At 44.9% G+C, this 72,089-nt stretch overlaps 2 protein-coding genes across 3 annotated transcripts; both read right to left on the minus strand.

The window, feature by feature from the left end:
* Positions 1-19,406: 19,406 nt before the first annotated feature.
* Positions 19,407-29,228, minus strand: LOC148151330 (heme-binding protein 2-like). Its single transcript, XM_087976362.1, has 4 exons — positions 29,071-29,228; positions 26,299-26,428; positions 22,801-22,975; positions 19,407-21,032 (listed from the first exon to the last, which is right to left on the minus strand). The coding sequence occupies exons 1-4, from the start codon at positions 29,200-29,202 to the stop codon at positions 20,858-20,860; spliced, it is 612 nt and encodes a 203-aa protein (XP_087832488.1). The 5' UTR covers positions 29,203-29,228; the 3' UTR covers positions 19,407-20,857.
* A 14,954-nt stretch (positions 29,229-44,182) lies between these two features.
* Positions 44,183-62,835, minus strand: LOC148151331 (uncharacterized). Of its 2 annotated transcripts, none has more exons than XM_087983318.1 (4): positions 62,677-62,835; positions 61,243-61,384; positions 56,127-56,301; positions 44,183-44,681 (listed from the first exon to the last, which is right to left on the minus strand). In XM_087983318.1, exons 1-4 carry the CDS (start codon positions 62,806-62,808, stop codon positions 44,519-44,521), a joined length of 612 nt encoding a protein of 203 aa, XP_087839444.1. In that variant the 5' UTR covers positions 62,809-62,835; the 3' UTR covers positions 44,183-44,518. The 2 variants fall into 2 exon arrangements, with proteins under 2 accessions (XP_087839444.1, XP_087839445.1); XM_087983319.1 differs by having other exon boundaries at positions 44,575-44,681; positions 56,143-56,301.
* Positions 62,836-72,089: the final 9,254 nt, after the last annotated feature.

Below are 72,089 nucleotides of genomic sequence, written 5' to 3' on the forward strand. Positions count from 1 at the left end.
TCAGGATTCTCTTCAGGTTAACTTGCAGGTTTCATTGGCAGTTAGGAAGGCAAATAAAATATTCACATTCATTGCAGAGCTCAAATACAAGAGCAGGGATGTACTGCTGGGGCTGTGTAAGGTTCTGGCCTGAGCACATGTGAAACATTGTGAGTAGTTTGGACCCCATTTCTAAGGAAGAAAGTGTGAGCATTGGAAGGGAGATCCAGAGAATGTTTACAAGAATGATCCTGGGAATGAAGAACTTGTCAGAAGAGGAGCAGTTGAGATCTCTGGAGCTGTACTCGATGGTGTTTAAAAAGGCGCTGGGGGGGATGACCTCATTGAAATTTACAGATAACATAGAGGGCTATAGACTGGACATGGAGAGGCTGTTCCTACTAGTGGTGGAGACGAGGACCTCAGAGCAAAGCCTCCGAGTAGTGAGATGACAAGAAATGTCTTCAGCCAGGCGGTGGTGAATCTGTGGAACCCATTGCTGCAGAAGGTTATAGAGGCCAAGCCATTGAGAGCATTTAAAACTGAGATAGACAGTTTGTTGATTGATCGGGGGATCAATGGTTACAGGGAAAAGGCAGGAGCAGTGATGCTTGTGCCATCAGCCAGTATGACTGCAACACATTCCATCTCTTCTTCAAAGTAATTAATATATCTAGTAATTAATAAGACATAGAATCATAGCATCACTACAGTATGGAAAGGGGCCATTTGGCCCATCAATTCAGGACCAACCCTTCTGAAGGGCATCTCACCTGGATCTAACCACTCACTCTATTCCCATAACTCCACGTTTAGCTTGGCTAACTCATCTAGCCGACACACCCCTGGCCACTGCATAACAATGTACCATGGCCAATGCACCTAAACTGCACATCTTTGGATATAGGAGCAGAATTAGGCCATTCAGCCCATTGTGTCTGCTCTGCCATTCGATCATAGCTGACGTTTCTCAACTTCATTCTCCTGCCTCTTACCCAGAGCTGTTGGTCCTCTTCAATAGTTAGAAAAAGATGAATTAAGACCATAGGTACACCACCACCAGAAACAGTAACCAGGGGAGAGTAAGTGTCAGCACAACAGTGATGAGTGATAGCAAATCCAAAACTCGTTTTCCCAGGTTTCAGAGTTCCCGTGAACCAACACACAGATTTATGAATCCATCCCAAAGTTAGAACAAAAAGTATTTTACATAGTCAATGAGTTGGAGCATTTCCCCAATACATAATATAGCTAAGCTGTATTCAAAATCACCCTCATCAAACAGTATATAAAAGTTACGACTCAGTGTTCAAACTGCAGATCCACCTGAATGTGCTGAGAGTCAGTCAGTGCATTCACCAGTGATCTGAGAGAACACCAAGATGCTGAGAATCTTCTTAACTGTGTCTGTCCTCTTTGGGCATCAAATTGCTGCTCAGGATATAGAGCAGGAGGTGATCGACCTCTGTACTCATGTTGACTGTCCCGAGCCAGAACAAGTCATCCAGGACAAGGTCAGTACATCTGAGAGTTTCCTCTGTTCTGTCATGTTTTACCAGTGGAAATTATTCCATGTTGTTTTTAGTCCCTAACCTGCAGTGCACCGACAGTGCACATCCCAACCCTGAACCATGAGGCTGGACTGAAATTACTCCTCGGGCCTCATTAACACTTTCTACATAAGCTGCCATCGCCTGCTTGGCTCCCACTGCCAGCTTGTGCAGTAAGAAGAATATCAGGGCTTCCATCTCCAACAGCAGGTGAAGGGAGGGGTCAGTGTGCTCACAGAGAGGGGGATGGTGGGGGTCAACACAAGGACTGTAGAGTCAGGGAGATCTCCTACTGCTCCTGTTTTCACTCAATCTAACCCTGTTTCTGAAAGGCAGCTGATCACAGGCTGAAGGTCTCTGTGTTCAATGTGGAAGAGGTCAAGTCTGGTTGTGAGTGGAATCTCCCCATTCCCCAATCCTGGACAGCTGCAAAGTCATTTCAATCCAGCAGGCTGCAAACAGAAGATAAGTCAGCTGTGAGATACTGCTCTCTGACCATGTTGGGGTCACTCTGCATTGGTTAGTGGACAGGAGAAGGTGTGAAGGTTGATTAACAGTAGCTGAAACTTTATTGCTGGAACAGCACAGCAGGTCAGGCAGCATCTAGGGAACAGAAGATTCGACGTTTCGGGCACATGCCCTTCTTCAGGAATGAGCAGAGAGTGTTCAGCAGGAGAAGATAAAAGGTAGGGAGGAGGGACTTGGAGGAGGGGCGTTGGAAATGTGATAGGTGGAAAGAGGTCAAGGTGAGGGTGATAGGTCGGAGTAGGGTGGAGGCGGAGAGGTCAAGAAGAAGACTGCAGGTCAGGAAGGCGGTGCCGGGCTGGAGGGATTCGGCTGAGACAAGGTGGGGGGAGGGGGGATGAAGAAACTGGTGAAGTCCAAGTTCATCCCCTGTGGTTGGAGGGCCTTTCTGTTTCTATCTCAGACAACTACACTAACACCTTCCACCCCGACCTCAAATTCACCTGGACAGTCTCGGACTCCTCCCTTCCCTTCCTAGACCTTTCTGTTTCTATCTCAGACACACAGACCTGATTAACAGTAGCAAATACTTGAAGAATTTTGCATTAATTTTTATGTGGACATATTCCATTGAGAAACACAAACTCCACAGGAAAACTGATTGACCAATGTCTGACCAAATTAATTCAGGGTAATACTAGATTAAAGAAGAGCTTCTTCTGACAATTGCAGTAAATGTCCAGAACAGGCAATGACTGAATATTAATAAGAGAGGGAATAATAGACAGTGGCAGCATACCAGACAGGAATTTACATATTACACGAGCTTGCACAAGCAGATGGGACAGAAGCAAAAATAATTGTTAAACTCTGAGAAACAAAGGTAGGAAAATGACAGGGAAGAGGGAAGTGGGAGGGATATAAAACACACACCTTGAATCTGTCTTCACACAAAAATATTTTATTAAAAACTGAATAGTGGGACATCAAAGATCTGAAGAGGTTGTGGAATTACTCAGTATAAAAGAGAGTAAATATGAGAAAATCTCCAGGATTAAACACCTGATAAATTCCCAGCACTTGGTAACCTGCATCCTAGGATTCTTAAAGAAGTTGACTGTAGGATTACTGGGTCCAATGGTTTGTGACCTTCTGTACTGCCCAGATTCTCTAACAGCGTCAGTAGTTTAGAACAGAACAGTTCTAACAGATATGTTCAAGACTGGAGGGAGAGTAAAAAACAGGGAAGTTAGTGAGACATCAGTCAGAGAGAACAAGGATAGCAGGGTGAAGGACAAACAGACGATGACTCTGTGGAGAAAGTAGCCATGCAAATGCTGGGTGAGAGGGCAACCTGTTTGTGTTGGAGATGAGAACAGTAAGGGAGATAAATTATATTCTGTGTAGTCACAATTGAGTAGTCTGAAGGTTGTGTTCCCTACTCTGTGTCTGGTTTTAAGGATATCATCATTGCTGGAGAAATTGAAGTGTGAAGGTTAGTGCAAGGACAGCACAGTGGCTCAGTGGTTTGCACTGCTGCCTCACAGTGCCAGGGACACAGGTTCAATTTCAGCCTCGGGCGACTGTCTGTGTGGAGTTTGCACATTCTCTCCGTGTCTGTGTGGGTTTCCTCCCACAATCCAAAGATGTGCAGGTCAGGTGGATTGGCCATGCTAAATTGCCCATAGTGTTTGGTGCATTAGTCAGAACAAAATGGGTCTGGGTGGGTTACTCTTCGGCGGGTCTGTGTGGACTGGTGGGACCAAATGGCCTGTTTCCACACTATAGGGAATCTAATCAATCTGTATAGATTTCAGTGGCATGGATAGATTCTTAAACAAGCTGCTGTCGTGAATTGGGCAGTTAAGATTTAGAGATTGATACCAAAGGGTAAGGTTAGACAGGATGTGTATAAGTTGGTAGACTGTCAGCTAGTGGAGTGTTGTAACCATCAATGCTGGGGCCTTAGCTATTTACAATCTATATGATAGGACTGAGTGTCAAGTATTTACGTTTGCTGTTGTGAAGCCAGGTGGAGATTTTAGCCGCTGACAGGATAATAGGAATCTGCCAGGTAAGTTAAGTGAATGGGCAACACATGGGCAGATGGAGTATAATGTGGGAAAATGTAAAGTTATTCACTTTAATCAAAGAATTAGATCAGAAGGTGAAGTAAATGGAGAGCTGATGGCCTTGAGGTATTATCGCCGGACTCTTAATCCCGAGACACAGGTAATGTTCTGGGGACCTGGGTTTGAATCTCGCCATGGCAGATGGTGGAATTTGAATTCAATAATCATCCGAAATTAAGATTCTGTGATGTCCAGGAATCCATTGTCAATTGTTGGGAAAACCCATCTGGTTCAGAAATGTCTTTCAGGGAAGGAAACTGCCAGCTTCTGGTCTACATGTGACTCCAGACCCACAGCAATGTGATTGACATTTAACTGCTCTCTGGGCAATTAGGATGGGCAGTATATGCTGGTCTAGTCAGCAATGCCCCCATCCCACGTATGAATTAAAAGGAAAGAATTGTTTTCATCTATGAAAAGAATTTTCAATGTTGGTGTTCAGGGATAGTTGGATGTCCAGGACATGAAACTCAGCAGGTTGGCAAAAAGGCATGGCAAACGATCAGGACGGGGGAAGATGGTGGCATAGTGACCAATAATCCAGAGGGACAATCTCATGCTTTGGAGAAATAAACACTGAAACTGATGGAGAAACACATTACGTCTGACAGCATTTGTGGAGAGAGTAAATGTTTAAGTGTGATGTGACTATTTCTGAAGTTGAGTCCTATCGGATTCGAAACTCTAACTCTCTTTCCATAGATACTGCCAGACCTGCTGAGCTTGTCTAGCGTTTTTTTATTTTTATTTTAGATTTCCAACATTTGCAGTTTTTGGTTTTGTTGCAACTGCTTTGGGGTCACAGATTCAAATCCCATATTGGTGGCTAGAATTGGGTTTGAAAATCTACTCTCTGCAGTGGTGACCATGGAACTATTAACAATTATTGTAAACCACATCTGGTTCACTCATAGCCTAGAGAACAGGAAATCTGCTATTTTTACCTGGGCTAGTCTACTTGTGACTTTATCCACAGTAATGTGCACCACTCTTAAATGTTGTCTAAAATGGCCTGGCAAGTCACTCAGATCGAAGAGATGGACAGGCAACAACGGAGGGGCTTGCCAATGATACCCACATTCTCTAAAATAATACATTTTAAAACATGGAATATTGAATAAAGGCCTTTATTGAAAGAGAGTTGAAGAGCAAGAACGAGGAGGTTTCATTACCCTTGTACAAGGGGCTTTGGTGAGACTGCGTCCAGAGTGCTGTATGCAGCTATGCTCTCTTTTTCTAAAGAAGCATGTACTTGGGGGTACTGCACTGAACATTCACTGCAGTAATTCTGGAGGTTAGAGAAACATTAACCGGTAACACTGTGCACCCTATTGCCATAATGCATCGATAGAGAATAGAGAGTGGATGTTGCCAGTAATGAACAGGCACAAGAATAAAACGGATTGTGTTTTCCAAGATGGTGTCAAGCTTCTTGAATGTTGTTGGAAGAGGCAAGTTAAAGTCTTCACTCACACTCCTGCACTGTGGCTTGCAGATGGTAGACAAGCATGGGGAAGAAAGGAGTTCAGCTATTCACTGCAGAATTCAGAGTCTCTGAATCTCACTTGGAACTCATTTGGCTTGTCCAGATCAATGGTTAAACCTAGAATATTGGTGGATTCGGCAATGACAATGCAAATGAATATCAAGGAAAAATGTTTGGATTTTATTTTGCATCTAGTTTTTCTAACAGATGAGAGACTTGACAAACAGTCGGGGTATTTTTCAATGTATAATTTCAGTTACATCACACTGTAAACTTTTGCTATAAATGCTGTGTCTTACAATTGTGTACTCCACAACCACCTGATGAAGGAGCGGCTCTCCGAATGCTAGTGCTTCCAATTAAACCTGTTGGACTATAACCTGGTGTTGTGTGACTTTTAATTCGGTTCTTTGTAATATTGTCCTTGATATGTCCTAGGTAAATCACCCTTGCTTTTGTGAACTCATTTTTGGCTAGGCATGTTATCAAGTCATCAAACTGCAATTACACAGAAGCCTGACAGTGTCAATGCAGGCCATTCTGCCCATTGAATCCACACCGACCCTCTGAGTAGTATCCCACCCAGACCCAACACTGTTCCCAGTCCCTGTAATTCTTCATTTCCCATACCTAATCCACTTAACCTCCACATCCCTGGACTTAACTTGGCCAGTCCACCTTCCGTGCACATCTTTGGACTGTGGCAGGAAACTGGAGCACCCAAAGGAAACCCACACGGACACAGAATGGGCAAACTCCACACAGACAGTCACCAGAGGATGGAATTGAAATGGGTCCCTGGTACTGTGAGGCAACTGTGATAACCACAGAGCCACTGTGCTGCCAGTAGCTAAAACACATTCTCTAATTGCCTTATATGTTCTTTCCATGTGAATCTGTAAAATCCTTAGAGCATGGAAGCAGGCTGCTTGGCCCAACAAGTCCACACCGACCCTCCAAGTAACTCACCCAGACCCATTCCCCTATCCTAATACGCTACGTTTTCCCTGACTAATGCACCTAACCTACATATTCCTGAATACTATGGGCAACTTAGCCTGGCTGATCCACCTATTCAATCCATCTAACCTGCACACCTTTGGACTGTGGAAGGAAATGAGAGCACCTGGAGGAAACTCACGCAGCCACAGGGAGAATGTGCAAACTCCATACACAGTCACCAGAGGCTGCAATCAAACTCAGGTCCCTCGTGCTGAGAGGCAGCAGTGCTAACCACTAAGCACTGGTGTTCCTGTGTTTTCTAAATAAACTACAGTGAGGTACTTCATATATGACTTGAAGCATCAGTGTTTGGAAATTGGCTGTACATGTTTAAACTCAAATGGCATGATTCAACTTTGATATGATCGGTATGATGTTATAAAGGAAGATATTTCACAAGCCTTTGGTCTTAATGGCTATTACAACTTGCTCAGGAACCATTCAAGTTTTTGTTACAATGCTGAGCCCTCCTGAGCCCATAACTGATGCTGATTAAAAAGCTTTTCAAAAGATTGTTACTGGGCAAAATTGCTGTGAAGAAACATTGGCAGAGCTGAGTTTTTTTTGGAATTCAACCTCACTGCTCAAATAAAGCAATGCACCAAATCAAGCTAATGGGCTAATGAATGGCAGATTGGTTTAGTTTAGATAAATGTGAGGTGCTACATTTTGAAAAGGCAAATCTTAGCAGGACTTATTCACTTAATAGTAAAGTCCTCGGGAGTGTTGCTGAACAAAGAGACCTTGGAGTGCAGCTTCATAGTTCCTTGAAAATAGAGTTGCATGTGGATAGGATAGTGAAGGCGCCATTTGGTATGCTTTCCTTTATTGGTCAGAGTATTGAGTACAGGAGTTGGGAGGTCATGTTGCGGCTGTACAGGACATTGGTTAGGCCACTTGTGGAATATTGCGTGCAATTCTGGTCTCTCTTCTGTCGGAAAGATGTTGTGAAACTTGAAAGGGTTTAGAAAAGATTTACAAGGGCGTTGCCAGGGTTGGAGGATTTGAGGTAGAGGGAGAGGCTGAACAGGCTGGTGCTGTTTTCCCTGGAGCATCAGAGGCTGAGGGGTGACCTTAAAAGTTTATAAAATCATGAGGGGCTTGGATAGGATAAATAGACAAGTCTTTTCTCTGGCGATAGGGGAGTCCAGAACTTGAGGGCGTAGGTTTAAGGTGAGAGGGGAAAAAATTAAAATGGACCTAAGGGGCAACCTTTTCACACAGAGGGAGGTGCATGTATGGAATGAGCTGCCAGAGGAAGTGGGGAAGGCAGGTACAATAACAACATTTGAAAGGCATCTGGATAGCTACATGAATAGGAAGGGTTTAGAGGGATATGGGCCAAGTGCTGGCAAATGGGACAGGTTTAGGATATCTGATTGGCATGGATGAGTTGGACCGAAAGGTCTGTTTCTGTGCTGTACCTCTGATTCTATAAACTCAATGTGTTCCAGTAACTTATTCCTAAAACTGCAAATATCTTCTGACATAGTTTCCTTAGTCTCAAGGAGTATTCTTCCCCATTTTAGTTCACAGTCCAAAAAAAACCTAAAGTAGTCCTTAAACTTTATGACAATTTTCTCATTTGATGTTTATTTTGGTGTCGGGTTAATTTTCTCGTGTGATAATGCAATTTCTCTTCTTGTCTGAGAATTATACAGAGATGCAATACCCAGCCACCCAATGGATTAAAACAAAGGTTGATGATATGGATCTGGTTCATGCAGTGGATACTGGCTTGAAAATTCTTTTCAATTATTCAGCTTTTCACCATGCTGAAGGTACATTGCATATCCCTTTAAATTGCAACAAAATATAAAATACTCCTTTAGTCTCTAACTAGTCTTGTCTGAAACTTTCTCCACAGACTGACACATTTCCTAATGAATTTGCCAATGTGAATGCCAGAGGGGTGCTTGATCACATTGTTAATTTGGAAACTGCTTTATTAAATACAGCTCTGTGGTCCTACAATCTGGGAAGTGGGAAGTGTATTTCAAACAGTGAGCAGACTCTTCTCAGGATCTGGGCTATCAGGTGAGAAGTCCCATGAAGCCAACCTCAACTCGAGCAAGCAACTCGCTGAGTTGCATGGCAGCAGCAAGTTGCCAATTAGAGGGGATTCTAGGTTGTTCAATGCCTTATTATTGCTGCAATCTTATACCTGCACCATTTCTCAGTGCCAGCATCTTCCGTGGCAAACACACACTGCATGATCGGCAACCAAATGGCCATGTCTTAGTAGAGTAGTCCTCAGTGCAGGCCATGGAGACACTCAGTTAGGGGTCCTGATACAGTAAATCAGGCACAGCCTAGGACACCATCCAGGGGATTGACCACAGTGAGGCACCTGCTCAGGGAGTTCTCTGTTGGGAAGTCAGTACCTCTGTAGTTTGGGCAGTGGGTCAGTCCTGTGGATCCATTAGTCAGTACAGGGCTGGGGAGAGTTGGGGGGGGGGGGCAGGTCTCCCTAATCCCTGGCTCCCTTTGTGTTGTACACCTCTCTGCCTCAGGCATCACTGACCAACTCATTCCCACCAGCACGGGCCAAGAAAAAAAGAATCGGGATGTTTGAAGATGTGGGGAAACATTGTCAGCTGAAACCACCATCTTACAAATACCTTGTTCATCTTGATCTCACGTGCTGCAACGGCTCTCACAGACATCAATCCATGGTCCATCCTGTATAGACATGGAGTTAGGCTTCATGCTGGCACTATCACATTCAGGGCGACACAGAGACTCAAACATTTGTGAGAAGATTTGTAGCTCGGGTGGTTCTGTTCACTGAGCTGGGAATTTGTGTTGCAGACATTTCGTCCCCTGTCTAGGTGACATCCTCAGTGCTTGGGAGCCTCCTGTGAAGCGCTTCTGTGACGTTTTCTCCGGCATTTATAGTGGTTTGTATCTGCCGCTTCCGGTTGTCAGTTCCAGCTGTCCGCTGCAGTGGCCGGTATATTGGGTCCACTACGTAGTGTACAAAATCCCATGCAAGGACTGCACAAAACACTACATAGGACAAACAGGAAGACAGCTAACGATCCGTATCCATGAACACCAACTAGCCACGAAACAACACGACCAGCTATCCTTAGTAGCCACACACACAGAGAACAAGCAACATGAGTTCGACTGGGACAACACTACTATTATAGGACAAGCCAAACAGAGAACAGCCAAGGAATTCCTAGAGGCATGACACTCATCCACAGATTCTATCATCAAACACATTAACCTGGACCCAATATACTGGCCACTGCAACGGACAGCTGGAACTGACAACCGGAAGCGGCAGATACAAAGCACTATAAATGCCGGAGGAAACATCACAGAAGCGCTTCACAGGAGGCTCCCAAGCACTGAGGATGTCACCTAGACAGGGGACGAAACGTCTGCAACACAAATTCCCAGCTCGGCAAACAGAACCACAATAGACTCAAACAAACAGAGGTAGGACCAAAACAATCAAATTTTTACAAACCCAATAAACCAGCTCATCCCCTGTGCACTGATTATAGTGTCTAACACTTTTAAAACTCCTGTCCAGTTCTGATGCAAGGTCAATGACTGGAAACATTGGGTGGGATTTTCCCCTCTGCAGAAGTGACAAATAATTAGGAAATATCTATCCTATGATTAAGGGATCAAGGGTTACGGGGAGAAAGCAGGAGAATGGGTTTGAGAAATATGTCAGCCATGATTGAATGGTGGAGCTGACTTGACGGGCCGAATAGCCTAAAACTGTTCCTATATCTGATGGTCTTATGGTTTGAGTGGGTGAGGGGTTGGAGAAAATGAAGCCGCTGATGTCATGTTGACAATCAGAATTCCCCTTCCCATTCCCTTTCCAACTCAATTACAATCTTAGTGAGAGGGTCAATGTTCAACCTTCCTGAACCAATGACCAATTACAGTCTTTCAGTGATCAATTTATGGCCATTTAAGAGCCTTAAGCTGCCATTTACCTGATTTGAGAGAAATATGGCAGCCTTCCTGAAAGTTATTCGTGGGGCATCTGCTGGTCAGGTTGGGCCTTGATTTACCACAATCTGTGGCAATCACAGGCACAGACAGTGTTTCGGGATGCTGCTGAAAACCACCACCAGGCCCTAACCCAATCACCTTCCCTCATGTTCCTATCTCCTTGATCCCTCCTCAAAATATCACTCACTTCCCGATCCCTGACAGCAGACTGGGCCTTCAATAAATTGATACCTCTGACTGGCTGACAAGCAAAGGCTGGAAGAACACAGCAAGCCAGGCAGCATCAGGAGGTGGAGAAATCGACATTTTGGGTGTAACCCTTCTGCAGATAAAGCTGCAGACAAAGGGGGTGGTGGATGCAGGGTGGTGAAGTGGGGTTAGGTGAAGTCAGGTAGACAGTACAATCTGATTAGGCAAAAATTGCCCGTAGTGTTAGGTAAGGGGTAAATGTAGGGGTATGGGTGGGTTACGCTTCGGTGGGTCAGTGTGGACTTGTTGGGCCGAAGGGCCTGTTTCCACACTGTAATGTAATGTAATGTAATCTAATTTAATCTAGAATGCAAGCACTTGTTCATTATATTGTTACTCATCAAATATGTTATGAAACGTTCTTCAACAAGACTATGAATGCAAACATTAATTCTCATTCCTCGTGACAAAGCCTATCTGGATCTGAGTAGATTAACAGGACAATATGAACAGGTGACAGTCACTCAGGCCATTGAGAACCCTCCACCATTCAGTGCAATCCCAGCTACGGGAATGTCATCAATAACCTCACAGAATGGGCAGACATGTGGCAGATGGAATTTAGGACAGGGAAGTGTGAGGTGAGGCACTCTGGGAAAAGGGATGTTGGGAATCATCGTAGACTGAATGGGACAGTTCTGAAGACCGTGCAGGAACAGGGAGATCTGAGGTAGATTGATCGCTGAAGGAGGCAGCACCTATTAAGAAAGCATGGGGGACTTTGAGCTTCATTACTAGGGGTATTGAGTACAAATGGGGGTCGCCATGCTGAAGCTTTGTAAACCACTGGTGATGTCACAGGTTAAGTATTGTGTGAAGTGATAATCACCCACACTTTGGGAAAGGTGTGTGGGTCCTTGTGAGGGTGCAGATACTGGAATATTTGGAGGGATTTTTTTGTTCTGGGGAAGGGGCGTTGCTGGTCCAGCATTTACTGCCCACCCTTCATTGCCCAGAGGGAGATTAAAAATCAGCGACATTGCTGTGGGTCTGAAGTCGCATGTCGGTAAGGGTGACAGATTTCCTTCCCTCAAGGACACTTGTGAACTGGATATGTTCTTACAATAATCTACAGTGACCTGTTGGTTGCATTGGAACAGCTTTTTATTCCAGGTTTTACTGAATTCAAATGGCACCATGTGCTGTGGTGTGACTGATACTGATGTCCCTTCAGCATAAGCCTGGGGTTCTGGATGGCATCCAGTAACATTACCACTGTCTCTTCGACAATTTCAGAGTTCGGTTTGACCGTTGGTGAGAAAATATTTCTCCTGAGTGTGGGAGCCTTGGAGGACACAACTGGGGAACTGGGATGGGTCAGTGGAAATTGCATATCATTTACATCACATTGCTCTTCTCAGTAGAGGACACTGTTACAGTATAGGACAACAGATACGGAAGAAGCTAATGGGAGGAAAGAACTTGTGACAATCTACCACATGGGGCAAAGTATTTGACAAACTGATGAGTTTGCCTGGATATGATGGCCTGCATCCGAGTGTTATCATCGTGCTCTCATATCTGTTTCTACCACCTCCCTTGGCAGCACATTCCAGGCATCGCATCACACATCTCCTTTTCCCCTCTCACCTTAAACATGTGCCCTCTAGTATTTGAGATTTTCACTCTGGGAAGAAGGATCTGTTTATCCACTCTATCTATGACTCACATCATTATCTGTATTTCTATCAGTCTCTGATGCTTTGGCGAAAACAGTCCACATTTCCCCAACCACTCCCTATAACTTAGAAACTCCAATCCAGGTAACATCCTGTTGAACCCCTTTCACACCGTCTACAATGTCTCCACAATCCTTCCTATAGTTTGGCGATCAGAACTGCACACAATGTTCCAAATGTGGCCCAATTAACACGTTAGCAACGTGACTTGCTAACTTTTTGCCCAATGCCGGATAAGATGAAGGCACGTAATACGCCTTCTTTACCACCTTCTCCATTGGCATTGCCACTTCCAGGGGGCTGTGCATTTCTACTTGAAGGTCCCGCTGTACGTTAATGTTCTGAAGAGTCCTGCCTTTTACTGTATACTTTTCTCTTACATTTGATCTCCCAAAATGCATCACCCCTCATAACCAGATGAAACTCCATCTGCCATTTCTCCACCCAACTTTCCAACTTATCTGTATCCACATTGACTATGAAATGTCACTGTCAGAGATTTGTGTAGAAATATCCCAGGTCTTTGTTCTTGAATTCCACCTTAATATTGTTCAGTTCAGTTTATGTTGGCTCCTCTGTTGGAATCCTCCTTATTTATTGCACTTTCCAAATTTCTTTTAATCATCTTCAATTTTTAAATTTACACCTCAAATCCCCAAATGCAGATCTCACAACATTTCATAAAAGTGCAATTGGGTAACTGTGATCTCTCGGCAATAGCACTGCATATATTTTCTAATTCAACCTGTTCAGAGAAAGTATTACATACCTCTGGAGCAAGTGAGACTTGAACATGGCTCAGGGGTAGGGACACTGCCCTGTGTACTTGCTCCCAGAGTGAGAAACACCTTATGACCACTATTATCTGCTGGCTGCCTTTTAGCCTATTCTATATGGGTTAGCTTAGTCAGGTGGTGTTGAGTTTTTATGAGCATTTCTAAAGTAAACTGGGGCCACAATGGGGTTCAGTTCAGTAGAAAAGACCCATGCCAGCACCACAGTTGCTGAGATTTTTGGTGGGGGAGGGAAGTCTATTTTAACAGGCTCAAAGTATTCAAAGTCAGAGGAATGTCAGTGCACAAACAGGTCTGAGTGTCTCTGAGAGAGTCACGGTGAATCCCTTCTGATGAGTGCATGGAAATAGACTAAAAGAAAAAAAAAAGGTGTCCTCATGAGTACCTAATCAGATTCAAAATGATAGAATGAGGGTGAGGATGGTACCTCACTGAGGTTGAGTGTCTGCGCAGGATATTGCTGATAAAAAGAATTGAGTCTTTCTTTTGCTGTTTACATTAAGATCCTTCCAAGTTGCCATGTATATGTAGAGCTCTTTATATTCTTTGTGCAACAGAATTATGTTCTGATTAAAGGTCTTCTGGTGGAATTATGTAAATTTATTTTTAAATTCCTTCACAGGGTGTGGGTGTTACTGGCTAGGCCAATATTTATCACCCATCTCTCATTGCCCAGAGAGCAGGTAAGTGTCACCCACATTGATGTGAATCTGGAGGCACATGTATTCCAGACCAGGTCAGGATGGCAGTTTCCTTCACCATTAGTGAACTAGATGAGGGATTTTCTCTGGGAGTTGACAATGCCAATGGAATGGTAGGTGAGGACAAGGGAGACCCTATCTTAATTTAAGTCAATATTTAACTCAATAAGTAACAGTCTGACATCGGTGCCCTTGTTATCCAGTTCGTAGAATCGTATAGCCATAGAATCCCGAGTGTGGAAGCAGGCCATTTGGCCCATCAAATCCATACTGGCCATTCAAACAGCATCCCACCCAGACCCGCCTGCTCCCAACACCCTGTCCCAGTAATCCTACATATCCCATAGCTAATTCACCTAACCCACACATCTCTGGAGACCATGGGCTATATAACATGGCTGTTATCCACCTAAACTGCACATTTGCGAACTTGCCAGAGGATGTTGCAGTGTGAGTATAGGGCTGGGGTGATTGTGTCTGATGTGCATCTATTGTGATATTTCTAGTTTTAATAATTCCCATTGGTTGCTATTCATTGTGCCAGGCAGACCTTTACCCATTCCTGTGTCTTCCAACTGTTGTGCTCTCTCTCTCTCTGGGCTCCATCTCCACCTCTCATTTACTCCTCTCACCTCCCACGACATCATCAGCACGTATCCCAACCTTCTCCCAGCATCAATCAGTTCTGAAGAAAGGTCACTAGCTCTGAAATATTAATTCTGCTTTCTCTCCACAGATGCTGCCAGACTTGCCGAGTTTTCCCAGCAATTTCTGTTTTTGTTTGAAGAGGAGGCGGCTGGTGGCTGCAAGCTGGAAATTCTGAAACTGCAGTAAAGCATCATCTTTTGCACCCTCTGAACTCTGTCTCCATCAGCAGTGCCTCAAGCTGGCTCAGAGTTGTGCAGCCCCCATTTTCCTCTTCCTCCACCGACTCACCGGACATTCGAACAAGAAACCTTTTCTTTTCCTTTCAGGCATTAAGGAACACAAGAGTGGAATTGAACCCAGGTCCCTGGCACTGGAACGCAGCTCACCCCTGAGTCCCTGTGCCAGCCCTGTTCATTGAGAACTGTCAATGTGACATTGGTGACCTCAAGGTCTCTGTGTCCCTTCCCATTTCAATTTATCTCCCTCTGAAATGACTGCATTCTGTGGTTCCCAGTTCTAACCCTGACTTTCTGATCAAGCCTGCCAACAAGGGTGGTACTGTTGTTGCCTGGCGTACTGATCTCTGCATCTCAGAGACTGAGCGCCAACTCTCAGATGCCTCCTCCTACCTCTTCCAGGACCATGATCTCACCATTGAATGCCAGGCCATTGTGTCCATCACGGTCACTGATCTCATTTCACCTGGTGATCTCCACCCTGTGTCTCCAAGCTCATCATCCCTCGACCCTGCTTCTTCCTCCTTCCCAAAATCCACAAACACAACCATCCAGGCAGACCTATTGTTACTGCCTGCTCCTGCTCCCCTGACACATCTCTTCCAACCTCGATCTGATTTCTTCCCACCTTGTCTGGTCCCTTCCCAATTACATCCCCGATTCTTCTGATGCCTTACATCAGTTTCAGAATTTCCAGTTTGCTGGCACCAGCCACCTCGTCTTCAGCGTGGACCTGTGATCCCTTTACACGTCCATCCCCGATCAGGATGGTCTCAAGGCTCTCCACCTCCTGAGAAAATGGCCTGAATCATCCCCATCCACCACTAACCTCCTCTGCCTGGCCAAGCCTGTTCTCACCCTGAACAACTCATCCCTTTAACTCCTCTCACTTTATTCAGGTCAAACAGGGGGTGGATGAGCACCCACATTAGCCTTAGTTCGGTCTGTCTCTTTGTGGTGTACATGGGAAATTCTTTGTTCCAGTCCTGCTCTGACACCCACACACAACTCTTTCTCGTGTTCATTGATGACATCATCAGTGCTGCTTCCCTCTCTCAGTTTGAATTGGAAAAGTTTATTTGTTGCAATTTCAACTTTTACCCTGTTCTCACATTCCCTGGTCCATTCCTGACTCCCCCCTTCCCCTCCTCGATATCTCTGTTTCCAATTCTGGCCACCAATATCCACCACAAACCCACCAACTCCCACAGTTACCATGACTAACCATCCTCATACCTTGCTTCCTGGAAAGACTCAATTTCATTCTCCCAGTTCCTCCATCTCTGTCGTATCTGTTCTGATGATGTCAATTTTGACAAATGGGTGCTCAGAACCTGCACCATCTTCCTCAACCGACGATTCTCCACCATCACGGTTGACAGAGCCCTCAGCCGTGTCCGACCAACCTGCCACATTTTGGCCCTCACACTCTCTTCCCTCCCACAACAGTGATAGGGTCCCTCTTGTCCTCACCACAATCTAACCAGGATCCATATCCACAGAATCATTAGCCGCCATTTTCTCTCCCTCAGCGGGATGCCACCACCGTACAGGGTGGCACCCCCTCCCTTCCCTTCCCTTGTCAGCGTTCCACTGGCACTGTTCACTTTGAGACACTTTGGTCTACTCCTCCTCCATTCCCAACACCTTCCCACATACCCACACTACTCTCCAATGGAATTGCCATCCTTTCTTTAACATGAGTACCAACCTTTTCCAGGCTGCTGTCAGTTCTGAAGAATAGTCGCTGGTTCCAAAACGTTAACTCTACTTTCTCCTAACAGATGCTGCCAGAGGTTTTCCAGCAATGTTTGGTTTTGTTCTTGATTTCCAGCATCCTCAGTTTTTAGGTTTTTCGCTGACTTGGTGAGCTTGGTTTGATTTATAATTGGAGAAAGTGAGGACTGCAGATACTGGAGATCAGAGTTGGAGAGTGTGGGCGCTGGAAAAGCACAGCGGGTCAGGCAGCATCCGAGGAGCAGGAGAGTCGAGGTTTCAGCCCAAAGCGCTTCATTAGCAATGAGTTTGATGAAGGTTCTGCTGGCACAATCGGTGAGTGCGGGGAACTTATATGTTAGTATAGTGTCGCAAGCAATGCTGGGGCTGTGAGTTCGAGCCACCCCGGGAGGAGCTTTATTCGACCGTTGCAAGATCCACTGCCTCCGAAACCAATGCACGGCCCACCTGGCACGTCACTTCTGCCTCGTAGTTGCCTCCACAGCAGCCACTTCTGCCCCCACCGATGTCACTCACCAGAACACCAACAATGACATTGCCTATGTCATACATTACATCATTTCTGCCCCCATGGATGACACCAAGGGCATCACTTCCCCTGACCCCAAGGATGAGGGTCACTTCTGTGGGTGATGTCACCCACGATCCCATAACCACACCCACTCCAGTTAATGTCTCCGCCCCCACTCCCAGCTCCAGCCCCACACCAGGTCGTAGCTCCCAGCCCTGCCATGTATTTACCATTCCCCCGATTTCCCCATTCACTGAGGATGAACATTCAGGCCTCAGCAAAGGCCTCACCTTCATTCCCCCACACTCCCGGATCAATGGGTTTGACACGCGATGTGGCATCAAAGATTTCTTCCTCCGCCTCCGGGCTCACTTTTTCCACCAAGACTCCTGCCCACCCTCCGAGGACCCCATCCACCTGGACACCCCATGCTGGTCTGTTACCCGCCCTTGAACTCTGCATTTCCAACTGCTGCCAGGACATTGACTGCCGCAAACTGTCCACCCCCCTCACCCATTCCAACCTCTCACACTCGCAACACGCAACCCTCCACTTCCTCCGCTCCAATCCCAACCTCACCATCAAACCAGCAGACAAGGTGGGGGGCGCAGTGGTAGTTTGGCACATCGCTGAAGTCAAGTGCCAACTCATGGACACGTCCTCCTACTGCCCCCTCAACCATGACCTCACCTCCCTCATTCCTGATGAAGAGCTTATGTCTGAAACGTCGATTCTCCTGCTCCTTGGATGCTGCCTGACCTGCTGTGCTTTTCCAGCACCACATTGCTCGACTTTGATGTATTATTGTCACAGATCTTGATCAATTGGGTCAATGGGCTGAAGAGTAGCAGTTGCAGTTTAGTTTGGTTTAATGCGATGTATTACACTTTTAGTAAAACAAACAAGGGCAGGACTGAAACAATTAAAAGTCGGGCCTAAGGTAACTTTGTAGAACAGAGACCTAAGGGTTCAGGTGCATATTCTTTGAACTTTGCATGATTTATGGATAGGATGGTTAAGAAGGTGTTTGGCACACTTGCCTTCATTGCTCAGACCTTTGAGTCTCGGAATTGGGAAGTCATTTTGAAGTTGTATGAGACTTGGTGAGGCCTTTTCTGGAGTACTGAAATGCCGCTTCAGCTGGAAAGAGTATTTAGGCCCTTGGATGGTGAGCAGGGAGGAGGGGAAGGGGCAGGTATTGCACCTTCTGCAGTTACCTGGGAAGATGCCCTGGAAAGGAGAGGGGTGTTGGTGATCGAGGAATGGGCTAGGATGTCCTGGAGGGAATGATCCCTGTGAAATGCAGACAGTGGGAGTGAGGGGAAGATGTGTTTGGTGGTGCCTTTCTGCTGGTATTGTCTGAAATGTTGGAGAATGGCCCTTTGAATGCAGTGTGACTGGTGAGATGAAAAGTGAGGGCAGGGGAGACGAGATCACGCTGTTGTGAGCGATGGGAGGGGAAAGGGCAGAACCACAGGTCATGGTCAGATGTGGCTGAGGGCCCTGTCAACCACAGTGGCAGGAAACCATAGTTATGGAAGAAGGAAGCCATGTCAGCAGCGCTGCTTTGGAAGGTCAAGGTAAGGAATGGAAGTGTTGGAAATGGACAGTGTGAAAGTTATAGAAGGGTGGAAGTTGGAGTCAAAATGCACAATTTTCTTCAAGGTCCGAGTGGGAGCAAAAGGCAGCGCCCAAACAGTTGTCGAAGTAAAGAATCGTGGGAGGGTATCTGTGTAGGACTGGAACAAGGATTGTTCCACATATTCCATAAAGAGACAGACAGAACTGGGGCTCATGCAGGTGTCCATCGCCACTCCTTTGACTTGGCCGAAGTGAGTTGAATTAAAGGAGAAATTGTTCAGAGAGAGAACAGATTTAGCCAGGCAGAGGAGTGTGGTGGTGGATAGGGAGTGTGCAGGCCTCTAGTCTAGGACAAAGCCAAGAGCTGTCAGACCATCCTGGTGGGGACTGGAGGTATTGAGGGATTGGGCATCTATGGTGTGGCAAAGTTGGTATTGTTTTATTTTCCTTATTGCTTCACTGTTTTGTTATACAGCAAAGACAGTAAATGGATCTTCCACCAGATGGTGACGATCCATCCGCTGCATGATTTGATTAACCGATGGATCCGACTCAAGGATCTGATTGGCCTGCACTACTCCTACCTTGTGAGTATGTATGCATGGGCCTTCCCCAAATTAACACTGTGGCCAGCCTTATAGTCAACGTCCACACCCACAAACAAAGTGTTGTCATGCATCACCCTTTATTTCACAGTGATTATACATTCCCAGCAATTAGAAAAACATCAGATAAGCAAAGGCGAGAAAATAATGGCTTATTTACTCCATAAAAGAAACCTGTGAATGTGTCATTTTAAACAGGAATAAAACCTTCTCAGAATCACAGATTCAGTTTGTCTGTGCTCAATATGCGAAGATATTTTTGAGGAAGTCAGAATTGTATTTCATCTCCAGTATCTGGATAATGATTTGGACCAATTTTAAAGTGCTTCATATTGGAGACTCAAACAGATTCAATGCCCCATTGGCAGGTGCCTCCAGTGAATATGTTGCCCTCATACTGGGCACCATCTATGGTTGATACAGTTATATTTGTCCAATTGTAATTTCACTGTACAGAAGGCACACATAGATTGAAATTTTCAAGCTGTGCTAAAAAATCCTCTGCATCGTTACAATTTAAGCATTCCCTTGTAAGTAAATAGTTCAATCTGAAACTAATAGAGAGGTAGAGACCCCAAATCCAATCTCACATCTGAAAAGTGTCATGATTTCACACGTAATTACTTCAGTACTTTGTGCTCTGCAACAATACACTGTTCTGTTATCAACTTTAAACATTCTGATGAGCATGACTGGAGTAAGCAAATATAATCCATTGCTGTGTGAAGAGAGAACATTTTGGAACTTATCCTATCACCAGAAACTTCTTGACCTCAGTTTGTACCCAATTTATTTAAAGCAACTTTATAGAAAAGGGAAATTAGTAGATAGCTGAATCCCTGTTACCCAGCGCAGAGTCTACTACCTGTGAACAATTGGGATTAATCCGATGTGTGTGTGAGACTTTAAGATCAAATCACCAGAGGAGTCACTAAAGTCTTTCCCCTCTCCCTAAGATCCAGGTATCGGAAATGAATCCAGTCCTCCATTTGAAGCCAAGCCATTGTTTTATAAATATTTACCATCACTTCCTTCCCTTTGTGCTCTCTGCAATTTCTTTTAACTGGGAAATGACAGGACTGCAGTTCCTAGTGAGAGCGAAGAACTAAAGAACTACCTACCCAGGATTATGTGTTGACACTTTGAATTGAATACATGCAAGAGGAGCTTCAGAAAGTAATTGACCAAAAACGTTTGAAAACTGAATGTCCAACAGAATCAGAAAAGGCAAAAAAAACCTGACTGTTTTAGTGAACAGAGCTGAAGTAAGCTCATGCCAAAATGAGGCACTGTGAGTTGGAGACAAAACTTTCTCACTGCTGGTGAAGGGCAGTGTTTATGAAGAGGACCATAGGGCTCTGAGGAGAGGAGATTGGGGAACTGTTCGATACTGCAAATACTGGCCCATGCACAGAGTGAAATCCAATGTGTACCAGATGGGAGATCAAAAAAGCTTAGAAACATAGGATAGTATTAAGCACAGCTCACTGTTTGATGTCTGAAATGTTTAGAAAAGTTTTAACTTTTCTTTTGAAAGGCAACTTCCATTAGCCCACGTTTGTTAAACCAACAGAGGGAAAAGAAACTGCTATCAAAGGATTTGTTGTCAGCTTCCAAGTCCTTCTTCAATTGAAGCACACGATCTCCGTATGCTTGGCTGCTAAGATTACTGCCATCTTTTTCATCAAAAGCCCTGCAACAGAGTGAAGTAAATGTCAGTTTACTTTGGAGCATAAGGCCATTGAAAAGAAGAACAACAGCAGGCTATTCAGCTCCCACTTGAAATAACTGTAATAGAATAGAACATCAGATATCACAGGGAAATGATGTAGTTTGGGTGGGGCTCTGATCAAAGAGAGTGAAAGTATTCTTCCAAACACCACCAAGTGAGATATTTGTGAGAATGACAGAAAGAAGAGAAGCCCACCTTCAGATGAACGGGCTCAGTTGAATGGGGAGGTATTGCCATGTTCTCCGAAGTAGGAAGTAAAGGTTTTGTGACGTGTGTCGACTCAGTAAAAGGTTTGTGTTAATCAGCATCTGCACCTGATGTGAGCAGCCCATTAATCACAGTCTGACCTGATTTTGAGTCACGTGGGTAAAAGAAGTGATGCACTTAATGTAAAAGACTTTGGTACAATACTCATAGAGATCAACACAGTGAGAAAATTAAACTTATCAAATAATCCAGGCAAAAAAAACTGATGGCAAAAGTTTAGCTTTTGCAAACAGATGATATAAATCAAGAAAACTACACAGTCATAGAGATGGACAGCATGAAAACAGCCTTTGGTCCAACTTGTCCATGCCAACCAGATATCCTAACTTAATCTGATCCCATTTGTCAGGAGTTGGCCCATATCCCTCTGAACCCTTCCTATTTATGTACCCATCCAGATGCCTAATGATGGTGAGACAAAAAGTGTTCAGCTATGTAAAGTGAGGCTTGAGTGTCTGGAGAAGAGTGGAGAATTTGTGGTAGGAGTACAGGTCAAACTCTCAGCTCCAGGAATACAACTTATCATTGCAAATGATAGAGCTGATACACCGATACCAGCTCTACTCTAGTTGAAAAGCCAGTGGAGGCGCAGGCAACTGAAGCAATGCAGGATGTTTATCCAGGAATCTTCCCAGATTGTGTCTTAATGAGATCACAGAGACACAAGCTGAAGCAGGAGAGATCAAAAGGCACAGATAAGGAGGCATTCTCCAAGACTGTTTTTGATCAGATAAGTGGGACAGAGCAGGAGCCAATTGTTAAAAATGCAAGTATCTTTCGATCTGCGAAGCTTATTGAGTTACAGCAGAAAGGTGAGAATTTAAAGCAGTTGTATCAAAAGGCATATACATGGAAGGAGAGTGAATGTATCCCTGTGCAATATTACCTGAAAAATGATGCCTTAATGAGGAAATGGAGACGATCAGACATTCAAGCAGATGAGAAATAGGCAGATGTTCATCAGATTGTTTTGCCAGTAGAATATAGGAGGTGTTGGAGTGGTACATGAGCTAGCACTTGGAGGTCATATCGGAATGAGGAAAACACAGGCTAAAATACAAAGATTTTTACTGGCCTGGACTACACAAAGATGGAGTTGAATTTTGCCAGGCATGTCATACATGTCAGCTCATCGGAAACCGCAGGCAGTAATAAAACCTGTACCTTTAATTCCTATTCCAGCATTTGAGGAACCTTTCACAAGAGTCTTGATTGATTATGTAAGTCCCCTACCTCAAACAAAAAGTGGGAATAAGTACTTATTAACAATAATGGATATATCGACTAGATTTCCTGAGGCAGTCCCATTACACAATATCACAACGAGAAGGATTGTAGAAGAATTACTTAAAATGTTCACTGAACATGGACTACCAGTAGAGACACTGTCACAATATAAACCCTTTGCTTCAGGAGACACAGAAAAAGCATTTTAAGTCATTTTGTGACACATCATACTCACCTGATATAGAGCCAATCATGAGTTTTTGCTCCGATTTGAACCAATGGATCTTTTGGCTGAGGTGTACTTGTGACTTGAGGAGTTAATATAGCAAATATTTTGAAGTTATCTTGTATTTTGCCATCTTTTATGTATCCAATGATTCCCCAAGGGGCCTCGAGAGGAACAATTGTTTCTGCAGACAAAAGGGAACACAGTTGCAGTGTTTGACAAGGTGATAATTAGGGGCATTGCCTGTCGTGATTTAAAAGTTACAAATGGGGGAGGCATGATGGACTGGTTAACACCCCACACACCTATCATTCTCTTGAAATACCTGTAGCCCTGCTTGATTGACAGCTCTGGTTAGAGACAAAAAAAACAGCAAATGCAGGAATCCAAGATGAACAAGCAGGAGGCTGAAAGAGCACAGCAAGCCAGACAGCATCAGGACTGAAGAAGGGTTACACCTGAAACATTGACTTCTCCGCCTGATTGATAGCTGTGACTGTGAGTACTATTGTCACCTTCACAATATTTATTTAATCGAGGTTAAGAGTTTAAGTGTTTGTGGTTTCTGCAGTTAAAGCTGCAATGAGTTTTGATGATTGCCAACATTTATATCCCGCCGTAAAAAGAGGTTAATTTTAATGGAGTGGAAAGTTATGAAAGAATGAACTTCTAAAAAAATTTTCATAAATCCTGCTGTCAATATGTGGTTCATTGCTTCTGTACAGTGTACCGTGGGTAAATAGGCAGTGGTGCTCCCTAGCATTGGGGACTTGAGGGACTATGGAGTTTGAGGGGCATACATTGACCTGGGCATACAAGAAACTAGGGGTTGTTTGTGGCATGGATGGAAGGTTGGGGTGGGGATGACGGAATGGGTTTGGGACAAAGACTGTAGGGTTTTTCTGTTTTTATTAGAACTGGGATGAAAAGGCTGCCTCCAAACTTTTTCCCAGGTTCATGGCCTGGCCGCAGCCCACAGCTGACATTCTGAGTGTCTTCCTTGTCATTTCCTCCAAGCGCAGGGGAGACAACTCTCACTGTCCATTTTCAGATAAAAATCCAGGCCTGCATCTCCAGATTCTCCAGCCAAGACAGACAGTTTCTCAGAATTCACCCTCTCAAGTGTCATCAGCAACTTGGATCTTGTAATGGGATCACCTTCTTCTAACATCTGGGGCCTCAGCACTTATATCCAGAGCATCCATTAATTATGCTTGCCATCATGAAAATGCTACTTTCATTTCTACTTCCTTTTATCCTTCATTCACCAATACTCTTTCTTGCCGATATTTTACCTCCAATACTTACTGTCAAATTAGTTTTTTATGAACAACCTCATCAAAACATTTTAGAACTTTAAGCATTCTATTGGTACTGATTCCCTTTTACCCTCAAAAACCTCTTGCTTTCATTACCTAGATCATTGAGGAAAGGAATTGGGACGTCATGTTGTGACTGTACAGGATACTGGTGAAGTCAGTTTTGGAGTCATGTATACAGTCTTTGTTGCACTGATAAAGGAGAGATATTATTAAATTGGAGAAGGTTCAGAAAAGGTTTGCCAGAATATTGCTGGGTCTGGAGGCTTTGAGTTATCAGGAGAGGCAGGATAGGCTGGGACTTTTTTCACTGGTGTGGCGGGGGTTGCTTGGTAACTTTATAGAGTCTTACAAGATCATGAGGGACATAGATAAGACAAATAACAAATAACTCTGGGGTGGGTGACTTCAAACATAGAGGGCATTAGTTTTAATGTGAGAGGAGAAACATTTAAAAGGGACCTGAGGGTCAATGATGTTTCTTATGTGGAATAAACTGCCAGAGGGCAGTGGCAGATGCAGGTACAGTTAAAACATTTAAAAGACATTTGAGCAAGTCGATGAATAGGAAAGGTTTCAAGGAATATGGGCCAAACACGGGCAAGTGGGACTAGTTTACTTTGGGAAACATGATCAGCATGGATGAGTTGGACCGAAGGGTACGTTTCTGTGCTATGTGGCTATGACTCTTTTACTATATTTTAGCATCTGGAGAGATTTGGAAAATTAGACCTCACAATTCCATTTTTCAGAACCCCAAGATTTAGCTATTAGATTTGTCAATTTTTGGACCCTTAAATTTCACCCAATCTTTTTGTCATCTCAGATGAATTATGTAAGTTTTTTTCAAGTTTGTTTGGTTTCCCTGTGTTTCTGATATGCAACTTATATCTTCTACATTGAAGGCTGAGGCAAAATGTATTTTCCCGTTTGCCTTGAATGTTCCTCACAGTAGAACTATCATCAGTAGGAAATGATAGAGGCAATGTATATTTGAGCTCATCTTTATATTTCTACAAATGTTAATTCATTGTCTTTTTTTTATCTTTTTCTTTTGATCATCAGAATTGTTTCTGAAATACTCTCAACTCTCAGGTTTACTGTTGTTATTTGGAATCTTACCAACCTATTCTTTTATTCTAATTCTGTCCTTCACTTCCAATTATTGTTTCCTCAGTTTTGCACCAAACTGTAAGGATATGATTAAAAGTATATGAGTATACAAAGTAAAAGTATATGAAGTATTCCCACAGCATTTGTTCTTCCTAATCTCCATCTGTACTGATTAAAATTCTTGAAATTCTGAACCAGGTTTCTTTCCCATCACTGCTGATTGTCATCCTTCAATTCAGAACCTACTTCTCCACCTTTTCTATTCTATTGGTCTTGAAATGTTTCTATCCTGGAATATTTATTTCCAAACATTGGTGACTTTGTAAGAATATCTCTGGGTACTGGATCTATTTTCCTTTTATCTATTTATGTAACCAGTTTACCTGAAGTATTACAATTTATTTACTGATAATCTTTACATTGACCTTACCGATAGGAGAAAGTGAGTTCTGCAGATGCTGGAGATCAAAGTTGAAACTTTATTGCTGGAACAGCACAGCAGGTCAGGCAGCATCCAGGAACAGGAGATTCGACGTTTCAGGCACAGGCCTTTCCTGAAGAAGGGCCTGTGCCCGAAACGTCGAATCTCCTGTTCCCTGGATGCTGCTTGACCTGCTGTGCTGTTCCAGCAATAAAGTTTCAACCTTACTCACCGATACACTATCCCCATGAAACTCTCTGTCTCTTCCTATGTCACTTGGCTTACCTTTTTCCAGGTCACCCCTCTGCCCTATTGCCTTGACTTTTGTCCCTGAGATTAGAAAACCTTACTTTACCCCACCGAGCTCTGGGCTGGATAAGGTCGCCATGTCCAAAGACAAATCAGAGATCATGATTGGAATGAGAAAGTGTGCTTGGCATCCCACTGTACCCATATATGGACAGCTTCCACAGATTCCAATAGGTTAGTAATTGAGGGCACAATGGACAGAATCCTGGAACGACCACGAAGATCAGCAAGCTGGAATCCTTTGGTCAGTGTGTATCTACATACAGAAAGTTTCAAATAAGCCAGGTCAAATATTAAAGGGTTGTTTTCAATTCCAATGTTACAGTGAAGGAACAGGAAAATTACCTGCATCATTGTGGAACTGTGAATATTCAAAAACTCTTTTGAGGCCGGCCTCCACCGCATTATTGATATCCATTCCGTCTATTTCTGTTTCAACCCAGGGGACAGGCTTAAATTCTGCTTCTTCATAACCCTAAAACAAGAAAATAACATTTATTAACATATGATGTGTGGGAAATCATGTCTCACGAACTTGATTGAGTTTTTTGAAGAAGTAACAAGATTGATGAGGGCAGAGTGGTGGCCATGATCGATATGGACTTCAGTAAGGCATTTGACAAGGTTCCTCATGGAAGACTGGTTAGCAAGGTTAGATCTCACGGAATTCAGGGAGAACTAGCCATTTGGATACAGAACTGGCTCAAAGATAGAAGACAGAGGGTGGTGGTGGAGGGTTGCCTTTCAGACTGGAGGCCTGTGACCAGTGGAGTGCCACAAGGATCGGTGCTGGGTCCTCTACTTTTTGTCATTTACATAAATGATTTGGATGTGAACAAGTAGGTATACTTGGTAAATTTGCAGATGACAACAAAATTGGAGGTGTAGTGGGCAGCGAAGTTACCTTGGAGTACAACATGATCTTGACCAAATGATCCAATGGGCTGAGGCATGGCAGATGGAGTTAATTTAGATAAATGTGAGGCACTACATTTTGATTAAACAAATCACAGCAGGATTTATATACTTAATAGTACGGTCCTAGTGAGTGTTGCTGAAAAAAAACCTTGGAGTGTAGGTTCATAGCTCCTTGAAAGTAGAGTCGCGGGTAGATACAGTAGTGAAAAATGAGTTTGCTATGCTTTCATTTATTGGTCAGAACATTGAGTATAGGAGTTGGGAGGTCATGTTGAAGCTATAGAGAACATTGGCTCAGCCACTTTTGGAATATTGCGTGCAATTCTGGTCTCCTTCCTAACGGAAGAATGTTGTGAAATTTGAACGTGTTCCAAAACGATTTACAAAGATGTTGCCAGGGGTGGAAGATTTGAGCTATAGGGAGAGGCTGACTCTGCTGGGGCTGTTGTCCCTGGAGCACCAGAGGCTTAGGGGTGACCTTACAGAAGTTTGTAAAATCATGAGGGGCATGGATAGGATAAATAGACAAACTCTTTTCCCTGGGGGAGGGGAGTCCAGAAATAGAGAGCATAGGTTTAGGGTGAGAGGGGAAAGATGTAATGAGGATCTAAAGGGCAACCTTTCCACACAGAATGTGGTACGTGTATACAATGAGCTGCCACAGGAATGGAGGAGGCCGGCACAATTACAGCTTTTAAAAGGCATCTGGATGGGAATGGAAATAGGGAAGGTTTAGAATTAGAATCTCTAAAGTATGGAAATAGGCCCTTCGGCCCAACAAGTCCACACCGATCCTCCAAAGACTAACCCACCCAGACCCATTCCCCTACTCTATCTAATGCACCTAACCCTATGGGCAATTTAGCATGGCCAATTCACCTGACTTGCACATCTTTGGATTGTGGGAGGAAACCAGAGCACCCAGAGGAAACCCACACAGACACAGTGAGAATGTGCAAACTCCACACAGACACTCGCCCGAGGCTGGAATTGAACCCAGGTCCCTGGTGCTGTGAGGCAGCAATGCTAGCCACTGAGCCAACTTCAAGTTTAGAGGGATATAGGCCAATGGGACTAGATTAGTTTAGGATAACTGGTTGACATGGATGAGTTTGACCAAAGGGTCTGTTTCCGTGCTGTACATCTCTATGACTGTAAAGTGTCTCTGAAAAAGAACTTTGTTCAGAGGACTGTCCCAGGTTTATGGATGGAGCATTAAGGTGTCATTTAAGCTTTGAGTTTTGATGGGAATTGGGAGATGTTGTTGGGATCTTGGTCTCAACACTTCTTAATTCATTTTGTTTTCCATTCAACTCTTTCATCTTGGTCATTTTTTGCACAATGGGCCATTTTCTCCCTTGGGTCTTTGGTATAAAATGTATGGAATGTTATTGAAAATCTTCCACACTCAGTTACTGCAGATGTACACAAGATCAAGAAAATGTCAATGGCCTTGAATTTGGTCCTCGTTTCTGGTTGAGAAATTTGGACAAAAAATAACCAATTTCAAAAGAATGTCTGATATTAGAAACAGGAACAAGGCAGTAAGATTTTGGCTGATCTTTGACTACACTTGATCTTCCAGTTTCTCACCTTGTTATGATACCTCCTGATGTGTTTTGAGCCCAAAGATTTATCTACCCCAGCCTTGAATATTCTCACCAGTTGATCATCGACAACTAAATAGTCTAAAGATTGATGATCATCTGAGTGAAGCTGGAGATTCCACAACAGGCTCATCGCTGCTTTCCAATGCTATCCATATCTCTCTTGATATTATTTAGAAATCTATTGCTTGATGTCTTAAACATAATCAATGGCCAAGCTCCCAGGGGTAAAGGTTTCCAAACTTCACTGCCCTCTTAGTGAAGCGATTCTCCTCATCTCAGTCCAAAATGGCTGGTTCCCTTACTCTGAGACTGTGTTCTCCAATTCCCGAGACTCCAAGCCAACAGAAACACCCTTTCTACATCTACTTAGCTGGTCCTTTAAGTGTTTTTAAAATGTCAATGAGTAGACCTCGCAGTCTTGAAAACTCTGGAGATTATGTGCCCAATTTGTTGTCCTGAGGATGAATATCAGTGCAGTCATGTTTTAGAGTTGAGGGGTAGAGTGGTTGTGGGCGATCGGATACAGTCATTAAATAATTTATACTGGTACAAAAATGACAGAATGCAATAAACTTTGAATCGTACTTACATTCTCCAAGATGGCAGCCTCTGGTTCAGGACAGTTCAATTCTTCACAGAAATTTTCCACTTCTTGTACGTCGTTCTGCGCAGCAACCAGATACCCGAAGAGGACAGACACAGTTAAGAAGAGTCTCAGCATCTTGGTGTCTGCTCAAATCGGTCTTGAACGCACTGACTGACTCTCAGCAGCTTCAGGTCGATCTGATGTTTGAGTAGAGACTATGGATCGCTTTATACTGTTTTGCGGTGATGGTTTTGAATATGGCTTGGCTGCAGGCATGAATGTCACATGATCAGGAAACAGATACAGAAACACTACAGCTGACTAAATATGGAAATATTATTTCATTACTACCTTGTGATGGATCATGGGCCCAGTTCGTCCTTTCTGTGGATAGTCAGAGGCTGGATACACCAAAAGATATGAATCAGTGTCCCTCAGAAATCCCGATCCAATCTTGTGTCCTAAAGTCTTTGGGTGGGTCTCTCACCCTGAATTCGATGTGGAGAATTGGAGAGATCTGATTAGATTCCTACAGTATGGAAACAGGCCCTTCAGCCCCACAAGTCCACATTGACCCTCAGAAGATCAACTCACCCAAACCCATTCCCCCACTCTATATTTACCCCTCAGCAAAAGTGAGGACTGTAGATGCTGGAGATCAGAGTCAAGATTAGAGTGGTGCTGGAAAAGCACAACAGGTCAGGCAGCATCCGAGGAGCAGGAAAATCAACGTTTTGGGCAAAAGCCCTTCAGGAATGATTCCAGATGAAGGGCTTTTGTCTGAAACATTGATTTTCCTGTTCCTCAGATGCTGCCTGACCTGTTGTGCTTTTCCAGCACCACTCTAACCTTGACTATATTTACCCCTGACAAATGCACCTAACACTATGGGCAATTGAGCATGGCCAATTTACTGAACCTGCATGACTTTGGATTGTGAGAGGAAACCAGAGCACCTGGAGGAAACCCACGCAGACACGGTGTGAATGTGCAAACTCCACACAGACAGTTGCCCGAGGCAGGAATCAAACCGGCATCCCTGACTCTATGAGGCTGCAGTGCTAACCACTGTGCCGACTCGCTGAGTTCACCCAAGAAATAATTCATGGATAATAAAAACATTTCTAATTCTAATTTCTACACAGTTCACCCACTTGATTCTCACTGTGCCCCCACCTCCGATGTCACCAAATTCCCTGGCTACACAACAGTACTACAACCCACTATTCAACCATTCTGTGTGGATCTGGTTGTCCAGCATCACCCAATTATACCATTGACCAGGTGATTAACCCTGTCATCACCAGACTAGCCCTTCTGATCCAATGAACAACCCACCATGTGACTACACCCTGTCCTGATCTGACTTTCCCCAGACTGAACGAACCACTCACATATGTGTAGAACTGCAGGAGATAGTCGAGGTCCTCAATGAATATTTCTCCTCAGTGTTTACTGTGGAGAAAGACATGGTGACGTGAGAACTTGGGGAAGTTAATAGTGATACCTTGAAGACAATCCATATCAGAATCGAGGATTGCTGGATGTATTAGAGTGTATGAAGGTGGATAAATCTCTGGTCCTGGCCAGATATACCCAAGAATGCTACAAGAGAGGAGAGAAGAAATTGCAGGGACCCCGGCTGATATTTTTACATCATCGTTAGCCACGGGTGAGGTTCGGGAAGGCTGGAAGGTAGCAAATGTTGTGCCCTTATTCAAAAAAGACAGCAAAGAAAAACATGGAAACTATTGACCAGTAAGCCTAACCTCTGTGGGAGGTAAGTTACTTGAAAAAATTCAAAGAGAGAAGTTATACATGCTTTTGGAAAGTCAGAGTTTGATTAAGTGTAGTCAGCATGGCTTTGTGCACGGGAGATCATGTTTCACAAATTTGTTAGAGTTCTTTGATGAAGTGACCAGGAGAGTTGACAAGGACAGAGTGGTAAATGTAGTCTACATGGACTTCAATAAGGCCTTTGATACGGTTCCACATGGTAGGCTGCTCTAGAAGGTTAGATCGCATGGAATCCAGAGAGAGTTGGCAAATTGGATACTCAATTGGCTTGATGGTAGGAAGCAGAGGGTAAGAGTGGAAGGATGCTTGTTATGCTGGAGGCCTGTGACTGGTGGAGTCCCTCAGGGGTCGGTGTTGGGCCCATTACTGTTTGTTATCGAGAGCGATGATTTGGATGAGAATGGGCAAGGCATGATTAGTAAGTTTGCAGATAACATTGAAGTAGGTGATATTATGGACAGAGAGGAAGGCTTTCAGAAAATGCAGCAGGACTTTGATCAGCTGGGGAAGTGGGCCGAGAAATAGCAAATGGAGTTTAATATAACAAGCGTGAGGTCTTGCATTTTGGAACGACAAATCAAAGCAGGAGTTTCTTGGTGAATGGTAGGGCCTTAAGGAGTGTAGTGGAACAGAGAGACCTTGGAGTTCTGGTGCACAGTTCCCTGAACGTGGAGACCTACACCCCAAGTAGATGGGGGAATGAAGAAGGCTTTTGGCACACTGGCCTTAATTAGTCAGGGCACTGAGTATAGAAATTGGGAAATGATGTTGCAGTTGTACAGGATGTTGGTGAGGCCACACTTGGAGCACTGTGTTCAGTTTTAGTCACCTTGCAATAGGAAGGATGTGATTAAACGGGAAAGAGTGCAGAAGAAATATACGAGAATGTTACCAGGACACAACAAAAGTTATAGGCAGAGGTTGGACAAGCTAGGACTTTTTAATTTAGGACATAGGAGACTGAGGGAGGATCTCACAGAAGGGTATAAGATCATCGGAGGCATGGATAAGGTGAATGCAATCAGTTTTTTGTCGCAAGGGTTGGGGAATCGAGCACTCGAGGGCATCAGTTTAAGGTTCGAGGGGAAAGAATAAAAAGGAACCTGAGGGGCAACCTTTTTACACAGAGGGTGGTATGCATATGGCATGAGCTGCCAGCAGAAGTGGTTGCTGTGGGTACATTAACAATATTTAAAAGGCATTTGGACAAATACATGGAGAGGAAAAATTTGGAAATATATGGGCCAAGTGTAGGGAAATGGGGTTAGCGTGGTTAGACATTTTGTACGGCATCAACCAATTTGGACCAAAAGGCCTGTCTCTGGATTGTTCGAACTCTATGACTCTATAATTCACCTCCCTCACCGGCTCATGCAACCAAATCTAATCACTGACCCCACCACCAATGGTCTGACCTAACCTCTCTCCCACCTCGGCCCTCCATGACCTTACGCAACTGCCTTTATCCCCCACCGACCTATCCTGATGTGAAGACACCCTCATCACACGACCACGACCCCATCACCCAAACCAACTACTCCCAAACCTAAGATCAACCTCACCCTCACACCATTCCAGTAACTCCTCATCTGCTAATCTTTACTGTCCTTTAAGCCACCCATCTGCCACTCTATCCCCAGACCTATCTACCACCCTGCTCACTCCCCCACCTGCCACTCTACTCCCTTACCCATCTGCCACACCGACACCTCCACCACCTGCCACTTTACCCATGTTTGTTACATTTTTACTCTCTCTCTAGCTTTTCACAAAGGCTTTGGGATAACTCTTCACCTTATTGCGATGTTGGTGCTTGTGCTGTAAAAGGTGGGTACTGTTTCTACAAAGATTCTCAGTGCTGCTTTCTGTGGGGAGTCTTATACTGGATGAGTTCTGCAGGATCCTCCATCTGAAGACTGGTTGAATTATTGGAGTGTTCAGTAACTATAGCCGGATTCTTCGGGGGGGTTGGAGCAATGTGGGCAATGGTAAGATGTGTGGCTGAATCGGGAGAGAAGTCTGGTGAGATTTACTTCAATGTTTTGATCATCTCATTTCACCATTTACACATTTCACAAGCAGCGTGGCAAATTCTCACTGGGCAATGGTGAGTCCCAATTGATGGCGATTATTGTTTGGTAATGTCCTGGATGACGGTTTAACTCATTTCATTAATATTCCGGTTGTGCTCTTACCAAACTTGACAAACAAATAGCCATCAGGACATCTTTGCTAATTTTGAACCTGCTGGAACCATACCAGGATCTAGGGGCAATTGGAAAATTACAGCACTTTGCAACACTAGCCATAGGGTTTGTAGCATTGTTTCATTTTGTCTCCTTAAATTCTTCAATGCTTGCCTCTACAGATCTTAATTTCTTTAAGTATTAACACAAGTTATTGGGAATTAGTGGCAGTTAGATTTAAAGTTGAAAACAAGATGTAAATTGCTTAGAAAAGTTTCCAGGTGATAACCAATCAGAAAGAATTGCAGGTAAATTTTAAATATCATTTGATAAAATCTACAAGTAGTAAAATATATGGACTTGTTTTATACAAATCGGTCAGATGAACTGACTTTGCATTTTGTGACTGTTTTTCTGCATCTCTCATGAGTTCAACATCAAAAGATGTAAAATACCAAGTAAATATTACTGAGAGGCCGAGAGATGGGTTGTGGGTGTCTGACTGCAAAGTACACAAATCAACTCTGTAGCTCCCTCAAATTCAGGATCATGGTCAATGTCCCTGAAATCTGGACCACAAAAAGTTCACTGAAGTAAAGCCAGCATCCAGAGGCAAATCTGAAGCCTAATTCTATTTTTCCATCTTGACATTTCAGGGCCTGCATTTCAGAGAAATATTTGGTTCCCCTTTTTAAATCTGTAAATTGTTCACGTGCTCTTCAGTCTCCCAACAAAAAATCTTCAGCAGAATCATAACTGACTGGATCATTGCGCATTGTCTTCATGTTGTTTATTTCCTCCTGGGACATGATCATTCATGACAGACTGACATTTATTACCTATTCCTTCCTTTTGTTTAGACAATGGTGGCAAGTTGTAATGTTGAGCCACTGCGGTCTGTGATATGAGTATTTGTAGCGAGACAGGAGAGTGACCTCTTCTGAATAAGACCATTTGTTAGACCCCAGCAAGATGCTTGTGTACAGTTGTTTATGACACAATTTATTACAAGAGGAATTGAACATGAAAGTAAGGATGCACTGAGCATTCATGTGCCTACATGTCAAATACTGGGTGCAGTTTCTATTTCCTTATTAAAGGAAGATTGTCAATGTACTGGAGGTGGTTTACAGAAAGATTACGAGATTAAAAGCTGAAGTGAATGAGTCATGCGGGATACACTGGATGGGATGGGCTTGTCTCCACTAGAGTTTAGAAGAGTGAGGGGTAATTGGATTAAGTGTACAAGACTCCTGAAAGGTCTTGACAAGGTGAACATGGAAAACATGTTTCTTTTTGTGGTTCAGTCCAGAAGTAGGACGTCATTACTGTAAAATTGGGGTCACCCGATTGAAATATTTTCCTGTCAGAGGATTGTATGACTTTGGAACTCACTGCCTGAGAAGGTGGTGGTGCGGGTCATTGAATATTTATACATTTAGTCGAAGGAATGAAAGATTATCAGGAATGATGAGAATATGGAATTTGAAATAGATAGTTCAGCCATGATCTTACTAGAGGAGGATCAAGGGGCCAAATGATCGACTTTTGTTCCTATTTCGTATTTCTGTATGATTTGACAGGAGGTTTTAGAATTGCTGAAGAAAAATCTCTGGCGGCAGACGTTGAGCATTGACTAGTTTATGACACGAGGTAAAAACAATGACTGCAGATGCTGGAAACCAGATTCTGGATCAGTGGTGCTGGAAAAGCACAGCAGTTCAGGCAGCATACAACGAGCAGCGAAATCGACGTTTCGGGCAAAAGCCCTTCATCAGGAATAAAGGCAGTGAGCTTGAAGTGTGGAGAGATAAGCTAGGGGAGGGTGGGGGTGGGGAGAGAGTAGCATAGAGTACAATGGGTGAGTGGGGGAGGAGATGAAGGTGATAAGTCAGGGAGGAGAGGGTGGAGTGGATAGGTGGAAAAGAAGATAGTCAGGTCGGACAAGTCCGGACAAGTCATGGGGAGAGTGCTGAGGTGGAAGTTTGAAACTAGGATGAGGTGGGGGAAAGGGAAATGAGGAAACTGTTGAAGTCCACATTGATGCCCTGGGGTTGAAGTGTTCCGAGGCGGAAGATGAGACGTTCTTCCTCCAGGCGTCTGGTGGTGAGGGAGCGGCGGTGAAGGAGGCCCAGGTCCTCCATATCCTCGGCAGAGTGGGAGGGGGAGTTGAAATGTTGGGCCACGGGGCGGTGTGGTTGATTGCTGCGGGTGTCTCGGAGATGTTCCCTAAAGTGCTCTGCTAGGAGTCGCCCAGTCTCCCCAATGAAGAGGAGACCGCATCAGGAGCAACGGATACAATAAATGATATTAGTGGATGTGCAGGTAAAACATTGATGGATGTGGAAGGCTCCTTTAGGGCCTTGGATAGAGGTGAGAGAGGAGGTGTGGGCACAGGTTTTACAGTTCCTGCGGTGGCAGGGGAAAGTGCCAGGAGGGGAGGGTGGCTCGTAGGGGGGCGTGGACCTGACCAGGTAGTCACGGAGGGAACGGTCTTTGCGGAAGGCGGAAAGAGGTGGGGAGAGAAATATATTCCTGGTGGTGGGGTCTTTTTGGAGGTGGCGGAAATGTCGGCGGATGATTTGGTTTAAGCGGAGGTTTGTAGGGTGGAAGGTGAGCACCAGGGGCGTTCTGTCCTTGTTACGGTTGGAGGTGTGGGGTCTGAGGGCGGAAGTGGTCCAGAATGGAAAAATAATGAATGTTCAGAATGTGAACCTCGTGACTCTTTAGAGCTATAGAAGGGAGGAGCTTGAACTGTATTTAATCGAAAACTTTGTTAGCCTGGCGCACCTTTTTTTTTTCAAGGGTGCCCAACTCTGCAGACTTGTTAATAAAACTTTGTTTTCCTGAATTTGTCTAGAGCGATTATTGAGAAGCAATTTTCGTTTCTAACAAACTTGGGGGCTCGTCCGATCAACACTCCGGCCGCGAGGGGGGGCTGAGGATGGACATCGGAGAAGGTGCACCCTGCCGAGTTCGGCAGTCCCTGATTCCTTGCTTGTCGCCCCGCGCGGCTTGAGCGAGTGATATCCGGAAGGCTCAGGAGAACAAAGGAGGGGTGTGGCCGAGGCAGTGGGGACGGTTAACGATCGAGTAATTTCGGTGCACCGAACCCAGGTAAGAACAGACTTGCGGGAACCGTCTTTCCGGAGGACTGGGGACCTGCGGAGTGCCTGTAGATTTTTCTACAGAGACGTGGGACTCAGGAATCTAGAGACCGGGGCTCGTCTGTGCGGGATTTTGCAGAGACCGTGTTTGCGGAGGAACGTGGACCTACGGGGTGCCTGTGATCTGTTTCACAGAGACGTAGGACACAGGAATCCAAAGACCGGGGGTGCCTGCAAAGGGACCTGGGCGATCACGGGACTGAAGGTCCGGAAATTGGCTAAATAGTGATAGATTATCACGGGATAATACAGGAATCTCCGATTTTACAAAGTCCTCGGCAATGGGAAATAAGGGATCCAAGGCGAATAAGGGAAAGGTAGGCTTGAGCGTAGACAATGAAAAATACCCCGGGGTACCTGACGATAGTCCGTTAGGAATAATGTTAAATAATTGGGATCAGGGTAGGAGAAAAGGAAAATCTAGAAAGAAGATGGTGAGATACTGTCAAACGTGGTCCCAAACACCTATTCGGGGAGACTCAGTGTGGTGGCCTAAATTCGGCACTGATGAAGACTGGGTCCAGCAAGCTCTAATTTTATATGTCAATTCGAAACCTAATGTTACTCGGGGGGAAAGTGATTACGCCCTTTGTTGGCTGCCAGTCACACTATCTTGCAAAATGAAGGTAACCAATGAAGACTCGAAAGGGCAGAAAGAATGGGAACCTTTAGATCACTTACCGCCGCCCTATGTGACCCCGCCGGCCCCGCAAAATGGTCCTTCGGGTGGCGACGATTCAGGGGAAGGGGAAGAAAGTGGGGAGGAACAACCAGGTGCCTCAGGAGTACAGACTAGATCTCAAGCTGAAAAGAGTCACAGACGGAACTCTGTCCCGATTGCAAGAATGAATCCACTCCGGGAAGTGCCCATGGGAGGCGCGGATGGAGGGACGGGATATGTGAACGTCCCCTTAACGAGTACTGAAGTGCGGAATTACAAGAGGGAGATGAAGGGCCTACTGGAGGACCCCATGGGCCTGGCTGAACAATTAGATCAGTTCCTGGGGCCAAATACTTATACGTGGGATGAGATGTAGTCCATCATGGGAACATTGTTCTCTAGCCAGGAGCGACAGATGATACGACAAGCTGCGCTGTTGGTCTGGGAGAGAGAGGGAGGAGCAGGAGGGGAGCAGAAATTTCCCCTCACCGACCCCGAGTGGGATAAGCAAACGGAAGAAGGAAGACGCAACATGAGGGATATGCGGGAATATTGGATAAAAGGAATAAGGCAGGCAGCCCCGAAGGGGCACAATTTTACCAAGGCCTTTGGGAATCATCAAAACCCGGAAGAAACCCCTACAGACTTCCTAGACAGGATTAGGAAGAACTTGCAGCAGTTCGCTGGGGTGGACCCTGAGACGGAAGTGGGACAGCAACTCATACGGGTAGAGTTTGTGTCAAAAGCCTGGCCGGACATACGAAAGAAGTTAGAGAAAATGGATGATTGGGATAGTAAACCTCTGAGTGAACTACTACGGGAGGCGCAAAAGGTGTTTGTGAGAAGGGACGATGAGAAGCAAAAGAAGGCGACAAAGATAATGATGCAGACGGTGCAACAAGTGACAGCTGGAAGGAGGGAAAAGGGGGAGCCGTGGCAGGAACCGGAAAGGGGAGAGTCGTGGCAAGAGCAGAGGAAAAGAGGACCGGGGCCGGAACAAAGGAAGGGTGGAGGAACTCGAGGCCGCGACAGGGAAACGAGGAGGATACTCAGATGTTACTACTGTAATGAAGAGGGACATTTTAAGCGAGAGTGCCCCCGCTACAAGCGGGAAGTGCGGTCGTACGCCCTGATGGAGGAAGATTAGGGAGGTCAGGGGTTCCTACCCTTGGGGCAAAAGGACTATCGACAGGAACCCCTGGTAAACTTGAAAGTAGGGCCCCAAGGGTCGGAGATCACATTTATGGTGGACTCGGGAGCCGAAAGATCAAGTATAATCCAAATACCCCCCGGCGCCCGAGCAGGAAGAACAGTTATGGGGGTATCTGGCATTGGAGGAAAGACATTGCAAGTCCCAGTAGTGGAGGACGTGGAAATTGGGTATGAAAACAGAACTACTAAACGAGACCTTCTTCAACTGCCATCGGCGGGGTTTAATTTGTTAGGAAGAGACTTGCAGGTCAAACTAGGGATCGGAACGGTACCAAGTAACGGGGAAATGGTGGTAAGGTTGTTCGCCCTCACCGAAGAAGATGATCAACAAATAGACCCGGGAGTTTGGTACCGGGAGGGGAACAGAGGGGGTCTAAACATCAAACCTCTCCAAATCACCATGTTACCAGGAAAAGGCCCGGTAAGAAGGAAACAGTATCCGATTGCTATGGAAGGACGGGAAGGGTTACAACCTGTGATAGAAAGATTAATCACAGATGGACTACTGGAGGAATGCATGTCCCCTTTCAATACTCCAATACTCCCTGTGAGGAAGCCGGACGGGACATATAGGCTGGTGCAAGACTTGCGGGGGTTGAATGAAGTAGTCCAGGCTAGATACCCGGTGGTACCCAATCCCTACACGTTAATGAGTAAAATTCCCCCCGAACATGAATGGTTCAGCGTAATAGATCTGAAGGATGCCTTCTGGAGTTGCCCCCTTGACGAAGAAAGTCGGAACCTTTTTGCATTTGAATGGGAGAATCCCTTCACAGGACGAAAGCGACAGTTAAGATGGACAGTCTTGCCGCAGGGATTCACGGAGTCACCCAACTTGTTTGGACAAATACTGGAGCAGATCTTAGGAGGATTTCGGTGTAACGCGGAGAATCAATTGCTCCAATATGTCGATGATCTCTTACTCTCAGGACCGGGAGAAGAGGAGGTACGAGCAGACACCGTTGCCCTGCTGAACTTCCTGCGGAAACAGGGCCTACGCGTCTCCAGGTCAAAACTCCAGTTTGTGGAGCAAGAAGTAAGATATCTGGGCCATCAGGTCAGTAAGGGGCATCGCCGTATCACGCCAGAACGAATATCGGGGATTACGGGTATGCCAATACCCAGGACGAAGAAGGAAATCAGACAGTTCCTGGGGCTAGTAGGGTATTGCCGGATATGGATTAAAAGTTACACCACTCTAGTAAAGTTTTTGTACGACAAACTGGGACAAGAAGAACAAAAACTGGACTGGTCAGATGAGGAGGAGCAGCGATTTAATATTATTAAAAGTAAACTGATCCGAGCTCCGCAGGGTGGGCTTTACCCACCCTGAAGGAACCGTTCCAGTTATATGTTAATAGCGCCGGCGGAATTGCCCAGGGTGTGCTTACCCAGCTGCGGGCAGGGAAACGTCAGCCGGTTGCATTTTTGTCAAAAATGTTAGACCCTGTGTCACGTGGATGGCCGACCTGTATCCAGGCAGTGGCAGCTACGGCAATGTTAGTAGAAGAGGCCCGGAAACTTACCTTTGGAGGAAGAATCACAGTATACTCCCCACATTCGGTTAGTCCCATACTGGCTCAAAAGGCTCACCGCTGGTTAACAGACTCTCGCATCCTGAAGTATGAGACGATTTTGATGACCGGAGACGATCTCAATTTTGCAAAAGATCTCAGTTGCAACCCTGCCCAGTTTCTATACGGACGTCCTGCAGATGGGGAACAGGAGCATGATTGTGTGGAATTTGTAGACTTACAGACCAAAAGCTGAGAGGACCTGCAAGAGGCCCCGCTGGGTGAAGGACAGGAACTGTACATCGACGGGTCCTCCCGGTGCATCAGTGGGGTACGGTACAGTGGCTATGCGGTCGTAGATGGCGCAACGAAACGGACGATCGAGTCCGGACGACTGCCCGGGAAGTGGTCAGCCCAATCCTGTGAGTTGTACGCCCTCCAGAGGGCCCTGAAGTTGTTGGAGGGGAAAGTGGGGACCATATATACTGACTCAAAGTATGCATAAGGAATTGTTCATACTTTCGGGAAAATCTGGAAAGAGCGAGGATTGATAACTTCCCGGGGAAAAGAATTAGCTCACGAACAAATGATCAGCCTAACATTGGAAGCCCTGGCGTTGCCTACAGAACTCGCAGTAGTCCATGTACCCGGTCACCAGAAGGGGTCGACACCGGAAGCGGTGGGAAACCGGCTGGCAGATGAGGAAGCCAAGCGGGCAGCGGTCGAAAAATCCGTCCAATTATTAACATTAATACCGTTGAGGGAAGGGCTCGCTAAACAACCCGTCTTCACCCAGGGGGAGATTGATAAAATGGATCAATTGGGTGCCCGGCTAGAAACTAACGGGAAGTGGACGGTTCCTGATGGGAGACAAGTACTAAACAAACAGATCACCCGGAGTATTCTGCACCGATTACACCATCAGACCCACTGGGGGGTGCAAGCCATGTGTGACACGATCCTGAGAGACTATGTATGTAGGGGGATATACACGTTAGCCCAACAAGAAATAGTCGGATGCCCCACTTGCCAGCGAATTAACAAGAAAGCCATGCGTTCTATGCCAGCTGGTGGTCAGCCCCTCGCAATTAGGCCATTCCAGAGGATCCAAATTGACTTTACAGACTTACCCCCAGTACAGAGATGGAAGTATCTGCTAGTAATAGTAGACCATTTCACCCACTGGGTAGAGGCTTTCCCAACCACCAAAGCCGATGCACCAACTGTGGCCCGTCTATTGTTAGAGAACATAATCCCGAGATATGGCATAATGGAATCTATCGACTCAGACTGCGGGACACATTTTGTTTCTAGGCTACACCATTTGATCTGTACTGCCCTGGGTATCCAATGGAAATTCCATGCACCCTGGCATCCTCAGAGCTCGGGTCGAGTTGAGAGAATGAATGGCACGCTCAAGACCCAATTGACTAAGCTGATGTTAGAAACTAAGTTACCATGGCCAAAGTGCCTTCCCATTGCCCTATTGAGGATACGTACAGCACCTCGCCGGGATATCGGGGTCTCCCCCTATGAGATGCTGTTCGGATTACCATATTGGAGTAAGGTTGATGGGTGTCCCACTCTACAAGGGGGAGATGTATTTGTCAGAGACTATTTACTGGCCTTATCCCGTTCTTTTGCAGAACTCCGGAGGAAGGCTCAGACTCCGCCGCTCGACTTCCTCTTGCATAAGGTGGAGCCCGGAGATTGGGTACTTGTAAAGACCTGGAGGGCCGAAAAGCTCCAGCCGCAGTGGGAAGGACCGTTCCTGGTCCTGTTAACAACTGAAGCCGCTGTTCGGACGAAAGAAAAAGGGTGGGCCCATGCATCGAGGATAAAGGGGCCTGTTCCGCCAGAAGGAGAGAGCACTTGGACATGCAGGCCAGGGGACAAGCCGTTGGTGATAAAGCTAAAAAGACAGCGACAATGAACTCTACCTGGACTGTATTGGTGGGGATATTGATCGGTTTACTCCTGTATGTGGGGGAGGGCGAGGGGAGATGTGACAAATGTCGGACTACGGTGAGACTTGGGAGTCAGATCTACTCGGGATCATTTGTGTCTCACTCCCATGTGAACGATCGGTGTTACGATGTGAATGCACGGCAAGAATGTTGGGAGGATGGAAAACCCTATTATCAAGTGTATAATAAAGGGTACGGTGGCAAAGTCCGTGGGTGCCCTAAAAATGACCGCTGGGTGTGTGTTAACAAAGATGGGCAGTGGGGCCTACCCTCCGTGTTGCTCAGAGAGCAGGTTGACAGAGTCAAGGAGACCAGAGTTCAGAACACTGAACGGGAGTTAGAGAAAGAGAACGACCGTCAGAGAACGGTCGTTGTCTCTAAAGTGCCATCTATATACAAAGAGGTAGAAGAGCAGATTGAGCTCCCTGATGTAACACAAAACCTGTTTATTGATCTCACCTCTAGGATTGCCACTGTTTTAAATGTTAGCAATTGCTGGGTTTGTGGGGGGCCACATATGTCAGAACAATGGCCGTGGACTGGGCAAAGCTTAGACATATGGGAATTGCTTCACTACAATTGGACACATGTCAACGAAAGGAAAAGCCAGGGGTGGAGACTGACAAATAGCCCTGAGGGCCAGTTATGTGTTGAAGGCAAGGGGACCGTGGAGGTAGGAATTAGTCCCTGTCAGAGTGTATTGAATGCCACCACACAAGTATGGTGGCCTGAGAATATTGCTTGGTACATTGCAAACCGAGATAATCAAAATTGCATTCGGTTACGTTCTGATTCCTCCTCTTACGAGCCAAGTGCTGACCCTTCCGATGGCATGAAAAGAGTGTGGAGCGGTGGTTGTCAGGGGAATCAATGCTGGAACAATCCTGTCCAGACTCTGCCACGGGGCCAACAATCCGAATACTGGAATTGCAGTGGTCCTGGTCCTTATGAGGGCGTCCCTGGGGTAAAGGAGTTGTGGGATGACGTTGTGAGGCAGGGAGGGCCTGCTCCAGATGGCCTATTTTGGATATGCGGTAATCAGGCATATTTCAAACTGCCCATGGGATGGGCTGGAGTATGCTTCCTGGGTCTAATAAGACCTGAATTCTTCCTATTACCCCGGGAGGAAGGCGATGATTTGGGAGTTAAACTCTTTGACTCCCTGCGTAGGTCGCCAAGGGATATCCAAGTCGGTGATTGGGGGGATGAGTGGCCACCGGCCCGTATTATTGAATACTACGGGCCTGCTACGTGGGCACAGGACGGATCATGGGGATACCGTACTCCTATCTATATGTTAAACCGAATTATCAGGCTCCAAGCAGTCGTAGAGGTCATTACTAATCAGACCGCCCTGGCCCTGGAGTTGCTGGCTAAGCAGCAGGATCAGATGAGGGCTGCTATATACCAAAACCGGCTTGCCTTGGATTATCTGTTGGCCTCGGAAGGGGGCGTGAGCGGGAAGGTTAACCTGACTAACTGCTGTCTGAAAATTGACGATAATGGTAAAGCGGTTTTGAAGATTTCCGATAAAATTCGGAAACTGGCCCATGTGCCGGTTCAATCCTGGCGCCCTCTTGGTGGCATCGGATGGTGGGATGGTCTCCTAGGTGGTAGTTGGTGGCGCACGGCGTTACTGGTGGCTGGGGGGGGCGTAATGCTTCTACTCATCTTACCCTGCCTGATCCCCTGTGTTCAATCTTTAATCCAGAAAAATATTTCCCAACTCCAGGCAGTGGCGGTACCCCAACATGGAACGCAGGAACTTAAGGTGCTGTTGCTGCGAAAGACCAAGGATTTCCCGGGCCCCTGATGGGAGGACGCTTATCTTTGTCATGCACATCTTAAAAACAGAAAGGGTGGAATTGTGAGAGACGATTTCGGTACAAATAGTTAAGATGTGCATGACCTCAGAGTCTAAGGGGAATAGAGCCGTGGGGGTAGGGTAAAACATGCTTCTCTATAATAAAGGACGAGACAGAGTAGAAAAACAAGTCCTTGATTGATAAGACCACTAACTCTGACAGAGAAGAATAAGTCCTTGACTGATAAGACTGCAGGCTAGAAAAACAACTAGGGAGACATATACTGCAGACTTTGTGATAAGGGTCCAGAATGGAAAAATAATGAATGTTCAGAATGTGAACCTCGTGACTCTTTAGAGCTATAGAAGGGAGGAGCTTGAACTGTATTTAATCGAAAACTTTGTTAGCCTGGCGCACCTTTTTTTTTTCAAGGGTGCCCAACTCTGCAGACTTGTTAATAAAACTTTGTTTTCCTGAATTTGTCTAGAGCGATTATTGAGAAGCGATTTTCGTTTCTAACAGTATTGATGGTTTACAAATCCATTCCATATAGGAATACTCCAAAGGGCAGTTCCAGCACTGACCAATCTCAAACAACCAGGCTCTGTAATACCTCCCACTGTCAATGAGCTCTGACCACATCAACATGAAACTTTCTGACCCAGCATGATTGAGATTAAACAGAAGCATAATCTATCACCAGGACCATCCCTGTCTCAGGCCGTGCACAATGCATTCATTTCAAAGAAGATTGGAGAAAAGGAAATCAAATTCCTGCTTCCCAGTGAAGGATCCAACTCCCCATGTACAATTGAATTTAACCCTTTGTACATGCCATAAAACGACCTTAAACTGATGTCACCAATGCCCCACAGAGGTGGTTAGTTAGAAATGAATCTGAAACACTGACCAAAAATTTAGATTTGACAAGAAATCCCGATTATAAAGAATTATAATGACCGGTCACTGCATTCACTGGAAGGTAAGTATAAGAGTGTATCTTTCTCTAGGTAAGGAGACCCAAGTTATGCACAGTATTCTAGGTTAATTCAATGTGTAGTTTGGGGAAGATAAAACAGATTTTAGAATTCAGCATCTCACTGTTCAGTATTATAATGGTAACAGAATCGACCAGAAAAATTTCATTCTGATTCCTGTCTAAACCATATTTGCGTTAGTCCACCTTTATTATACCAAATGACAACAAAACTCCATTCAAATGTTCCTTTTTCTTCTTCCAGTTCCTTCAAGAAGTCCAGCACCAGTTCTTTATTTTCTTCCCATTCATATTTCTCATGAAATGTCCTGCAACAGAATTAAGCGTATAGGCATTTAATTCTCATTCCTCATGACAAAACCTGTCTAGATCAGAGTAGATTAACAGGACAATAGGAATAGGAGTCAGTCTTTCAGCCCATTGAGAACCCTCCATTGTGATTACAGGAACAGAATCAATCGATGATCAGAATAGACAGTCCCATAGCAGGTAAAGTGTTCTCAACATTACATGGGGCACAGTCAGAGAAATCTTAGTGAGAGACTGACTAATAAAGAAAATGGTATCATATAACTAGATGATTGATCACTGAATCAGGGAAGCCTTTCATTTTTATAGAATCCCTATATTGTGGATACAGGCCGTTTGGCCTTACAAGTCCACACCGACCCCTCTGAAAAGTAACTTACCCAGACCCATTCCCCTAACCTATTATCCTACAATTACCCCTGACTAATGCACCTAACCTACACATCCCTGAACACTATTGGAAATTTAGCATGACCATTTCACCTAATCTTCATATTTCTGGACTGTGGGAGGAAACCGGAGCACCTAGAGGAAACCCACGCAGACACTGGGAGAATGTGCAGACTCCACGCAGACAGTCACCTGAGGCTGGACTCAAACCCGGGTGCCTGGCGTTGTGAGGCAGTAGTGCTAACCACTGAGCCACCGTGCGACCCTGAGCCTCCATGAAAACCTGGAACGGCCCCAATTTGAGCATTGTGGCCATTTTAGCAAATACATGAATGCCCTTGAAAAGTTGCAGAGAGAGCTCTTTCTAGAAATTTCCATAAAGGACAAATAAGAAAGTCATCAGGAAGAGGAGAATTGAATATGTCTGTAATCCATCAAAAACACATAAATGAATTGCAAAAACTTGAAAGATAAGTCAAAATGACATTTTGGCTATATCAAAAGTGATTCAATTGCAGGCAGATTTAGGAGAATTGATAATGATGAACTGAGAAATGGCAGAAGAGTTGAATGTTTATGTTGTATCTGCAGTCACTGACATGGTGCATTCACTGATTATGCCATTGAATATCAGGGGGTGATGGTTAGACTCTGTGTTACAATTGTCTGACACTTATGTGGTGTGAAAGTCATTTATCACAGTTTGAGCAACTCCTGTTAAAGAGAGAGGTCATTCATGAGCAAGTGTCAGGTATGTCTCCAACCAGCGGATATTCTTCCCAGTTCCCATTGATTCCAGTTTTGTTCGAACTCCTTAAAGCCACATTTGTTCCAACACAGCCTTATTGGCAAGTGCAGTCACTCTTAGCTCAGCTCGCAGATACCTCCTCCTACCGTCCCCTTGACCATGACTCCACCCCCCACCACCAAACCATCATCTCCCAGACCATCCATAACCTCATCACCTCAGGGGACCTCCCATCCACCGCCTCCAACCTCATAGTCCCACAACCCCGCACCGCCCGTTTCTACCTCCTGCCCAAAATCCACAAACCTGACTGCCCCGGACGACCCATCGTCTCAGCCTGCTCCTGCCCAACCGAACTCATCTCGGCATACCTCGACACGGTCCTGTCCCCATTAGTCCAAGAACTCCCCACCTACGTTCGTGACACCACCCACGCCCTCCACCTCCTCCAGGATTTCCGCTTCCCCGGTCCCCAACGCCTCATCTTCACCATGGACATCCAGTCCCTGTACACCTCCATCCCCCATCACGAAGGACTCAAAGCACTCCGCTTCTTCCTTTCCCGCCGTACCACCCAGTACCCTTCCACCGACACCCTCCTTCGACTGACCGAACTGGTCCTCACCCTGAACAACTTTTCTTTCCAATCCTCCCACTTTCTCCAAACAAAAGGAGTAGCCATGGGCACCCGCATGGGCCCCAGCTATGCCTGCCTCTTCGTAGGGTATGTGGAACAATCCATCTTCCGCAACTACACTGGCCCCACCCCCCATCTTTTCCTTCGCTACATTGATGACAGTGCTCCCACGAGGAGGTTGAACAGTTCATCCACTACACTAACACCTTCCACCCCAACCTCAAATTCACCTGGACAGTCTCGGACTCCTCCCTCCCCTTCCTAGACCTTTCTATTTCTATCTCAGGCGACCGAATCAACACGGACATCTACTACAAACCAACCGACTCCCACAGCTACCTGGACTACACCTCCTCCCATCCTGCCCCCTGTAAAAACGCCATCCCATTCTCCCAATTCCTTCGTCTCCGCCGCATCTGCTCCCAGGAGGACCAGTTCAAAATACGTACAACACAGATGGCCTCCTTCTTCAAGGACCGCAATTTCCCCCCCGACGTGGTCGACGGTGCCCTCCACCGCATCTCCTCCACTTCCCGCTCCTCCGCCCTTGAGCCCCGCCCCTCCAACCGCCACCAGGACAGAACCCCACTGGTCCTCACCTACCACCCCACCAATCTCCATGTACAGCGCATCATCCGCCGTCACTTCCGCCACCTCCAAACAGACCCCAGCACCAAGGATATATTTCCCTCCCCTCCCCTATCAGCTTTCCGTAGAGACCACTCCCTCCTCGACTCCCTTGTCAGATCCACACCCCCCACCGACCCAACCTCCACTCCCGGCACCTTCCCTTGCAACCGCAGGAGGTGCAACACTTGCGCCCACACCTCCCCACTCACTTCTCTCCAAGGCCCCAAAGGAAACTTCCATATCCGCCACAGATTCACCTGCACCTCCACCCACATCATCTACTGCATCCGCTGCAGCCGGTGTGGCCTCCTCTATATTGGGAAGACAGGCCGCCTACTTGCGGAGCGATTCAGAGAGCACCTCTGGGCCACCCGGACGAACCAACCCAACCAACCTGTAGCACAGCATTTCAACTCCCCCTCCCACTCCACCGAGGATATGCAGGTCATTGGACTCATCCACCGCCAAACCACAACAACGCGACGGTCGGAGGAGGAGCGTCTTATCTTCCGACTGGGAACCCTCCAACCGCAGGGGATGAACTTGGACTTCACCAGTTTCTTCATCCCCCCTCCCCCCACCTTGTCTCAGCCGAATCCCTCCAGCCCGGCACCGCCTTCCTGACCTGCAGTCTTCTTCTTGACCTCTCCGCCTCCATCCTACTCCGACCTATCACCCTCACCTTGACCTCTTTCCACCTATCACATTTCCAACGCCCCTCCTCCAAGTCCCTCCTCCCTACCTTTTATCTTCTCCTGCTGAACACTCTCTGCTCATTCCTGAAGAAGGGCCTGTGCCCGAAACGTCGAATCTCCTGTTCCCTGGATGCTGCCTGACCTGCTGTGCTGTTCCAGCAATAAAGTTTCAACTTTGATCTCCAGCATCTGCAGACCTCACTTTCTCCACTCTTAGCTCAGGCCTAGAATTCAGCTGCTTTGGCTGTGTCTCCCTCTAACACTGACACACTATGGTAGCAATGTGCACCATCTACAAGGTACAATGTAATATCTCACTGAAGCCTGTCCACACCGACAAGGCATAGGTCAGGAATGTGATAGACTACACACCACCTGCTTGGATAGGTAAAGCTGCAAAATCACTCAAGAATCTCACCACCATCCAGGACATTGCAGCCCACTTGACTGGCACCTTTTCCACCACCTTCAATATTCGCTCCCTTCACCAATGCACAGTGGCACAGTGTGTACCATCTACCATGTCACGAATCACCTTGCTCCTTTGGCATTAACTTCCAGGAGGAACCCGTGGAGTAACTGAACTCAAACTGAAAAAGGGATATCACAGGAGGGCTGTGACCTGATTGGCGGGTAGGGAATCTGTCCCAAATTTGAAAAAATAACACGGCATAACTAACTAATAAATTAATTAAGTCGAGCTGGCTGGGCAGGTGATGTGCTGTAGCTGTATGATGTGGGAGCTGGCTGATCCCTTTGCGAGCTGCATTGACCACATCTGCAGCAAATGTTGGTTGCTCAAGGAACTTTGGCTCAGAATTAATGAGCTGAAATGTGAGCTTCAAACACTGTGGCACATCAGGGAGGGGGAGAGTTACCTGGACGTTGTGTTTCAGGAGGCAGTCACACCTGGTAGATTAAGTATCACAAATTTGGTAAGGGACAGGGACAGCAGTGTGTGACTGCAAGTGAGGCAGATAGGAGGATCCTGTATTCAGACAGATGAGCCTCAGCTCTTGACTTTGTACAAGGTGCATGAGATACTTGCTGTCTGTGTAGATGAGGAACAGGGCTGTGGGGAGGGTGAGCCAGCTGACCATGGCATTGTGATAGAGGAGGCCATTCAAGAGGGGGGAGCAAAAAGACTAGTGGTAATTGTAGGGGATTCGAGAATTAGGGGAATAGATAGCATCCTTTGTAAGCAGGATAGAGAGAACTGCATGGTATGTTGCCTGCCTGGTGCCACTGTAAGGGCCACCTCTGACCGGCTTGAAAGGATATTGGAGAGGGAGGAGAAGGATCCAATTTTTGTGGTCCACGTTGGGACAATCAACATTGTCTCGATGAAGAAAGAGGATCAGTTTAGGGATTATTGGAAAGTAGGATCTAAATTAAAGAACAGGTCCTCAAGGGTTATAATCTCTGGATTACTACCTGAGCCACGTGCAGATTGGCATCGGGAAACAGGAACAAAGGAAGTAATCACGTGGCTAAAAGAGTGATGTGGGAAAGAGGGGTTCCTTTTCATGGGCGCAGGCATCGGTATTGGAACAGGAGGGATCTGTACCATTGGGATGGTCTCTACCTGAACCGAGCTGGGACTAATATTCTCTAGAGAAAGGTAAATAGGGTGGTCAACAAATTAGAAAGTTGGGGGAAGGCGAAGGGTAAAACTCAAAGAAGTATCAAGGCCAGTGGGAAACAAAGCAGCAGGTTAACATCACTGGAGGTGGATTCAACTGCATGGAAAAGTATGAAAAAAATGACAAGTAAGGAGAACTCAGAAGCAATTATTAAAGTCTCCAGAACACAAAATAGGACACGGTGTTTGGAAAGGGTCAGGTATCAAACTTCAAACACACTGAATAAACGAATAACAATGAGAAGAGGGATGGTAAATACAGGACTGAAGGTATATCTAAATGCACACAGTATACGGAATAAGGTAAATAAGCTTGTGTTGCAGATCACAATTGGCAGGTATGCTGTGGTGGGCATCACGGAGACGTGGCTGCAAAGGGATCAGGACTGGGAGCTAAATATCCAAGGATATGCATCCTATAGAAAAGACAGGCAAATGGACAGAGGGGGTGTTGCCCTATGAATAAGAAATGAAATTAAATCAAGAGCAAGAAACGATGTCGGGTCGGATGATGTATAATATGTCTAGAATTGAAGAACCACAAAGGTAAAAAAACCAGAATGGGAGTTATGTACAGGCTTCCAAACAGTAGTCAGGATGTGGAGCGCACGATACACTAGGAGGTAGAAAAGGCATATAAGAAAGGCAAGGTTACAATGATCACGGGGACTTCAATATGGAGGTGGACTGGGAAAATCAGATTGGTAGTGGATTGCAAGAGAGGGAATTTGAACAATGTTTATGAGATGGCTTTTTGGAGCAGCTTGTGGTGGAGCCCACTAGAGAACGGTATTTCTGAATTTATTGATGCGCAATGAGGCAGACTTGATAAGGGAGCTTAAGGTGAAGGAACCCTTAGGAGGCAGTGACCATAATATGATAGAAATTACTCTGCAATTAGAGAGGGAGAAGGTGGAATCAGATGAAACAGTATTATAGCTCAATAAAGGCAACTACAGAGGCGTGGAGAGGAACTGACCAGAATGGACTAGAAGAGGAGCCTAGCAAGAAAGGCAGTGGCACAGCAACAGCAAGAGTTTCTGGGATACAGTAAAAATTCATCCCGAGGAGAAAGAAGTACCAAGGCCAGTGGGAAACAAAGCAGCAGGTTAACACCACTGGAGGTGGATTCAACTGCAAGGAAAAGTATGAAAAAAATGACAAGTAAGGAGAACTCAGAGGATGAGGCAACCATGGCTGACAAGAGAATTCAGGGACAGCATAAAAGCAAAAGAGAAAGCATACAATGCGGTGAACAGCAGTGGGAACCCAGAGAATTGGGAAGCTTACAAAAACCAATAGAGGACAACGATAAAAGAAATAAGGAAGGAGAATATCGACTATGACCATAAGCTAGCCAGTAATATAAAAGAAGATTGCAAGAATTTCTTCAGATACCTAAAGGGCAAAAGAGAGGCAAAATAGACATTGGGTTGCTGAAAACAAGGCTGGAGAAGTGGTAATGGGGAACAAAGAAATAGTGGAGGAACTGAATAAGTATTTTGCATCAGTCTTCATGGTGGAAGACACGAGTAACATCCCAAAAATTCCAGAGAGTCAGAGGTGAGTATGGTGGCCGTCACCAAGGAGAAGGTGCTGGGAAATTTGGAAGGTTTGATTGGGGAGAAATAATCTGGACCAGATGGACCACACCCCAGAAAGAGACAGCTGAAGAGATAGTGGAGACATTAATGGTGATCTTCCAGGAATCACTGGAGTCAGGGAGGGTCCCAGAGGACTGGAAAATTGCGAATGTAACTCCCTTATTTTAAAAGGGAGTACGATAAAAGAGGGGAAATTACAGGCTGATTAGTCTGATCTTGATCGTTGTTAAGATTATGGAATCCATTGTGAAGGATGAAATTTCTCAATACTTGGAAGTGTATGATGAAATAGGGCAAAATCAGCAAGGTTGCATCAAGAGAAGGTCACACCTGACAAATCTGTTTGAATTCTTTGAGGAGGTAATGCACGAGTTAGACCAAGGGGAGCCAATGGATGTTATCTACTTGGACTTCCAGAAGGCCTTTGACAAGGTGCCACACAGGAGGCTACTGAGTAAGACAAGGGCCCGTGGTGTCAGAGGCAAGGTGCTAGCATGGATAGAAGATTGGCTGTCTGGCAGAAAGCAGAGAGTGGGGATAAGAAGAGTTCTTCTCAGGATGTCAGCCAGTGACTAGTAGTGTTCCTCAAGGCACTGTGTTGGGACTACAACTTTTCACTTTATACATTAATGATCTGATGAAGGAACTGAGGTATTCTGGCTAAATGTGCAGATGATATAATGATAGGTAGAGGGACAGGCATCATTGAGAAGGCAGGGAGGCTGCAGACTGACCTGGATCGGTTAAGAGAGTGGGCAAAAAAAGTGGCAGATGGTGTACAGCTTGGAAAAGTGTGAGATCATGCACATTGGCCAGAAGAACAGAGACATAAACTATTTTCTAAATGGGGAGAAGATTCAAAAATCTGAAGTGCACAGGGACTTGGGAGTTTTCGTCCAGGATTCTCTTAAGGTAAATTTGCAGGTTGTTAGGAAGGCAAATACAATCTTGGCTCTAAATGTCAGACCACATTGAGAGTAATGTGAGCAGCTTTGGCCCCCATACCTCAGGAAGAATGTATTGGCCTTGGAGGGGTCCAGAGGAGGTTAATGAGAATGGTCCCAGGAATGAAAAGCTTAACATATGAAGAATGTTTTATTACCCTGGGTCGATACTCGATGGAATTTAGAAGGATGAAGGGGGATCTAATTGAAACTTACAGAATACTGAACGGCCTGGACAAAGTGGACGTAGGGAAGTTGCTTCCATGAGCAGGAGAGACTAGGATCCAAAGGCACAGCTTCAGAGTAAAGGGAAGATCCTTTAGAACAGAGATGAGGAGAAACGTCTTCAGTTAGAGCATGGTGAATCTATGGAATTCATTGTCACCAAAGGCTGTAGAGGCCAGGTCATTGAGTATATTTGAGACTGAGATCGATAGGTTCTTGATTGCCAAGGGGATCAAAGGTTATCATGAGAAAGCAGAATAATGGAGTTGAGAAACTTATCAACCATGGTTGAATGGCTGAGCTATGGGCCAAATGGCCTAATTTCTGCTCCGATGTCTTATGGTCTTATGGCCTAAAACTCTGCCCTCTACCATCGAGAAGGTCAGGGGCAGTAAGTACATGAGAATATCACCGCCCGCAAGATCCCCTCCAAACCACAGACAATCCTGATTTGGTAATATATCATTGTGCCGTCAGTGTCAGTGGATCAAGTATCTGGAACTGCCTTCCTGACAGCAGGACTGCAACAGTTCAAGAGGACAACTCACCACCGCCATCTCCAGGGCAACTAGAGATAGGACAAGTCACATCCCAGGAATGAATAAAAAATAAACCACCATCAGGATCTAGCCATTAGAGAGACTCCGACACCTGCCCTTTCTGCTGACCCACCTCACCCACTCCACACCCCCAACACAGTTCTGTGATCCTCTACCTGGTATCACAGACCTATCAGCTTGGGAGTCAGTGCTGATGCTCGGCCTCTCAGATACAGTGCCTCAGCAGCCAGGAGCCAGCAGTGCTTGAGGGTCACTGAATGCAGCAAGCTTTCCCTGAGAGAGCTGATGTGGGGCTCTTATCAGCTCTCCAATCTGTGGGCGATACACTGATCACCTCCATTCAATTGTGAGCTAATGATTTACAACTGCATCTATTAGAACTGCACCCTTTGAAAAACAAATCCATCAAAAATATCCTTTCTGCCACAAGGTCTGATTCACAAAAGGATCTTGTCAGACAGTGATTTTCAAATCACTGAAAATTCCTGAAGGAGTGACTGTCTTCCTCTCAGGCTATAGGGAGAGTTTAATACTTTTTCGGTACTGTGCGAATGTTACTCATGGGACTGCTCGTGGAATCTTGCTGTGCTGAAATTGCTGCGGACAGTTTCCTGCCCTAAAAATGTTGCCACCTTCTGCCAACCCACGTCAAGAATGGCACATGCCCACCCTGACATCTCAGAACCTTCAACATCACACTCTTTTGTTTTGATAGGTACATTTCCCAAGAAAGACAACATGAGATAGCTGCGGCAAATAGAATTAAGGAGAACCCAAAGAGTTTTTACAAATACATTAAGGACAAAAGGGTAGCTAGGGAGAGAATAGCGCCCCTCAAAGATCAGCAAGGCAGCCTTTGTGTGGAGCCACAGAAAATGGGGGGGATACTAAATGAATATTTTGCATCAGTATTTACTGTGGAAAAGGATATGGAAGATATAGACTATAGGGAAATAGATGGTGACATCTTGCAAAATGTCCAGATTACAGAGGAGAAAGTGCTGGATGTCTTGAAACCGTTAAAGGTGGATAAATCCCCAGGACCTGATCAGGTGTACCGAGAACTTTGTGGGAAGCCAGAGAAGTGATTGCTAGGCCTCTTGCTGAGGTATTGGTATCATTGATAGTCACAGGTGAGGTGCCGGAAGACTGGAGGTTGCCAAACGTGGTGCCACTGTTTAAGAAGGGCGGTACGGACAAGCCAGGGAACTATAGACCAGTGAGCCTGACCTCGGTGGTGGGCAAGTTGTTGGAGGGAATCCTGAGGAACAGGATGTACATGTATTTGGAAAGGCAAGGACTGATTAGAATAGTCAACATGGCGTTGTGCGGGGGAAATCATGTCTCACAAACTTGATTGAGTTTTTTGAAGAAGGAACAAAGAGGATTGATGAGGGCAGAGCAGTAGACATGATCTATATGGACTTCATCAGTAAGGTGTTTGACAAGGTTCCCCATGGGAAACTATGAGCAAGGTTAGATCTCATGGAATACAGTGAGAACTAGCCATTTGGATACAGAACTGGCTCAAAGGTAGAAGACAGAGGGTGGTGGTGGAGGGTTGTTTTTCAGACTGGAGGCCACAAGGATCGGTGCTGGGGCCTCTACTTTTTGTCATTTACATAATTGATTTGGATGCGAGCATAAGAGGTACAATTCGTAAGTTTGCAGATGACACCAAAATTGGAGGTGTAGTGGACAACGAAGAGGGTTAGCTCAAATTACAACAGGATCTGCACCAGATGGGCCAATGGGGTGAGAAGTGGCAGATGGAGTTTAATTCAGATAAATGCATTTTGGGAAAGCAAATCTTAGCAGGACCTATACACTTAATGGTCCTAGGGAGTGTTGCTGAACAAAGAGACCTTGGAGTGCAGGTTCATAGCTCCTTGAAAGTGGAGTCGCAAGTAGATAAGATAGTGAAGAAGGCGTTTGGTATGCTTTCCTTTATTGGTCAGAGTATTGAGTACAGGGGTTGGGAGGTCATGTTGCAGCTGTACAGGACATTGGTTAGGAATTCTGGTCTCCTTCCTATTGGAAAGATGTTGTGAAACTTGAAAGGGTTCAGAAAAGATTTACAAGGATGTTGCCAGGGTTGGAGGATTTGAGCTATGGGAGAGGCTGAGCAGACTGGGACTCTTTTCCTTGGAGCGTCGGAGGCTGAGGGGTGACCTTATAGAGGTTAACAAAATTATGAGGGGCATGGATTGGGTAAATATGCAAAGTCTTTTCTCCGGGGTGGGGGAGTCCAGAACTAGAGGGCATAGGTTCAGGGTGAGAGGGGAAAGATATAAAAGAGACCTAAGGGACAACTTTTTCACGCAGAGGGTGGTACGTATATGGAATGAGCTGCCAGAGGAAGTGGTGGAGGCTGGTACAATTGCAACATTTAAGAGGCATTGGGATGGGTATATGAATAGGAAAGGTTTGGAGGGATATGGGCCAGGTGCTGGCAGGTGGGACTAGATTGGGTTGGAATATCTGGTCGGCATGGACGGGTTGGACCGAAGGTTTTGTTTCCATGCTGTACATCTCTATGACTGTATGACTCTAAGAGCTTTGTGGCATGGTGTTAAGGCAACAGTCTCTTGTTCAATCTCAAAGAAGTAAACCACCGAAGCTAAATTATTATCTTGTGTTTGGCACGAAGCAAGATCAAAAAAATGTCTAGAAAATGACTGAGATACAGAGGCCAGTGAGAATGAGAAGTTGAAAGGAAAATGTCACAGTAAAGAAATGATGTTGGAGAAATTGATGGATGACATTTGAAATTCCCTGGGACTCTGATTATTCACATCCCAGTGAGGTGAAGGTGGGTAGAGAGATGTGGGGATATTGGCTTTTATTCTCAAATCTTCAAAGTACTATTGATTCTGGAATGGTGCCTTCTGAACTGTGGAAGCTCAGTCACTGAGTATGATCTAGACAGATATTGATGCACTTCAAGATAGTAATGACGTCAAGACATATGGGAATATTGTGGTAAAATTCCACTGAAGTGGATGATCTGCCATTACCTAGAAGGGTGAAGCAGTCTAAAGGATCTGAATGACTTACTCTTACTCCAAAGTCCCTTTGTTCAAATGAAGTGGAAGTGTTCTGTGAAAAATGTTAAGCATGTTGCAGATGAGACTTTTAGAATCGAGGCGCCAGCTTCTTGTGAGCTGGAGTAATGTGAATGTGGAGGACTGGCTGTGTTGTCAGGAGGTGGAGTTGCAGATTGTGAGAAATGAACCAATCCACAATTCTATTCACATTGACCAATGTCCCAGTCTGACTGAATGGACCTGTTAATCTCAGTCTGACCCAGACTGGAATGATGGTGACATAAAGAAACATTAATCACAATATTTCAGCATCAAAACTCACTTGACAAAGTAGTGACCTGGAGTTAATTCTTTTAATTTAATCGTTTGATCTGTCGGTTCAGGCATACTTCTGACTTCAGGAACAATGCCAACACCGATATAGACTGTCTCTGGAAATGTTTTATTTACCAAGTATCCAGCAAGTCCCCAAGGTGCAGTTAAAGGAACAATTGTTTCTGCAGATAAAGAAAACACTGTTATTTACATGTTTATCTTTCAATATTGTTGCTGAAGTTGCTTGCACCACTATTTCAGGCAGTGAATTCTATATCAGGTATGAACATATGTGCACATAAACATACAAACTGGGAACAGGAGACAGTCGTTCAACCCCTCACAGCTAAACCACTGACACCACAGCATTGCATTGTTTTTTGAAAATTTAACAAATATCTATTTAGGTTTCTTTCTTGCAATCCTAAATTTTAATTAATAAGCTTCAGGCACAAGCTTCTAAATATTGAGCATTGCATCATTGACTGTGCTGTACTCTGCAGTTCTACTCCACTTGTTCTTCTGACAATCTGGCATACACAGTCAGAGCTGTACCTTCCAAATTACTTTGTCCCGTTAAGGTCTGGACCTCTCAGAGTCACATCTTCTGTTCAACAACCTTTTAAAATGGGGTACAAGAGTTTTTGATTCTACCTTCAGCAAATTTCAGCACTATGTGTAGATTCTTGGTTAAATCAAATCCCTCTTTGGGTCAAGAATCATCCTCCAAGCTCCTCCCTCCTTCCTTCTTCATTTTTCGTTGAAGCTTTTCTTTGACTAAATCCAGTTGTCCAAGTTCCCTGTATCATTAGGGATCCAATGTTTCCTCGTTCTAACTTGCACGTTTTACCACCTTCTCCATTCTAATTTTCTTTTAAGAATTCCTCCCATTCCATTTCAATTTTTCTGATTCTCTTTCCCTTATTTCTGTTTGTCTTCAAACTGAAGGCCTGTCATTTCTAACTTGAGCTTTGTTAATTTCACCTATGACATTATATTTTCATTTTTCTTTCTTCTAATTGGGGATGTGATGGTCTAATGGTATTATTGCTTGTGTATTAATCCAGACAGCTAGATAATATCCTGTGGTAGAGTGTGAGTTCATGATGGAAAAAATGAATGGAATTCAAATTCTAATGATGACCATGCCATTGGTCGGAAATACCCATCTCATTCAGAATTCCCCTTTTGAAAAGAAAACTGCTGTCCTTACCTAATCTGGTCTATATGCAATTCTAGATTGACAGAATAGTGGTTGACTCTTAACTGCCCTCTGGTCAATACGACATGAGCAATAAAAACTGGCATAGCCAGCAATAAAAATTGGCATAGCCAGCAATGCCCACATTCTCATAAATGAATGAGAAAACAATGCTAACTGTTGAATAATAACTTGAATCATCTCATCTTGAGAACATCTTACTTTTCTAATTATAACTCTAATTTTAGTCTTCATCAAATAATCCACTGTTAGAGCTTTCATTTCAAGAAAGCTCTTAGCAACATTCAAATCCATCTTCAAGTTATATTGAATGAATGTCACCATAATGGAGCTGTTTTATGTCCTGAACCACACCTGAGTTGTTACTTTAAAAGAAAGAGATAGATCTCGCTTAAATCCAGCAATTTCAAAAATATTGCAAAAGAGCCAAATATTATGATGCCAGCTGATGTTATGACTGGGCAAGTCAAATCTCAGGTGGCATTATGTGTTGATAGATCATGTTGTGAATTGTTTATGGTTTTCGTGAGCTGGTCTTTCACAGAAAAGCGAACATTGAATTTTGCAGATTTGCCTTTAAAAGAAAACAGAAGATTATTATACAGAAGAGTTGAAACTAAGGCAGGTTAAAGTAAATTATTTTCATAGAATATACATTTGATGATTTCAAAACATATGGCAAAAATATTTTCCTATTCCAAAAGCACCCTGCACGATACTTGCACCAGAGAGAATCCCTTTCTCTATTTCCACCCCACCCCCCCGCCCACACACACATTAAATTTTATCTTCTCCTTCTTTCGAGAGAAATCAATTTACACATCTGGCCTCAGCCAAGAACACTTCAGAAAATCCGCTCAGCTAAACCAATTCCTTTTTCATTAAACTACAGATGTTATCATTATTTATCAAAATCAATCCCTGATTCTCTAAACTATAGCATAATACATAACTGCTTACTGTATTCACTCATACAGGTTTCCCCCAATGTGAATAAAAAGATATTTATGCAGAAATTGGAAACTGGAAACAGGAGAATGTGCCGATCTATGAGTAGAAAGTGCAGAAGTAGCATTTAGTGAATTGTTCCTTCAGAGAGCTGGCCCCGGCATGATGGGCTGAATGGACTCTTATAATACTGTTCAATTTTAATGTTCAATGGATTTCTCAGAGTTGAATTTCTCCAATGTGGAGTTGATCACATTGTGAGAAGGGAATATGACAATGCAAGAAATGCTTCCCCTTTACCTGACAGCAGTGTAGGAGTTTTGGAAACTAAGGTGGGAGGAGGTAAAGGGTAAAAGTTGTATCTTCTGGGCTAACCTGTGAAGGTGTGTGAGAATAGCTATCTGGATAATGGGGTTGATTGAGTAACAGTGGAATTTCAATTGAATGTGAAATGACATAGTCAAAGACTTGAGCACAAATATCCTCGGCCTTAGTTCTTGCACCCCTGGTTAGTATTGTGTCACGTAACCTGAATTGACTTTACTGTTAGAATCCTCCTTACTGTTAAGGGCATGTGGTGTTATCACTGGGCTAATAATCCACCCAGGCTATGGTTATGGTAACATTGGCTCAAATCCCATTACGAGCGACCGAGGAATTTTGAATTCAGTAAAGTTTGGATTTTAAAAATTGTCCTAACGATCACCATATGAACTCCATTGATCAGTATAAAAAAAAACTTAACTGGTTCAATAATGTCCTTCATCCATATCTGGCCTGGCTTACATCTAAATTTGGACTTACAGCAATGACCTTACAGGCAAATTAATACTGGGTCTGGCTAGTGATGTCAACATCCCATTGATAACTGACAAAAATATTCACTTCCCAACTATTTTGTATCACTTGCAAATGTTGAAATTACACCTTATACACTCAAGTCCAGATTATTAACATTCTGTGAAAGTGCAATATTGATCTCTGGGGAATGGTGCTTTAGGTATTTTCAAATCAACCTGTTCAGAGATGTCATCATATACCTCTGGCCCAAGAGGATCTTGAAGATGGATCTCCAAGCTGAGAGGTGCAGACACTACCACTGCATCATAGAGCTCGAGGATGATACTTGCCTCCAGTATGAGAAATAGCTGTTTAACACTACTTTCTGCTTTCTCTCCATCAAACAATTGAGTCTCAATGCTGCCAATCTCTTTAATACCAACATCTGTAATTTTGCTCAGTGTTTTCCATAATAATTTGTCATACACCTTTTAAATTTTGATACATAAAACATCAAATGTGTTTCATTCCTCTGACCATTACCAGCTAATGGTAATGGTCAGAGGCAGGCACGGTGGCACAGTGGTTAGAACTGTTGCCTCACAGTGCCAGAAACCTGGGTTCAATTCCCGCCTCAGGCGATTGACTGTGGAGTTTGCACATTCTCCCCGTGTCTGCGTGGGTTTCCTCTGGGTGCTCCGGTTTCCTCCCACAGTCCAAAAGTGTGCAGGTTAGGTGAATTGGCTGTGCTAAATTGCCTGTAGTGTTAGGTGAAGGGATAAAATGTAGGGGAATGGGTCTGGGCGGGTCGGTGTGGACTTGTTGGGCCAAAGGGCCTGTTTCCACACTGTAAGTAATCTAATCTAATGTCTATATGAAGTCAATTAAACATGATTTGTCTTTTGAACGGCAGAAATTCCTTCCACTTACCAACAGTCCAAACCTAACAGTCCAGCAATACCTGCAAATAAAGTTTATAATACATGATTTACCTGATTTAAAAACTTGGATTGCAACGCCAACTTGAATTTGTTTTATCATTTTTAGTTCTCTGAAGGTAACTTGCTCACTTAACGGTCGGATATGCATTATTTTTCAACTTGGTGGTGCTGTAGCTTTTCATGAAAGAACTTCACCTACTCTAAATGGAGAATTTACAAAATTTAGACTGTGTAATGATCTATAGAATGAGGCCAGGGGCCATAATGATTTTCTATTCGAAAGACATGAAGGTGCTGATGTTGGACTAGGGTGGACAAGGACAGAATCACATGTCAGGTGAACCTGACGAAGAAGCAGCTTTCTGAAAGTTTGTGCTTTCAAATAAACCTGCTGGGCTATACCCTGGTGTCATGTCACTTCTGAGTCTGTTTAAAAGCAAGATAGCAGCTTAGTTTTAGGCCATCTGCTGGTCAACTGCCTCAAAGTATTCAATGTCAAAGAGAAGTCAATAAGTTAGTCTGTGTGTTTTTGGGAGAGATGGAGGGAATCACAATTAGTGGATGTGCAGAAAGTTGCCACCTGCAAACGTTTGTGTCCTCATCGATTGAGTAAACATTAAAGAGTGAAGATGTGAGTGACACTTTACTGAGTTTGAGTGTCAATATGCAAGGATATTGTTGGGAAAAGGCTTGAATCATTCATCTTGCTATTTATAATAATATTTTTTCAAATATTTTTAAAATTCCTTTATGAAATAAATGTATTTTTAAATTTGATGAATAGTGACAGCCTTGTGGAATTAGATTAGATTAGATTAGATTACAGTGTGGAAATAGGCCCTTCGGCCCAACAAGTCCACACCGACCCACCGAAGCGTATCCCACCCATACCCCTACATTTACCCCTTACCTAACACAACAGGCAATTTAGCATGGCCAATACACCTGACCTGCACATCTTTGGACTGTGGGAGGAAACCGGAGCCCCCGGAGGAAACCCACGCAGACACGGGGAAAACGTGCAAACTCCACACAGTCAGTCGCCTGAGGCGGGAATTGAACCCGGGTCTCTGGCGCTGTGAGGCAGCAGTGCTAACCACTGTGCCACCGTGCCGCCCACAGGCACGGCACAGGTAATTCTTTGTCAATGCAGAACGTATCAAGCAAGAAATGCGAAAGAGTAAAAAGTCATTTCATATTCTGTTGTTACTTTGATGGAATATCTGACATACCATCAGCATTGCCAAAAAATGCATAATTGAACAGTTTATCCTGGCTGATTTCCATTCCTCTCTCCAAATCTGTCTTCAACTCCGAAACAAGAACTGCTGTTTCAGCCCATTGAATGTGTAGAAATTCTATTTCATCATAATCCTAAGATGAGAGTAAAATATGTATTACTGTTTAATATAACTGAACTTCTACCAAAGTTTGTCAATGCTGAAAGAACTGGACCAGGTGTTCAGGTGTGCAAGAGTCTTCATGTTCTGGAGCAACTGAACGTGAAACAGTGTTTGAAGTTTTTAATGGGATTCCTGACAGCAGCATTTCCTGATTCATTCCCTTTCTCTCTCACTCTTTCATCTTTCATGTTGTCCTGTTAGACTCACCTTGCTCCTTCCCTTTGGGTTTGCAATAGCAACATTTAGAGAATGTTATTGAAACCCTTCGACATTGAGCCAACGTTAATGACCACATGTCCCGGTGTTGTGTATCTCTCTGTGTGTTTTAACACATTATTTAAACAGAAAAATGCCTTGAGGAATGAGGGATGGGCAACAAATATCAGCCATGCCAGTGACACCTTCACTGAATGAAAGGATAAAAACACCATTACTTACAGCCTGCTGAATTGGGGCAGGTGATGGCCTCATGGGATTTATCACAAGGCTATTAATCCAGAGAGGCAAAAGTGAGGACTGCAGATGCTGGAAACTAGTGTCTAGATTAGAGCGGTGCTGGAAAGGCACAGCACGTCAGGCAGGATCCGAGAAGCAGGAAAATCCACCTTTCGGGCAAAAGCCCTTGATCAGGAAGGGCTTTTGCCCAAAACGTCAATTTTCCTGCTCCTTGATGCTGCCTGACCTGCCGTGCTTTTCCAGCACCTCTCTAATGGAGACACTATTAATCCAGAGTGCCAGGTCATGTTCTGGAGACCTGGAGTGAACCCCACGAGGGTAGATGATAGAATTTGAATTCAGTTAAAAAAACCTCGAATTAGGGGTCTTTCCAGGCTTGGAAATCAGAGGATTTCTCTCAAAACCAGACTTGGCCTCTTCCATATAGGACAGAACTGCCTTTCAGTAACAGGGCTGGATTGAGTGAAGACAGGAGCAGTAGGAGAGCTCCCTGCCTCTAAAGTCCTTGTGTTGTCCCCCACCAGCCCCCTCTCTGTGAGCACACTGACCCCTCCCTTCACCTGCTGCTGGAGATGGAAGCCCTGATATTCTTCTTACTGCACAAGCTGGCAGTGGGAGCCAGGCAGGCGATGGCAGCTCATGTAGAAAGTGTTAATGAGGCCCGAGGAGTAATTTCAGTCCAGCCTCATGGTTCAGGGTTGGGATGTACACTGTTGGTGCACTGCAGGTTCGGGACTAAAAACAACATGGAATAATTTCCACTGGTACAAACACAACAGAACAGAGGAAACTCTCAGCTGTACTGACCGTATCCTGGGTGACTTGTTCTGGCTTGAGACAGTCAACACCGTCACAGAAGTCGAGCACCTCCTGCTCTGTTGTCCGTGCAGCAATTTGATGCCCAAAAAGGACAGACACAGTTAAGAAGATTCTCAGCATCGTGGTGTTCTCTCAGATCACTGGTGAACGCACTGACTGACTCTCAGCACCTTCAGGTGGATCTGCAGTTGGAGCACAGAGTTACACTCGTTATATACTCTTTGATTAGGATGATTTTGAATATAGTTTATCCTTAGGAAGGAACGTCATGATGGAGGAACATTCCAGCTGATTAATTATGGAAATTTCTCTTAGCTCTGACTTTACAATGGATTCAGAAATCCTTAACTCTCTGTGTGCTGGCTCGAGGGAACACTGAACACTTGGGAAAGCTGTTTCTGTAAATGCTACCCACTCACATACTCAGGGTTGTCACTCTTCCCAGTTTGAGAATCCACTGGATTGGAAGATTAATTTCCCGGTCACTGGTGATGAGGAGAAAATGATTTCACCTTCGGGGTTCAGTTTTGTACATCTTCATTTCCTGCAGCTTTTCCTTCATTCAGTTTTGACACGGGGGCTATTCTGCTCCCTGACCATGGACAGTAGCAGGGTAAGGCCGGTGGGGTGTTCACTGCCCAATGATTGGAGCATCTCACAAAGATCCTGTTTGTGTCTTTCCCTCCTTCCCTGAGATATGCTGAGACTGGCAAAATGATTGCTCCCCCAACTTCAAAACTACTCCCACTGATATGCAGCTCCTGACACAGCCTGTCACTGGGGTACACTTCCCCTGGCACTGTTTATCACTGCATTAGTGTTCACATGGCATTGACTCTGGCGGGGTCACTCTTTCACTGTCATAGAAATGGACAGCATGGAAACAGACCCTTCGGTCCAACTAGTCCATGCCGACCAGATATCCCAATCTAGTCAGGTCCCATTTACCAACACTTGGCCCGTATCCCTCTAAACCCTTCCTATTCACATACCCATCCAAATGCCTTTTACCAGCCTCCACAACTTTCTCTGGCAGCTTATTCCATAGACACACCACCCTCGGCGTGAAAAGATTGCCCCTTCGATCCCTTTTATATCTGTCCCCCTCTCATCCTAAACCTATACCCTCGAGGTCTCGACTCCCCCCACCCTGGTGAAAAGACTCATCTGCACAACTGTAAACATAACGTGGTGAGGATCACTCCCCCTTTCTGATCTTTATCTTTCTTCGGAATCGTCCATGAATATTTTCCTCTGGGGTGGGGATGGCCCGATGGGTTGAACCCATCTCTCAGTATTGCCTTCATCAATTTTGACTGTTGATCTGCTGTAAACCTGGTGCTGGAGCCCTCTGACATTCAATCCAATTTTACAGCCTTTTTCTCATTCCCCTCCCTGACTGCATTTTCCAAACTCCGACAACGAAATGTTTTTCCGCCCAACAGATGTGATTCTAACCACTGACACAGGCAGTGAGACTGTGACTCCTCTTGTGAGATCTGTCAGCTCAAACCTGGTGTATTTTCACATTTTGGTTGGTTAGGCCCAGCTAAATGTAAGGATTTAATGTGTTGTACGTTTTTTTCTGAGTAAAGGTGGCAGAATAGGGTATTCAACCCCTCGAGACTGTCCCTCCATTCCCACCCTCTGGTCTGTCCAAGTGTCACTCCAGCTCCCACTCCCATCTCTTCCCCACTCCCTGCTCCAGGTTTCCCTTCCCCTTCCCCAGTTGTAATCTCTCCCAGACCTTTTCCTGGACCACTTTCCCAATGCCAGGGATCTCAGGTGGTGACCCCATGCCATGTGGGATCACTCTCCCACCCACCACCCACCTCCTCATTCCTGCTTGGTTCAGGTTTTACCACAAGATGTGTCACTGTTCCAGGGAGTAAAGAGCCTGGGGGGATTACAGGTACATTTTGTGTCTCATGTTGTAAAATTTGCAGTTAGTCAAATTCAGGGATTTGGATGGTCCTGGTGTGGGTGAAGTCACTTTATGTCTCGTAACAATATTTCTTTGCATGTCTCATGGTTCAACGTTAAAATGTATCGCCATGGAGACATTATTGTGAAATGGGCCAAATGGTGACGTGTATGTTTCTTTATGCAAAGGAATAAAATTAGCTCAGTATCTCACTCATGAACAGCAATGGTGTAAATGTTGGTCAAATCAGGACCACACAATATTCACTGAAAGAAAGACAGACCCAAATGGCAGACCTGAGGCTAAGTTTCAATTGTCCATCTGTACATTTACAGGGTCTGTATTTTAGAGCAATGGGTGGAGCTGGCATTTATCTTTATATGAGTGGTTCAAGTGCTCTTCATTCACATTGAAGAAATAAAAAATGTAAAAAAAACCCTGAACCCGCAACAGTACTTCAGTTCAGTCATTTCACTTTGCAGACAATTAGTATTTCCTGTTGCCTCCCGGGGTGTAGGAGATTCTGACAAGGTGGGTTTTTATTGCTCATTCCTTCTTGCCCGAAGATGGTGGTGAGCCCTGTTTTTGAGTTGCTACAGTCCATGTCTTTTATCTAGTAATGTGTGTTTCTAAGAGCCTGCAGACTCCTCGACCAGTGTACACAATATTTATTTACCCAGGATCCTTCGCGTGTATCAGGTAAGGACAACACAGCATGAGACTGCAGTCAGTCAGCCAAGTCCCAATTTTATTTGAGACAACAAAGGGAAAAACTACACTCGACAATTTTACCAAATCTATTTCTAACAATCCAATTCCTTTGAATATTAAAACACTTACCAGATCTTTTGCTGCTCTGTTGAATTGTTCCGTCTGTACCTCTCTTCATGAGTTGATTCTCTCTCTGGTCGGAGGGTGAGCTGCTCTGCTCACTGCTGTATCCTGACTTGCCTGTAGGTCGGCTGGAGAGTGGGGTCCGGTCAAGTCCTGCCAGGCCGGGTTCTTATACCCTCCTGGCTCCCTTGTGGAACCTTCCAAGGACTTGCTAATCAGGGGAATCGAACTAATTGGTTTTATCACCTTGAAATGCTGCTAATGGTACTCGATGGCTTGCTAACAGTGACCCATTCGATGTGTCTGCCTTGGGCCTGGAAGTCTGGTTTCATCCCAGAATACACACCTGGTCTTCTGCCTTACTGAGGCATGTCCCATGCATCTTGTGATGTTTGTTTGACACACTTTGTAATGTGCTCTGATGCCTCTCCAGTTTTCAATTATCCGAGCGTAAATCTTGCAAGGACCTTTCCCTGGGCAGAATTGTCTCTTGTGTGTCTGTCTTGGCTCAGGATTCCCAGCATGCTTTGCTTTTTGGCCAATTTTTGTGCCCTGTTTATTCCAGTTGCTGTTCCTGTATTTCTGCCCTCCCTTCTGAATGGTTTTTATTTCACCTGAGCAGTCGCAGGATTTACAATGCTCCACCGCCAAACCCTGGTCACCCGACACCTGGAGAAAGAACGCCTCAGCTTTCGCCCTGGAACCCTCCAACCACACGGGATCAATGTGAATTTCATCGGCTTCCTCGTTTCCCCTCCCCCTACCTTATCCCAGCTTCCACCTCCAACTTGGCACCATCCTCTTGAACTGTCCTCCCTGTCCATCTTCCTTCCTCCATGTCTGCTCCACCCTCCTCTCTGCCCTATTACCTTCACCCCCACCTTCACCTACCTATCACAATCCCAGCCATCTTCCCCCCCACCCCATCCCCCTCCCATTTATCTCTCAGCCCCCTTGGCCCACAAGCCTCAATCCTGATGAAGGGCTTATGCCTGAAATGTTGATTCTCCCACTCCTGGGATGCTGCCTGACCGGCTGAGCTTTTCCAGCACCACACTCTTTGACTCTGATCTCCAGTATCTGCAGTCCTCACTTTCTCCTCCCTGCTACAATGTGGTGTCAGGAACCCAGCATTGTTCAGTGGGCAGTTCCAGGATTTGAAGACAATGACGGTCACACAATGGAGAGGGGACTCTGAGGTGATGGCGTTCCCATCCACGTGCTGCCCTCATCCTTCCAGTGGCCCTTATCCTTCCAGTAAGTTGATGCTTGGATATAACAATGTTAATAAGATGGGAACAACAAGGAACAGTACATCACAGGAAGTAGGCCTTTGGCCCACCAAGCCTGTGCCAACACACGATACATTTCTAAACTAAAAACCTTTTGTCTCTGTGCAGTCCATGCCCCTTTTTCCCGTCTATTCATGTTTCTGACACTTTGCTTCTTAAATGTTGCTGTTGTATTCTCTGACAGCACATTCCAGGCATTTACCACCCTCTGGGTAAAAATCTTCCCTCTCACATCTGCTTTAAAAATTCACCTTTTCACCTGAAATCTATCTCCTCTAGTGAGTGACATTTTTGTCCTGAGGAAAAGATTCCATCTGTGCATTCTCTCCATGCCTCACGTAATTTTGAAAATTTCTATCAGGTAGCCCCTCAGCCTCTGAGGTTAGTTGAAAATAGAGCCGAGAAGAATACAGCACAGGAACGGACTCTTCAGCCCAGGATGTTGTGGTGAAAATGACGCCAATTAAAACTAATCCCTTCTGCCTACCCTTTGTTCATACCCCTCCATCCCTTTCATATCCGTGTGGTTATCTAAAAATCTCTTAAATGCCCCGATTGTATCTCCCTCATCCATCATCGTTGGCAGTGCATTCCAGACCCTTACCACTCTCTGTGTAAAGAAAATGCATACTCCCTAACTTTAGATATTTCATCTCTGGGTAAAACCCTATCTATGCATCTCAAAATTTTATAAACTTCTATCAAATCTCCCTTCAGCCTCCTCCACCCCAGAGAAAACAACCCTAATTTTTCTAGCCTCTTCTTATTGCTCATACCCTCTAATCCAGGCAACATCCTGGAAAACCACTTTTACAATCTCTGCAAAGCCTCCACATCCTTCCTGTGAAGTGGTGACCAGAACTGAACGCAATACCCTCTGTGTGCCCAGACCAGAGTCTTATAAAGCTGCATCATGAAATCCTGACTCTTGTACTTAATTCCTCAACCAATAAAGGCAAGCATGCCATACACCTTCCTTACCATCCTATCGACTGGTGTGGCCACTTTAGGGAAGCTATCGAATTGAACCCCAAAATCCCTTTATACAGCAATGCTGTTCAGGGTCCTGCTATTAACTGTATACATTTCCTTAACATTTGAATTCCCAAATGCAGCACCTCACACTTACCCAGATGAAACTCCATCTATCATTTCTCCACCCATATCTGCACTGATCTATATCCTGCCGAATCCTTTGACAACCTTCTACACTATGCCCAACTCCACAGATCCTTGTATCATCTGCAGACTTACTAAACCACACATCTACATTTTCATCCAAGTCGTTTTTATAAATATCCCAACCAGCAGAGATCCCAGTACAGATCCCTGTGGAACATCATTAAGTCACGGACTTCCAGCTTGAAAAACACCCTTCTACCACTACCCTCTGCCTTCTATGGGCAAGCCAATTCTGAATCCATGTGGCCAAGTCACCGGGAATCCCATCCTACTGAGATCTGAATCTTCTGGATGAGCCTACCATGAGGAACATTACTGAAAGTCTTATTAAAATCCATGCAGCCAACATCCGCTGCTCTTCCCTCATCAGTCACCATTGTCACGTTTTATAAAATGCAATCACTTTAGTCAGGCATGATCCGTGCTTCACAAAGCCATGCTGACCGTCCCTAATTAGGCGGCTTTTCCAAATGTGTGTAAATCCTATCCTATTCCCTATCCCATTAATGTGAGACACACCCGTCTATAGTTTCCTGGATTATCCCTATTTCCCTTCTTGAACAGAGGAACAACATTAGCTACTCGCCAGTCCTCCAGGACCTCTCTGGTGGCTAATGAGGACACAAATCATCTAGGTCAAGACCCAAACAATCTCTTCCCCTGCCTTTCTCAATAACCTGGGGTGGATAGCATTATGCCCTGGGGACTTATCCATCTTAATGCTCTTTAAGAGACCCAACACCACTTCTTTCTTGATCTCAAAATACCATAGTATGTTAGCATGCTCCACCCAAATCTCACTATCCTCCATATCCTTCTCCTGGGGGAATACTGATACAAAGTACTCATTTAGGATCTCACCCACATCCTCAGTCTCCAAGCACAAGTGCCCTCCTTCCTTGAGTGGTCCTACTTTCCCCCTAGTTAGCCTCTTGATGGTAATGTATGTATAGAATGCCTTCGGATTCTCTTTAACCCGACTTGCCAAGGTCATTACATGTCCTCTTCTTGCTGTCCTCATTCCCTGCTTGAGTTCTTCCTGCTTTTTTAGCATTCCTCACAGGCCCTGTCCAATTTTAGCTTCCTAAACTTTACATCTGCTTCTTTTTTGCTTTTGACTAAATTCATAACCTCCATTGTTATTCAAGGGTCCCTAATCTTGCCATCCTTGTCCTTCTTCCTTACGAGAACATGCAGGTCTTTAAACAATTCCCACATGTCAAATGTGGACCTGCCTGATAACAGCTCCTTCCAATTAATACTTTCTCACTCCTGCCTAATACTGACATAATTTTCCCATCTCCAATTTATCAGCTTGCCACAAGGTCCTGACTAATCCTTACTCATTGCTATCTTAAAACTGAAGGAGTTGTGATCACTGTTTCCAAGCTGCTCTCCCATTGAAAGGTCAGTCACTTGGCCAGGGTCATTTGCCAGCACAAGGTCCAGTATTGCCCCTCCATCCTCTAATTGGACTATCCACAAGCTATTTCAAAAAGCCTTCTCTGATATACTTAACAAATTCTGCCTGATCTAAACCTTTTGCTGCAAGGGAGTCCCTGTTGATATTGGGGGAAGTTAAAGTCACCCAGTGTGAAAACACTTTTTATTGCATATTTCCATAATCTGCCTACATATTTATTTCTCGGTGTCTCGTTGGCTGTTAGGGGGCCTACAGTATAATCCTGTCAACGTGATTACACCCATCTTTTGTTTGAGCTTTACCCATATTTCCCTCGTAGATAAGCCTCCAGTATGTCCTCTCTGAGTACGGATGTAATGCAACTCCTCCACCTCTTTTACCTTCCTGTCCATCTCGTCTAAAACAATGAAACCCTGGAATGTTAAGCAGCCAGTCCTGTCCCTCTCTCAATCAACTCTGTAATAGTTGCAACATCACAGTTCCATGAAGGTCCAGGCTCTAAGCTCATCTGCCTTACCTTTAATACCTCTTGCATTGAAATAAACACACTTCAGCTCATGAGTACCATCGTGTATATTTACCTGTCTCTGCCTTTCTTTTCTTTATGATTTACTGGTCCTAACATGTATCTTCCCCTTAATCCTTCCACTTGGTGACCTGCTGCTCTGGTTTCCATCCTCCTGCCACCCTAGTTTAACCTAACCGAGTAGCACCAGCTAACCTTCCTACGAGGATATCAGTTCCCCTCCAGTTTAGGTGCAAACTGTCCCTCTTGTACAGGTCACCCCTTCTCCAGAAGAGATCCCATTGATCCAAGAACCTGAAACCCTGCCATCTGCACCAGCTCCTTAGCCACACATTCATCTCTCCGACCTTTCTATTCCTTGCCTCACTAGCACGTGGCACTGGTAATAACCCAGAGGTTACTATCCTTGAGGGTGGTAAATAAACCAAGTTTGTCCAATCTTACTCATAGCTAATACCCTCCAAACCAAGTGACATTCTGGTAAATCCTTTCTGTTCATTGTCCAAAGTCTTCAAATCCTTCTAGTTTTGTGGTGACCAGAACTAAATTCAATATTCCAAAAGTAGCCTAACTAAAATTCAATACAACTGCAACATAAATTGTCATGTTTTATACTCTATGCCCAGATCGATGGAGGCAAGGATGGCCTACACCTTCGTGACCACCTTAACTATTTGTGCTGCCACTTTCAGGGAACTGTGGGCCTGTGTACCTTGACCCTCTGTATGTCAATGCTTCCAAATGTTCTGCCATTTACTGGATACTTCCTTCCGACATGACAATGTCAATAATGCATCACCTCACATTTCTCTGGATTAAATTCAATCTGCTATTTCTGCACCCAGGTCACCACCATATCTATATCCTGCTGCATCCTCTGGCAATCCCACTTACTATCCACAGCTCCCCCAATCCTTGTGTCATTCACAAACTTATAAATCGGACCACATTTTATAAGATACCATTAGGTAATAATCAGGAAATTATATGGAAATCAAATTTGAACAAATGTGTGAGGGAGGGCTTCAGATATGTGGATCATTGGGATACCTTGTGGGGAAGGTGGGACCTGTACAAGGAGGACGGGTTTCACCTGAATACAGAGTGTGTGAGGAAGGATAGACAGCTGATAGGGCAAAGTTGCAGTAAGTGTGATTGGTTGAAGAGTGTCTGTTTTAACTCAAGAAGTGTCAGGAATAATGGTAATGAACTTAGAGCATGGATCAGTGCTTGGAGCTACGATGTTGTGGCCATTACGGAGACTTGGATATCACAGGGATAGGAATGGTTATTGGATGTTCCAGGGTTGAGATGTTTCAAACGGAATAGGGAGGGAGGTAAAAGAGGTGGGGGAGTGGTATTACTAATCAGGGATAGTCTCACAGCTGCAGAAAGGGAAGTTATTGAGGAAAGTTTGTCTACTGAGTTAGTATGGTTGGAAATCAGAAACAGGCAGGGAGCAGTCACTTTATTGGGAGTTTCTTCGAGACCCCCCCAAGAGCAACAGAGACATGGAGCAGCAGATTGAGTGGCAAAAAAGCAAATTACTGCAGATGCTGGAATCTGAAACCAAAAGAGAAAATGCTGGAAAATCTCAGCAGGTCTGGCAGCATCTGTAAGGAGAGAAAAGAGCTGATGTTTCAAGTCTAACTGACCCTTTGTCAAAGCTAAAAAAAGGGGAGAAATAGGGAGGTATTTATACGAGGCTGAGAGAAGGTGAGTCATGGGTCCAGAAGCAAAGGTAGCAGTAAAGAGGTGATACTGACAGTGCATAGAGAGATTATAGGGAGATTAGGGGCTGGGAATGACCAAGGCTGAAGCCAGTGCTATGTGACAAAATATGTGGGGGATGGGGGGGAGGGGTGAAGCAGAGGCAAAATGGAATACAGGGGAGAAGGATAGCAAAGGGGGAAGAGGAGAGGAAGAAGGCGATGAGAGAGTGGGGAGTGAGAGAAAGAGAGACAATAAAGAAATAAGAGCTACAGAACAGTGAAAACAATTTTTTAAAAATAAATGAAATAAAATATCTGAAGTTGTTGAATTCAGTGTTGAGAGCGGCAGGCTGTAACATACCGAGTCAGAAGATGAGATGCTGTTCCTCCAGTTTGCGTTGAGCTTTACTGGAACATTGCAGCAGGCCAAGGACAGACATGTGGGCATGGGAGCAGGATTGGGTGTTGAAGTGGCAAGCCACAGGAAGGTCCGGGACCTGATTGCGTA

Source organism: Chiloscyllium plagiosum, unplaced genomic scaffold, assembly GCF_037043375.1.
Source record: "Chiloscyllium plagiosum isolate Xiang-an unplaced genomic scaffold, Cpla_swu_hap1 HiC_scaffold_3, whole genome shotgun sequence".
Taxonomy (NCBI): domain Eukaryota; kingdom Metazoa; phylum Chordata; class Chondrichthyes; order Orectolobiformes; family Hemiscylliidae; genus Chiloscyllium; species Chiloscyllium plagiosum.

Bases quoted from the DNA above. Each gene is read 5' to 3' on its own strand.
- LOC148151330 (XM_087976362.1), bottom strand. From the start codon at position 29,202: ATGCTGAGACTCTTCTTAACTGTGTCTGTCCTCTTCGGGTATCTGGTT. The intron at 26,429-29,070 runs GTAAGTACGATT...TTCTTGTTTTAG, and splicing joins AGGCTGCCATCTTGGAGAAT to GGTTATGAAGAAGCAGAATT. The intron at 21,033-22,800 runs GTGAGTATGATG...ACTCTGTTGCAG, and splicing joins CATGATTGGCTCTATATCAG to GGCTTTTGATGAAAAAGATG.
- LOC148151331 (XM_087983318.1), bottom strand. From the start codon at position 62,808: ATGCTGAGAATCTTCTTAACTGTGTCTGTCCTTTTTGGGCATCAAATT. The intron at 61,385-62,676 runs GTCAGTACAGCT...CTCTCATCTTAG, and splicing joins AACAAGTCACCCAGGATACG to GATTATGATGAAATAGAATT. The intron at 56,302-61,242 runs GTATGTCAGATA...CTTTATCTGCAG, and splicing joins ATTTTTTGGCAATGCTGATG to AAACAATTGTTCCTTTAACT.